This window comes from Sander lucioperca, chromosome 7 (genome assembly GCF_008315115.2).
Source record: "Sander lucioperca isolate FBNREF2018 chromosome 7, SLUC_FBN_1.2, whole genome shotgun sequence".
Classification (NCBI taxonomy): Eukaryota; Metazoa; Chordata; class Actinopteri; order Perciformes; family Percidae; genus Sander; species Sander lucioperca.
The window spans coordinates 12,931,218-13,003,306 of NC_050179.1; the positions used below are offsets into that span (position 1 = coordinate 12,931,218).

General features: G+C 39.4%; 3 protein-coding genes across 7 annotated transcripts in view; 1 reads left to right on the forward strand and 2 right to left on the reverse strand.

Moving 5' to 3' along the window:
- fam174b (family with sequence similarity 174 member B) overlaps positions 1-287 on the reverse strand; it is a 5,002-nt gene extending 4,715 nt beyond the window's left edge. Inside the window, exon 1 of the mRNA XM_031282919.2 lies at positions 1-287. This exon is cut by the window's left edge and continues 360 nt beyond it. The gene's annotated coding sequence lies outside the window, so the exon portion shown is untranslated.
- A 1,282-nt stretch (positions 288-1,569) lies between these two features.
- chd2 (chromodomain helicase DNA binding protein 2) lies at positions 1,570-32,181 on the forward strand. Of its 5 annotated transcripts, XM_036003293.1 has the most exons (43): positions 4,812-5,116; positions 6,490-6,555; positions 6,696-6,762; positions 9,531-9,588; positions 10,999-12,902; positions 14,402-14,434; positions 16,361-16,595; positions 17,251-17,337; positions 17,543-17,604; positions 18,045-18,167; positions 18,468-18,647; positions 19,255-19,394; positions 19,486-19,711; positions 19,801-19,901; positions 19,994-20,035; positions 20,192-20,370; positions 20,488-20,612; positions 20,732-20,948; positions 21,046-21,135; positions 21,260-21,450; positions 21,547-21,735; positions 21,834-21,996; positions 22,162-22,314; positions 22,898-22,969; positions 24,050-24,199; positions 24,302-24,450; positions 24,534-24,630; positions 24,722-24,814; positions 24,934-25,107; positions 25,229-25,398; positions 25,506-25,547; positions 25,666-25,805; positions 26,049-26,187; positions 26,325-26,475; positions 26,760-26,882; positions 26,993-27,112; positions 28,434-28,574; positions 28,823-28,939; positions 29,047-29,225; positions 29,317-29,416; positions 29,527-29,716; positions 29,981-30,242; positions 30,346-32,181. In XM_036003293.1, exons 8-43 carry the CDS (start codon positions 17,251-17,253, stop codon positions 30,629-30,631), a joined length of 5,163 nt encoding a protein of 1,720 aa, XP_035859186.1. In that variant the 5' UTR covers positions 4,812-5,116; positions 6,490-6,555; positions 6,696-6,762; positions 9,531-9,588; positions 10,999-12,902; positions 14,402-14,434; positions 16,361-16,595; the 3' UTR covers positions 30,632-32,181. The 5 variants fall into 5 exon arrangements, with proteins under 5 accessions (XP_035859185.1, XP_035859186.1, XP_031139160.1 ...); XM_036003292.1 differs by lacking the exons at positions 4,812-5,116; positions 14,402-14,434 and adding an exon at positions 1,570-1,608; XM_031283298.2 differs by lacking the exon at positions 14,402-14,434 and having other exon boundaries at positions 4,813-5,116.
- Positions 32,182-34,128: 1,947 nt separating this feature from the next.
- Positions 34,129-46,927, reverse strand: rgma (repulsive guidance molecule BMP co-receptor a). The gene is made up of 4 exons (XM_031283148.2): positions 46,302-46,927; positions 42,149-42,264; positions 39,469-39,986; positions 34,129-37,126 (listed from the first exon to the last, which is right to left on the reverse strand). The coding sequence occupies exons 1-4, from the start codon at positions 46,313-46,315 to the stop codon at positions 36,422-36,424; spliced, it is 1,353 nt and encodes a 450-aa protein (XP_031139008.1). The 5' UTR covers positions 46,316-46,927; the 3' UTR covers positions 34,129-36,421.
- Positions 46,928-72,089: the final 25,162 nt, after the last annotated feature.

Below are 72,089 nucleotides of genomic sequence, written 5' to 3' on the forward strand. Positions count from 1 at the left end.
GCAGCTGTCACATTATAGAGCATCGGCTTATCACTGTTAGTTTAGGCTATTTACACAATAATGCGAAACGCAAATATCCATCTTCCTCCTCGTGCAAGCGTCTCCAAATGGTGGACTTCTAGGTGGTAACTTGTTTGCCTCCAAAACGTGTTTCCCTTGAGGTGAGTTATAGCAATTCCTTCCTTATTGCATTTGGACTGTATGGAGATGGGGATTATCCGCCTCCGGAAGAGCTCCGCAGGCTGGCCTACTGTTCCCGGTGCTGAAGAAGAGCATTATGTGGACTTGTGCTGCATTCAAGGCAGCTTCGTACTTTTAAATACCGACCTGCTGTCAACAACAAGACATATGTTGGCAACTTCAGTCGACTATTCCTTTTAGTGGCTTATGTTTGATTACTCGTTTAAAGAAAAGTATCATAATAGCCTAATAACAATATTAATACTAATAATATTACCAATACATTTAGATATCAAGTAGGCTAGTAGCCTACACTTACACAGTGGCTAAGTACTTGTACTTAAATAAAAGTAGCAATAGCCTACCACAGTGTAGAAGTAGGCTACTCTACAAGTAAACGTACTGCATCCAAAATCTTAATTCAGTAAAAGGCATAGACTGTAAATCTATGATAAAAGTACATAAGTATTAGCATCAAAATATACTTGAAGTATCAAAAGTAAAAGAACTCGTTATGCAGAATGATATATAGGCTATTATATTAGTGGATTATAATTGGTAAAGCATAAGCATATAGGCCTACTGCCAGTAGCTTAATCTATAGTAATATATCATAATTTATTCGTTGATTTATATTTTGTATTAATAATCTCAATCTGCAAAGTCACTATATGGTTTGCATTCAGTGGCAGGGGAGAGAGGTGTGGGGATGGTTCATGAGAGCAGTGCCAGGTGAGTTGATTGACACAGCTGGTGCTCATAGTCTAATCATACTCTCCATTTAAATGCAGTTTAAGTGTGCTGGTACCTCAGATGACTGCCACACACCAGAGACCAACTGCCACGCTGACTTTGACTTTTTGTTGTCTAGTGAATTAAGTTTTGGAAACATACTACGTGCGCCAGAAAGATGGGCAACCAGAGACGCATGGTCACTCAAAGCTGTATGTGTTAAAAGTGTGTGTGAACAGTTGTCCAGATAAAGGATAACCTTTAATGATACCTAAATTGTCAAAAAATAGTCAAATGTATAACAGTTAAAAAAGAAAGAACACATACTGTCTGTGTTTGTGTGAAATAGCAACATGTAAACCCCTTTATCAGGTCTTATGGCCCCACATTACGAGAAACTACACAGAGGACCTTGCTGTCATCATGGCTCTGTTTATAGTGATTCTTATATTTGGATCTCTTGCCTATCGCTGCATTGTTCCTTTTGCTGAAGAGACACCAGCCAACAGTTTTGCAGGTTATTGGATGCCTATGACAAAACATTAATATAGTGATAATTATTTATTCTACATACTTTCTAAATAAATAACCTTTACTCTTTTTGACACAGTGAGCCTTGCCAGATTTGATCCTAAAGATTTGGGAGTCGCAGGTCAGTCATCTTTTACCACATCGCTGCACATTTGGGGTTGACTGGTAAGTCACAAATTTCCGACAGCATCTGAACGCAGCATTTCTCCGTTCACCAGTGGGCCAAACAATTTTACAAGGGCGGCAGACTCCCGGGTCAGTGATAAGCAGTCAATTGATCAGTCACTGTGATAATCATTCAGCAAATCTATAGGCATAATGCAAACACAAATTCAATCTTTGTCTTTGCCACACTCACTCAGACAAACAAAGACACAATTATGCTTTAGCCTATCTCCATTTATATTTCAACTAGACATGGAATTACAATCTGCATAGTCCTATTTAAAAGGTAGAACAACACTTAATGTACTACTACACAGAATCCCTCTGATGGCAGAGAAGACACGTAAAAAAGACATTCTGTTTAGTTTTGTCTGTTTTGACGTCTTGTCGTTTTCTGTACACCAACTACTGTATGAGAGCTATCTGATCAAAGCCCACCAGATGGCAGCACAAAATAACAACGGCAGCTTGCATTTTCCTTCAATACCCAGGTCATATTCAGCACTGGCTGGTTTGAGTAGGCCAATCTGGAGCAGGAGAGGAAGTGAGGAATACTGTCCACAAACATGCACACAGAACCATAAAGTGCCTGTGCATTAGCTATATCTTGATTTATTTATATCTTGATTTATTTATATATATATATATATATATATATCTATATATATATATATATATATATATATATATATATATCTATATCTATCTATATCTATATATATATATCTATATCTATATCTATATCTATATATATATATATATATCTATCTATATCTATATCTATATCTATATATATATATATATATATATATATATATATATCTCTATCTTGAGTTGTATTACTTATTGAGGAGATTCTTTCCTTTTCCCCACAAGGGAAGATACAAATCCTAAGCTAAAGGGGGTTGTCACATTCTGAGAGGACGGCCTGAACTTTGCACAGAGAAGCAGCCATTATGTGACCAGAGTGATCAGGTTACATTGTTTGTAGAGGAGGGTTTGGCAAAGCGAGACTACATTGTTTGAAACTTGGCTTATACCACAGTATAGTTTTTTCATGCTTCACTTTCAGTTTAGCTGCTATTAAGCACATACTTGAAGAAAAAAACAAGTTTAGTCTACAACACAGTCATGAACTTTAGTCACGTCGATTTTCAAACTTGTGCTAAACTACTCTTGTCCCTTGAAACTCCCTTGACATTTACCATTAATCTCTGCTGTTTGTTAAACATGACTACACCAGTACCTATACAGAATAATTTGTCTTGCTAATTGACAAGCAAACAATGGAACACATCCCATTGTTCTTATGTCAACTGTTACAGGTTATTTGCAATGTAACATGACGTTTGGTGTATATTCTTTTACCTGAAATACAACACTCATGAATGCAATATTCCTGCCTGTTGTTGGTGCTTTAAGTCTGTTAGGGCACAGCTTCTGCAACAGTGTTGAATACCTTTCTTTTTACAAAACAAATTGCTGCATTTCCACCTTCCCATTCTGACAAAGAAATGTTTCATGTTAAATGCTGATCTTTGCTGCCGGTTAGTGTGAGTCCAGAGTGTGCCTATGTGTCATTGTAAGTGGTATCATACAATGGTAAATATACAGTTAAGGGCCTATATAATAACAGCTTTCCCTGCTGACTACTAACTGAAGTCTCTACTAGCCTATATAAAATGGCAACCTGTATGTTACATTAATGACATTTTGTTTACAGTGACTACAGTAAAGTCCTAAAATAACATTGTATCAAATACAGCAGGAAAAAAACCTGAACTATCCAGATCAGTTAATGAATGAACTATCCAGGCTCATTTATTTAGCTTACTTTTTTTCTTTTATTCCCACCTTTTACCTATCTCCACAGCAAATGCAAGACTACACCAGTAGTAACAACCTGCTTTAAGTGAAACCAAATTTGTTTAAGAGAGGGTTATTATTCAATAAGCTTTGTGTTGCAACAACAGGGCCAATTAGAGTACCGCTAAAAAAGCACAATTTTAGAACATTCAGGTGACTTACAAATATAAAGATAAAAGACATAGGTCATTTTGGGATCTCAATAGATTTGGTTGGTAAGCAGTTCCCTGTTGAAACCAATCTAACCAGTCAGTCAAGGCTGTGTTCACTTGTAACATCCGGATTTGTAACGCACTTGCAGGGCACTACTGTTGCTAGGCTAAGGATCTTTTTAAAGAAATCTTCCACTGCAGAGAGCATGCGCTGTAGTGTCAAACATCTCATTGGTCAGTGATGGGGGTGGAGTGCATACCACAGACTCCATAGACTGTCCAAGAAAGGCTGCACTGACTGAACAGCCAAAGTTTGCTAAATTTGGTTGTCCCCATTAAACTTTGTTCAAACTTTTTACAGTTAAAATAAATATGTTCAATCTAATTGATTTTGTTACAGGGCAGGCATTCACGTTCAGTCATTAGTATCCTTATTCAGAGAAGCCTTGATAAAGCAGCTTTCCAGTCTGACTTTCAGAATAATTGTTCGTATATGTATGTAATATACAAAGATTAAAAACAAAAAATCCATCCTGTGCATGGCATATCTTACTCCAAAAATGGAGTAGTGCATGGCCTCAATCACACCCTCATTACTGTGAAATTGTGACAATCATACTATCACTATCAGGAACTGAGCCTGATGTCTGAACTATGTTGTAGGCTTAAGCATGTTATTGATCATTTATTGACAGCTCTGCACATGAAACATACTATTTTCTCCAATGTTTAAAGAAGGCTTGTGTTTCTGAAGCAAGACAGAGGTTACTACCATAGACTGTATAAACAGGTTACTACACATCAAATATATCTATATTTTGAGGTAAGTGTTCCTATATTGCTGATGAGAGGAAAGTCTGAAAACAGGCACACTGAACAAGTGCCAAGAGCAAAATGTGTTTTTCTACCCCTTAGCAAACATGTTCACATATATCCATATTTACAGTACTATCATTTAGTATGACATAAATATAGCACTGTTAAAAAGAATTAATGTTTTTCTTTAATCATAACAGTAGGTCACACAAAATAGTTGTTTACAATAAATGACGTAAATTAACGTCCAATTTAGCTTGATTTGATTGGTTTGCTGCGTATAAAGTGTAGCCATTCCTTCATGACTAAAAACAACGTTCAAATAGTTTTGTTACGCCACCTTTGGTGTTTAAGAAAACGTTTCAAATGTATTGCTATAGGTTTGTGCTAAGACAGGAAGAGTTTCGGCGGGTTAGAGCTAGCTAGATGGGGCTGGAGCGGAGAGGAAGTGGAGTTTGGCTTACGTTGAGAGGAAAGTGGGCAGAGCCGCTGAAGGATATCAGCTCAGGCGGAGGCAGAGAGAACACACACAACAGAGAAGCAAGGCGTCGACAACGGAGAAGAGGAAGGGCGGAACGATGCGGCCGAAAGACCCACCAAAACGACGAAAATCGCCCAAAAATGCGACACAGAAAGGGGTAGATGACGGCGGATAGACACGGGCTGGGAAATGGGTAAGAACCTACGAGTAATCTTATATTTGTAGCTGAAAAATACGAATCGGGTGTATGGCAATATGGTGGATCCAACGACAGTAATACGCAGTGTTGTAAAAATGGCCATGATGTGTTGTCAGCGAAGAATACTGAAAACGATGTAGAAAGTGTAAAATGTCTTTTAATTGTGTTTTAGTTGATGGAATTTGCATGTTTGGTAGCTCTGCTTCGTGTTAACTAAGTTAATATTTAGACAAGCACATTTGTCCTCGACTTGTTTGGAGTTATTTCATCCTACGCATTTAAAAATTGCTTTGTCCTTGAAAGGGCAAATGCCCTTGTATGAATTTACTCGACAAAAACATCAAGTATAAGCAGATATTTCGTCTTTTAAATGTTGTATTAAGAATGATTGGCATCAACACAACAAGCTGAAGCATTTTTTGTTTCTTTTCAGTATATTAGTTTTTTGAGGTTTTTCATCGAATTGTAAATCAAAAGAATATTTAAAAATCGATAATCTTTCACATTATCTTACCACATAGTGTACAGATGTAGTTACTAACAATATGTAAGTGTTAGATGCTTAATACTAATTAATTAAAAATAGTTTAAATAAATTGTAACAATTGTCTAAATGCTCAAAATATGAATATTGACTGCAATTCTTTCATTGTAGACACTACACATAAACTATACTTTATTTGTTTGCCAAAAAATAGGTAATAAAAGCTTTGACTTCGAAATACAAAATAGGGTGTTGGCTTTTAACCCTTTCAGGCACTGAATGGAGAATTAACTTATATGTATATTAATTTAGTTTTCCATTTACATTACACCTGCAAGACCTGTGAAGACATGTTTTGTTAGAAAGCCTCACTATTAGTAATTGAATTTGAGAAAACTCAAAATACTGTATTAAAATTAAAGAAATAAATTCATCTTAATATCACATTATTATGGACAAGGTTGTGGATGTATTCACACATGAATGCAAGTACTACACATAATAAAACAGATTGCAATATTTTATAATAGTTATATCTTAAGCTATATTGTTAAATCCAAAGGATTAGTACCACCCTGCACGTAACAAAATGTCTTCTCAAAGCTATTCTGAATAGGATGTTACTGTTGAAGACTCATTTAGTTCCATGTTGAGCCACCAAGACACAAAGATGAAACATTTTCTCGACTAAATATGCTACCACTTATTGACGATTTTCTTAATGTTAATGAGCTGTTAATGAGCTGTGAAACATTCTCAAATAATCTTTAAAACAATCTTAAAACAAATAGCCTATTCATTTCCAGTTTGTATGCCAACATAAATTGCAGTTTTGTTAATTGTGACTACAAAAATGATCATATTCTTGTTTTGTATTTTGCAGGAATTCCCTTGATGTTTTACAAATTGCGTTAAAGAAGAAACAAGATCATCTGACCCAAGCTAAATGGTATGTTTCTTTTAACCAGTCAAGGCTTTAAGTGTTTGCAGACGAACTAGCTTCATTGTCTTTACTGCTACATACATGTAGCCAGTAGGGTGTGCTGTTGTCACATTTTCTTTCTGAACCTTTATTTTTCTATTTTAAAGGGTTGACATTTAGCCACCATGGAGTCGCAAATTGAAGGTTTCGGAGATTGCACTGCAACAGAGATTTGTAAGTATCACTTTTTAAAGTAGATTACATGTGTGCAGAAAATTCCTTGCATAGTATTTCTGCATTGAACAGTTTTTTTTACTGACCAAATAAACGGCAGAGTGAACAGTGTATTCTTTCACTTCTGTGTGTATGTCATTATTAGGAAATACCGCTTGAAGTTATGTCTAATGTAGTTTCTATGCATTATAGCTGTTCATTTTGACTGAAAGTGGCCTAATGACAGTCGTGTTTGAAGGTAGGACAGTTCTGCCCCCTAGTGTATAATGTGGCAAGGATGTACATATCAATTAAAAATGAGTACGTGATCAAACACCTGACTCTAGGAGAGACATTTCATGTTTTTGTTTTTTTAAAATAAGTATGTAAATTCAGCTCATACATTGTAGAGTACTTTAACTTTAAATGGTTTTGACATATTAAAATAGAGTTTGACAGTTAAGCATACTGCTGAAACGTAATTAAAATCATAGGATGCGCCCAGAAGTTTGATGTTAGCCTCTTTCGCAAGCTTTTTTGAATATTCAAAGTGTTGAAATAGTTTTTAGAGTTAACAAATAAACATTTAAAGAATGATTCCTTTTATGTATTGGATTTTAATAAACGTTCCGTTATTTAAAAAAATATTTTTTATTATTTATATATTCATATTTAAAAATAACATTCAGGTTTGTAATATGTTCATGACTGTCTTCTGACTAGCTCACTAACCCCTTGAAGCATTTAAAATCGTTATTCATTTTTGTCTAAACATGTCCCATGTAATAAAAAAACTTGACAACCGTCAATCATCACATTGCACTCGGTCATATTTAAGAGACATTTTAAAACACTAACTGTGACTCTAATGTTAATCGTCAATCAACATTACCCGTCATTAAATGAATAGGATTGACTTCGATATTGACGTTTAAAATGCGTGCTTCGCTAATAGAAAACGCCGCTAAATATAAAAACTACCCGTCACCCACCAGGGGGCGATAGAGATGGGCTAGCGTCACTTTTGGTGAGCTGTAATGTCGCTGTGCACGCACCCTGTAGTGGCTACCTGTGAAACTTTTTCTTGAATGACTACAAAACACTACAAACTGCAGTACAATAAATGCATGAAGGCCAAGAAGAATAGCCTTGCTACTGTTGCCTCACTGAATCCCGATCCTTGTCCAACATCAACTCAGCCCTTAATAACAGCATTGCTGTACAGTGGGTCACTATATCCATCCTGCTCCATAAGACAGACTGAAATAACAAATGCAATTGCATTCCATTTGGTCAAAGATATGGGTCCTTAAAATTAATTAATCGTAATAAATAAAAGTGATCACAATAATCGTGATCATCATTTTGGCTATTATCGTGTAGCCTTAGCTCCAAGGCAACAAGTGAGTTTGGTGGATTGATGATCCCAAAAGATCCGATCACGCTTCAATTTCCGCAGTGTGAAGATACTGGCCATGCAGACTCCTAGTACAAATCAGCTCGGGAGAATAATGCTAACATCACTCATACTGCCATATCTGTTAGTAGTTTGACAACCTGTACAACATCCCAAATTTGATTACATTTCCAGTTTTGATAACGTGTTAGTTGCCAAACTGGTGGCATTTTGCAAGGGTAATTGTAAAAGAACTATTGGCTAATTTGGGTATACAGTTTCACTCTAGAATTGCAATTTAATTATGACCTGTAGAGGACATCATACAGTTAATTTCATTAATAGCTATTTGCTCAACATAAGTTTAATATTAGGTGCCATAAGGTGCATTTGATCTGCGTTGTTCATCATTTTCTCATGCCAGTACTTTTGGTTTGTGACACCTGGAAAAAAAATCTTTGACAACCTCAAAATTTCAGCCTAATGCTGCCATTATTAGCAGCTGTGATGATGTTTTTTGCCAAAAGAATGGCATTGCAGAAACTTTTGTATCTGAATATTAGGAAAAGGCACATTTTAAAACCGAAAGAAAAATCTTAACTTGCAACATAAAACAATTTCTTGTGATAAGGGATGCATTGATAAGGAATCTCTGAAACAATAATTGTAATTTATTAAATATTTTCCATGGACATTGCTTAGCTAAATAATGACAGCAAGCCGCTCTGAGCCTAGAAAAGCAAATTTTTTTGGCTGTCCACACAAATGTTTTTTTTGTATTTTTCCCAAGTGTAACAAATAGCTGTATAAACTGTCAGGAGTCCTTATGACAAAAACCCTAAAGCTAGAAATCACCCCCTAAAGAACATCAAATCAAAGCCATACAGTTAGCAATATGGATTGCTTAAAATAAAAAATGTTGCAGTCAATTGAAACTCTGAGATACACAAGTTTCCCAGGAGCACATAAATGCACCACACAGGACAAGAACTGTCAACAGACTCAGTGATGTGTTTGGTTCACATCTGCACATGCCTTAGTTGACAATGCAGGGTTCTTTACTGACTATGTACTACAGGCATAGCTTTTTCTGTTACAAAACAGTAGCTTGCCTGGAAATGAAATCCCAGCACAAATATTTTTCGTATAGAACATCAGCTATTAATAAATAGTAGTTATTACAGTTAAGGTTGGAGAGAATTGTGTATTTTCTTCAAAGTCAAATGATTGTATGCTGGAAAATGCATATGCAATCTTTAGTCAATTGCAATTAATGTTTAAAATCATAAGATCCAAATGCCAGGTCCACTTATTTACTATATCTGTGTGAATGTGATGCTGATAGGGGATACAAATATAATGTATCATTCATTGTTTGTCATCTTTTCCACAGTGGAGGAATGAGGCCGGTGTGAAGATTTTCGAATTTTGAAGAAAAAGAAGACAGCTCTGTAAGTTTTCCATGTTTGACATGAGTATTTATCCACATGGCTTACTGAGCTTATTAATATAATGGATAGTAAATTTGACTTTCTAAGGATTAGGTTACCTATATCCTATTAAGATAGGTTGAGGATAACACACTCCTATTGAAAGCATACCCTACATTTATCTTGAGTGTATTGCTGCCATTCACTTTTAGTTCTAAAGGCTAGCAAAAGACCTAGGTGTTAGCAGGTAGAGTGCATAAACAAGGGATGTGTTTGTAAATGTAACATTATCGTAATACATGTGTAACAATTTTCATGAGGTGGCTACTCTTATTATTGATTAATAGTAAAAGCTAGTTTTTACTGTGGCTTTATGTGGACATTGGCTGCGATGCTAACCCATTACTCAAAGAGTTTGTATATTCTCAGCTTTTGCTTAAATCTGTATTGGTTTATCGCCTAAAGTTGAAAACGTGATAAAACATGGCCGATACAATGTCGCAACTTCATTTTTCATATTTCAACACTTCTGACTCAGCTACTAGGGACATTTCTTTAAAATTGCGATTGTTGAAAGGGTTGCTTTAATAGTTATTGGATGCTCTTATGTTCTCCATCTGTTGGTTGATCGTGTATTGGCTTTGATGACTTGGGTAAACATTTTGTCAGTTTAGGCAATGGATCTTAATTTGCATACCGCATTGTTCGCTCACATGCCAGTGTTTTGTTGATCGTAATTTGTTTGAACATCACTGCTAAGATCACGCAAAACATGTTGTGAAACAGGCTAACTCTAGAATCATCATACCCTGGTGGTCAGTTGATAAATGTATTTGCAAATTATTGTAGCATTTACTTAACTCAGACTTCATTATGCTGATTACTTCAAATGTACCAAACAATATATCAATTCAGAGCCTAAGAACAATTTAATAGGTCTTACATTATCAGTATAGCTTGTTGCACTTCATACTGTATAACTTGGTACCAAGAATTCTTATGTGTGAGATTCTGCCCAAATCTTTTTATGTGATGCAAAAAATGTTGTATTGAATTTATTGGAATTTGGCTGTAGTATTTCAACAGCTTTGATCCTTGAACAGTGATGTCGATGAATTATGAACACCCCCCCCCCCAATCTGTAGTTAGCATTCTTTCGATATGACTTTTAATTACAATATGAGAATAGCAATTTTGTTTAAAAAATAAAAGTAACAACTGTGTACTTGCACAAACTTATATTTTAGAATAACACGCACTTCCGCAATGCTAGCTAACGCAACTGAAAGCTAGCCATCCATGTATGTTACTAAACTATCTTAATTTTAGTCTCGTTTAGCATGCCTTCCTTAACTGCTGGACAGTGAATCATTACTCATTTCAGTTACACTATGGGCTTACAACTTTTCCTTCTTTTTTTATCCTATCAAGACGCCATTCAACTGGATATTGCTGAAGTGGAGACAGCGTTGTTTAACGTGAAGATGGCAAAGTGGTTTGGCGGTTAGCCACATTTTGACAAGATGAAACTTTTTTTCTGACTGTACTTTGACGATGGATTTTTGTTTTTTACGACAAAGTGGACGCTGGAACACCGTTGCTGGCTGTACAGCGGACTTGAAAAAGTACACTGTTTTTGGAAACAAAAATCAGCCTTTGTACATTTGATATTCGAATGTTGTTTTTTTTTAAATAAAGTGTATCTCGTATTTTTCCTGGCTTTGTTTCTTTAGCTATTTACCAGAAAATTACAAGAGGATATTTGGCGTATTATTTTGATAATGTTGAAGTCCATTAGCTCGGCTGTTGGTTTTAAATATTTCAGCTAATCCGTACAACAAATTAATTTGGTTAGCACTGACTTTGTGTCACTACACGTCAAGGTTTGACCACATAATTTATAAGCTAGCATAGTTTACGGTAAACTTCGTACTAGTTTGATGAATCTCCTGATGTAATGCTCTTTTTCGGGTGTTCTACAAAGAATATGATCACTGGATTGGTGAGATAAAGGAAAAGGGGTAATACATTAATAAATTAAAACTGTTGAATACACAAATTTTTGTAAGGTACATTGCAAGTAGTTAAGATTTTGGTCTTAACAAAAATGGTTTCCAAAGACTTTCTAAAATGGCTCCTGGTTGTCGTCCTTCCTGTCTGAGCAGGAAGTGATGCAATTGGTGCAACAGAACAAATATACTTTTATAAAGCCTTGGTATTCTTACCTTTTTTGAAGTGGGGAGTAAAGGTCTCAACTTCAAGTCTGGGGCTGCAAATAAATGTAAGTTTATATAAAAGCAAATTTCAAACATAATAAAAGGGGTGGGACTTAAACATCACCTGAGTGTGGGGTAAATGGAAATAACGTCAATCAAAGGCAAAGCTTTCAGAGCTAGGAAGGAGCTCTAGATGGCGGCTGAGCCTTGGGAAGGGTGCCATGGGCTTTCGTCAGACCGTTTCTTTTGCCCGTTTTTCGACCGCGACCGCTTGATTTTGATTAAAATTTAAGTGCTGTGATCCTACGATAGGTGTTTTGATAAGAATTTAGGCGTTTTGCAAGGTTTTTGGGCTGATTTTTCGAGTTGTACGAGCCGTCTGAGCTGAGGGAGTGCTTGTCGTTGTTTTCCATACTGGTCTCTGGCAGCCATGGCGCGCCTCCATTTTTAGTGTGCTGCTCGCCTCTGTCGCTCTGACAGTCTGACAGCAGATGAAGACTTTAAAGGCCTAAAATGTTTTCGAAACGAGGCTCTTTTTTGTAATTTATTGTCACGTTATTATTTTTACAGTTTATTTTTTATTCGAGTCGGATAGAAGCCTGTGATAGATCGAACGTGAATCTAATAGTTCTTTTATAGGTTACCACATTTCTTCACATTGAATTGGTCTGTTTACATTGTATAGTGCATAATTTACTCATTTTCTCATCCTTAAATCTTATTTTTCTAACCCTTCATGCGATGACGCAGTTGGAATTAATTGCATGCGGCTTGATCCGTGGACTATATTAAACGACGTACGTTGGATATTACACGTATTGTAGCAGCACCTGTCATTTTTCTTAGCTATATTTTAAATCAGCGATGTAAATAATGATACTCATCCTTCGATTTAATGCCTTTTTTCTTAACTCGTGTCGCACCTCCTGGATTTTAACTGCCACCTGAGCAAAGGCAATCTTGTGGGACTTGTATGATAGTTCATGCTTCCTCTAACTTTTTGACAGTAAATACCAGGACAAAAGACCATCCTATTACAGATTTTCAGGATACTATCATGATGAAGAATAAAACTAAAAAACAAGAGGATGAAGGATCGACTCAAAGCAACGCATCAAGGTATGATCCTTATACTTCTTTTTTTTTTAACCTTTTTCATATCTGGTGTGATTGTTTACCTTGTCAAGCATGGTTGATCACCTGTGTATACATTTGCGACGTGGTTTTGAAGAAGTGCACTATTGTCATGAATGACCTTGCTATTGTTTAATAGCCACACCCTGATTTTCCTACCATTTCTTTCACTCAAAACTGAGGTTTCAGGCCTGTGTTCAGACATCATTGCCCTCAAGATGTATGTGTTAAGACCACAACAAAACTCATTTGTCCTGTATTATGTTGCTAATTTGTCACAAATATTTCATGTTCTATCGCTATAATGTAATGACCTTGTCTAACTAACGTTAGTTGGTACTGCATTGCACCATTTTATCAACGTTGTTGCTTGTTTTTATTATTATTTCAGAAACATTGTATTGCTTTGGTGTTGCTTATGGTCATTAGTATATTCAGTCTTAGATTTCTTATAACATACTTTATCATTAGTTCTTTGACCTTAAATCAGGTTGCATGTGGCTTCAATATAAATGTTTATATCAATCTGTAAGCTTTTATCTGGACCTGTATTTAAAGTTTTGACCAAGTTATTAAGTTTTAGGAAATCCAAGTTTGCTTATTCAAGTTCTTCATCCCAGATATTTGAATGCCTTATAAATCATTTTGTTTGCTTTAGATGAATAGCTAAACTCAAAACTACTACTACTTAGTGTTTTATGACGCTATGTCAGTGTTCACATGCTTACATAACATACCCTTTTAACCTCCAAGTCTTTGTTTTCAGGTGAATGTCGTTTTTACTTTTGTTTTGTGGTTGTTTTTTTTGCAATGGGACAGTTTCAATTTTGCACGTTTTTCTTTACACACAATGATTGTTTATTATTATTAGAATTATTGAATGATTGCTTTCACTTGTCAAGCAAGATATTTTATCCATTGATGGCCTCTTTCCTACACATCCGCTATCAGTTTTTAAGTATCAGATAAGTTTAGAAGGCACTTTTTGTATTATTAACCTAATGGATATTGATGGTGTTAGTTGAAGCATCTGTCTTGAACATGTTTGATGTTTGTGAATGCTTTTTAAATCTGGCTTTATCTGTATTACTTGTCAGGTAGATTATATTTAAAGGCATACAGCCAGAATGGTTGACACTTCAACATTACATTTCTTTTACAATATTGTCTGCTGTTCTTTTTTTAGAAAGATGGTAAATACTTGCAAGTGTGTATCTATCGTCCTCAGGTATCTGAATCTTCAAATATAAAAACAAGTGGAAACACTACTTTATTTTTTATCAATAAAGATGTTTTTTAAAACTAATATCAGGTGCATTTGCATGGTGTCAGAACAATGCAGGAATTCAGAAACAGCACAAGTGACTAGCCCTTTTGTTCTAAAAGATGTTTGTATTTAGTTCATAAATGCTATGGCCCAACATAAGTTTTTAGTGTTATATTGAATAATGCAGCCTGATCACAATAGACTGTTGTGTTTTTAGATAAAGACACAGAAGTTTGGATACTAAATGCAGGTAATCACCCTCACAGCCTTTTACTGACTGTACACTGCAGCAGGTTACATCACAATTGTAGTTTCTCTGTGTGATCTTGTGGCAGCCATTTTAGTATTTTCAGCTGTGTGTGAAATATGTCTTCTGCTACTGATGACAGGCTAACTTTTTCATACCGATAGATGAGCACTGTGGGCATGTACAGCAGCAGAAAGAGCAGCAGAAAATCTGGTGACTTAATGTAAAATTATATCTTACTCAAGTACTATATAAATGCTTTCCTGAGTCACAAAATGGCCCTTGCTTTGTGTGCCCAGCTTGCTCACTTATCTATTAAAACTGAGCTCAGAACTACATGGAGGAGGAACAGGAAGAGTTCATAAATTAGAAAGCCTGCACACTGCTCTGTTATAGGCTAGACCTCCACCTAGCAACACGCCAGCCAATAATAATTCGAGATTATGTCCATGTCCCTCCCACTTTTGACCTTACTTAAAGCGGAAGGAGCCATGCACTTCCGAGTTCGGTCATTGAGGCTACCCGACCTGCTCATGTTGCAGGCTGTGAAATGTAATCCTATTTACCTTAACACTAGTTGGATTGTAATCATTTAGTTACAACAATTTACTTCATGTTCCTCTTCAGTATTATTCCCATAGTTTTATAAATGTCAGAATGCAGATGTGGTCTTTCTTTAAAGAGTAGGGCAAATATAAATCCTTTGTTTTTTCAAAACACCTACCCAATACATGAAATAACGATTTAAGCCTGTATACTAATTTTAAACTTTTAAGACACAAACGCATGTCTGTCCAAAGCGATCCATGTAGGGCAATGATTCCTACAGATTTATACTGTGAGTGCAGCGCCCCCACGTGCCCACATGAGGTACTGCATGTAGGGAAACGGACAGGAGAGATCACCATCATATTAATGTATTGTCATCTCCAAATATCAGCTAAGGTCTATTGAAATAGTGCAACAACAAAAAAAGATACTTTTGTATCAAAATGTAACTTAGTTGCATTAGGATATACCCCTGTGACATGTAGTATATCATCTTGTTTTCAAAGGTCCCAAAACCATTTAATGCTCCTTGTTTGCAGTTTTTCTTTTCCTGAATAAATTACATGTGAAAGTGGTTATCAACTAGAGGGTTTCGACCTCTAAAGGTGACCCAAGATAAATCTAAGGAGTCATTTAAGATTTTATTTTTTAAAGAAACTTCTTTTACATACAATTTTTGTCATTTTTCTTTTGAAACTGAATAACTTCATCTCTTCAGGCCTTTAAAATCCTTCAAATGAAACTATCTGGGAAGAACAAAAATCACAATTTTGCTAAATTGGCTCACAACTCATTGCCAACTAAAGCCATAACCTGTGATGTGAGGTCACAGGTAGACATTGCTTCAATTTAAGGAGTCATAAGCTAAATGGTTAAATCAAATTTATTGAGAATATGAATTGGGCTAGTTAGTGTTCACTGTGTTCATACTTTTTTTTTCTCCACTTGATTATTTGACTGCTATGCGTATATGTCACAAGTAATTGCAGATTAGCAGAGAGGAAAGATTCGTAACAAGTTTTAGTGATGAAAGCACGTCTTACAATTGTCTAAATGACTAAGAGGATTTGTGTGGCTTAGAGGGAATGAGTTATGAGTTATTATAAGACTGACCTAGGAACATGCTGCATGATGTAATTAGGTTTCTGTTTCCTCTCGGCTGACAGTCCCAATTTACTCATGCCATCAAGCTCTTGTAGTTTCTCCATGTCGTAGTGAGAGTGTGTGCACTTTGAGTTTGAATTTCAAGACATTTTTAAGTTTCCACAACTCTACTCACATTTTGTCATGTTGTGTTGTTGGGTGTACAGAATTATGTAAAACAGAGCTCAACATTTGCACTGACGAATCAAAAGAATGAACATGTTCTTGTTCCTGTAGCAATTCAGCCTCAGAGGAATCCAACAGATCTGCGTCAGAGTCGGGGAGTCAGTCAGAGAGCGAGCATGGCAGTGAGCAGAGGAGATCCCACAATTCTGAGTCAAACAGCTCCTCAGAGTCAGAGAGTCACTCAGAGTCGGAGAGCGGCTCTGCAGGGTCCAAATCACAGCAAACCACAGCCGAAGTGAAAGACAAACCAGTTAAAAAGAAGGAGCGTCTGGCTGATGTGAAGAAGGTAAACGTCACTGAACTCTAGAGAGGTCTTAAGTCTTCTGTGGCAACTTACTGTTTTAGAAGCAGATTAAGGTTCCTGTCCTCTAATAGTGGAGACTTAACTTTGTGTAATCAGGCTCTTAATGCGATTTATGAAGGTTTGACGTGTAGGACAGTAGTTGCAGGCTAAGTTTCACTTTAGCCATATTGTCTTTGTATCTATGGTACACTAGTGTCCCAGTTCCATACTACATCCTAAGCAGGTTTTGAGTATCTAGTGTTCACAATAAAAAGGTGACAAAAAGTATACTCAAAATAGTAAGTATGCATACTACAAAAAATGCTTGACTTTTAAATGTGCTGTTGATGTACACTATTGTCCCATAATGCACTGCACAAAGGGAGATGAAGTACCACTCCGCTATTAGGTAGCAGGTGGTGGTAATAGCTACAGGAAAAAAAATTACATTTTAATCAAAACGCATGCAGTTTTGATTGACCATCATCAGCACACACGTTGCATATAATGAATAAGATAATGAAAACAATATAATTATTTGCAGCCCGATAGCATATACTTACAAAATAGAATGCGGAATGGAATTGGGACATATTATATTTGTATTGTGATAGAGAAAGTCAGCGGCTCTCTGATAGCAGTCGGTCTCTGTTTACAGATGTGGGACGAACATCCAGATGTGTATGGGGTCAGGAGGTCAAATCGCAGTAGACAGGAGCCGGCTCGTTTAAACATTGGAGCGGGGGTAAGCAGATGTGAACAAAAGCTTGAAGACGGACAATGAAACGATAGAAGATAAATTATACTAATAAGCATCATGACCTGCCTCTGCACAAATATTTCTATTGGCATCAACAAGCCATTTGTGCCACCTAGTGGACATTTTACAGAAGTGCTGTTACTGAAGCTCTTATGGAAATGTGCATCTGCTGTGCTGACTGTATTTACAGGGTAGCAGTGACTCTGAGAGTGAAAGTCCCAAAAGAAAAACATCCCGAGCTAAGAAGAAAGAGTAAGTGTGATCATCTTTGGGGATTTGTTTTAATATTTTATTATTATTTCATTTATTTAATAGGACAGCACCATATTCTTTTAATTCTGCCATGTTGAGACACTCATACTGAACTCTTTTGTTAGCAACACTCGATCCATACAGTAGTTTTGCACAATCCATATCTGTTTTTGTCGTCAGTCTGTGTTGGTATTGTGATCCTAATCATTTTAAGCTTGTTTGTAAATGGGTATCTGTTTGTTCCAAATGGGCTCAGTTAGTTTCAGTCAGCCAGGTCATGTTCTACATTTACATCGAATTTGATTGGTCAGATCAGCAGCTAGTCCCTGATCAAATTGTGTTTTGGTGAACACCCTAAGGCCAGTATTTTATGAAATTAAAATTTGGTTATAGCAGTGATTGGCCTTGAGGGTGAACTTGTGGCATTTCTTTGTTGTAAGAAATATCTGGAAAGATGATGACTCAAATGATGAAGAGGAGGAGGAGGAGGAGGAGGCTTCCAACAGTACAGACAGTGAGCAGGAAGAGAAAAAAGTTAGATCCAGACGACTTCCTGCTAGAAGGTAAGAGTGTAGCGAAGCCTGGCCATCAGACAGCTACCCACCCGTCATCTCCAAATCATTCCATATTGTGTGAGCAGTCTCCCCCCCCTGCCCTTTGTGAAGTATACACCTGAATGCCTCAGCCTGATGTTGTCTAAAATACATCTAAAATGTAATCAAATCATAAAACATGAGACAAATATTTTTCAAATTGTAAATAAATGTGGCTGCAGTTTGTCAGTTGGCCAAAAGAGACCAAAATCCCTGTGATGATGATCCAGGATGTTGGTGCCTAATATCTCTCTTAACTGTGTTTTACAGACCTCAGACCAAATCATCAACAGCCAAAAAACAGCTGTCTCAAAAAGGCAGGAAGTCTAGGACTCAGGACTCATCTGCTGAAGAAGATGACGACGATGACGACGACGATGATGATGACGACGACGACGAAGACACTCCAAAGAGACAGACTCGAAAAAGGGGTGCAACAAAAGTCAAAAGGTGCATTTCTGAACCCAAAGTGTTTTATCTTCTCAGAGATTTTAAGATATTGTTAGTGCAAGTGTTCTGATGAATTGAGCTGTTAGACAGGGACATTTAGTTTAGTTTTCTACATCCACGATGTTCCACTTCCGGGGTTGCTCCGTTGCCGACGGAAGTTCTGCCGGATGACACTCTTTTCGGCCGGATGTCCGTTTCCTTCCGCTTTCTTTGTGTTGGAATTTCAAACTCTGGTCAATTTATGAAGACTATGGTTCATCATATCTGCAGGGTAATTCGAGACAGCTAGCTAGACTATCTGTCCAATCTGAGTTTTCTCTTGCACGACTAAAACAACTTTTGAACGTACACGTTTCACCAAAACAAGTTCCTTCCTGAGGCTATTTTGCGACGGTGCCGTGGCTCTGTGCTTAGTGCCACCCATGACGGTTGTGATTGGTTTAAAGAAATGCCAATAAACCAGAGCACGTTTTTTTTCCATCTCAGAATGCTGTGTGGACTAGCCAGACCCTCTGCAGCGCTGTGGAGGAAAGTCTGGCAAATCGAGACTAGTTTTCAGGAATCCAGACTCAACTTCACCCTTATCCCCTGTTCTGTTGTGTTACAGTTATAAAGAGGACCAACATGACTTTGAAACGGACTCTGATGACCTGATTGAAATGACGGGGGACGCAGGCGAGGAGCAGCAGGATGATGACAGTGAGACCATTGAGAAGGTTATGGACACCAGGACAGGCAAAAAAGGAGGTGAAGCATTTTCACTTTAATTCACTTTCTCATTAAAATACTGTATACATGTTGCAAAATGTAAGTGTTTTTGTTTTTTTTGCTCTTCTAGCCACTGGGGCTTCCACCACTGGGTATGCTGTGCAGGAAAATGGGGACCCGAATGAAGGCTTTGACCCCGAGAATGATGAAGGGGAGACTCACTATCTGATCAAGTGGAAAGGCTGGTCCTACATCCACAACACATGGGAGAGTATGGACTCTCTGATTCAGCAAAAGGTCAAGGGACTAAAGAAACTGGACAACTACAAAAAGAAGCACGATGAGCTCAGTTCATGGTGAAAATCTTTGTCTTTACATTAGCTTTTTTTTTTTTTCTTGCTCATTTTTCGAGAATTTTCACAGTTTATTCTGTCGCTGTTCATAGGTTGAAGAGGGCGTCCCCTGAGGATGTAGAATTTCATAACTGCCAACAGGAGCTCATATCTGACTTAAACAAGCAGTTTCAGATTATTGAGCGGATTATCGGTAAGAATTCATTATCAGATGTGTTTGCTTTTGTCTGGTAGTGCTCCAGATTGTCTTTTTTGTTGTACTAAAAATAATTCTATTATTTACAGCAACAAAAACAGGGAAGACACCAGGAACTGCTGAATTCCCCTGTAAGTCCCTTTTCTAGTTTTTCACCATCACGGTTACATTCTGTGAGCTGCCTTTTTTTAAAGGTCTCCTCCGCTATACATTTCTGTCAACTATCAAGTGCTTTTACTCATTGACACAATTGTCTTTTTCTAATCATTTGACTGCTCTTTAAACAGCTCATAGTCACAAGATGCCCTCCTCCAATGAGCCAGAGTATTTGTGCAAGTGGATGGGATTGCCCTATTCAGAGTGCAGCTGGGAAGATGGAGCTTTGATTGGAAAGAAGTTTCAGCACTGCATCGACAGCTTCATCAACCGAAACTCCAGTAAAACCGTCCCCTCTAAAGACTGTAAGGTAAGAGTCAAATGACCCAAAATGGTTTAGTTTTTATTTTTTTTAATCGCTTCCCTTTGATATCATTATATTTGTCTCACCCTAATTAAAGACATTTGTTTCTAACTATTGTTTCAGGTGTTAAAGCAAAGACCAAGGTTTGTTCCTCTGAAGAAACAGCCGTCATATATTGGAGATGACATCCTTCAGCTGAGAGATTATCAGCTGGATGGGTTGAACTGGTTGGCTCACTCCTGGTGCAGGTACTGTGTAAATAGATATAATAATTTGTGTTAGTTTTGATTCCCTAATTTGAAAAATAAGTGGGCTTTTTTTTTTTTTTTTTTAAAAACCATGCTTTTTTCTTATTCTTCGTGCTCAGGTGTAATAGTGTTATCCTGGCTGATGAGATGGGGCTTGGAAAGACCATCCAGACCATCTCCTTCCTGTCGTACATGTTTCACCAACATCAGCTGTATGGGCCCTTTATAGTGGTGGTGCCTCTGTCCACACTCACCTCCTGGCAGAGGGAGTTTGAAACCTGGGCCCCGGACATGAACGTGGTGGTCTACCTCGGGGACGTCATGAGCAGGAAATCGGTACTTTGAATCCTGCAGGGGTTTTCTCTTACTGTCTGCTGGTCTCTCCAGAGTTGGTTACATGAACTTACGTTGTTGCTCCTGCTGTTTTATGTAGATCCGTGACTACGAGTGGGTGAACCATCAAACGAAAAGAATACGTTTCAATGCACTATTAACCACTTATGAAATTCTACTTAAAGACAAGGTAGGTGCAGTGATCCGTATTTCTTTAGGACTGTGTTTACATTTTTTTTTTTTATTATGCAGTATGTCTGTTCATAAAGAGAGCCGATCACTGTGGTTTACAAGGACTTCAAATTTGTCTCCAGGGGGTGCTTGGGAACATCAACTGGGCATTTCTGGGTGTGGATGAAGCTCACAGGCTGAAGAATGATGACTCCCTGCTGTACAAAACATTAATGGAGTTCAGGTCCAACCACAGGCTCCTCATTACTGGCACTCCGCTGCAGAACTCCCTCAAAGAGCTCTGGTCACTGTTGCACTTCCTCATGCCTGACAAGTACGTCCTGGTTTAGAAGTAAAGCAGGAAAAACGCCATCAGTTTGAATTCCAGCCAGGGATGGGTGACGTTTGTTATCTCTGTCGTGCACAACAGGTTTGCTTCATGGGAGGATTTTGAGGATGAACACGGGAAAGGAACGGATAACGGTTATCATAGTCTTCACAAAGTCCTCGAGCCCTTCCTTCTGCGACGTGTCAAGAAAGATGTGGAAAAATCTCTCCCTGCCAAGGTGGAACAGATCCTCCGGGTAGACATGACGGCACAGCAGAAACAATTCTACAAGTATGATGATTTTTTACGACCTCCGTCTTCGCAAACCTCTTGTACAGTAGCTGCATTTCTCCTCCCCATTAATTGAATTTGTTCCTCAATATTTCCAGGTGGATTTTAACGAGGAATTACAGAGCTCTTTTCAAAGGCACCCGAGGCAGCTCCTCTGGCTTCCTGAACATAGTTATGGAGCTTAAAAAGTGCTGCAACCACAGTTTCCTCATTAAACAGCCTGAGGATCCAGAAACTGAAACACAACAGGAACACCTGCAGGTATGTCTCCTTAGGAGCCCCCTTTAGCTCCCACCAACACCTTAGGATGTCTCTGCTCTGCAAAGGAAACTAGTTGTGACATAGGAAAGATGAAAACACGACAGACCAAAAGAAGGCTCAGGGCTACTTCATTTTTCCTGACAGCCTAATTTTGAACCATTTCAGAGTCTAGTGAGGGGCAGCGGGAAGCTGGTGCTGCTGGACAAGCTGCTGACCAGACTCCGAGAAAGAGGCAACCGAGTCCTGATCTTCTCCCAGATGGTCAGGATGTTGGACATTCTGGCTGAATACCTCGCCAAGAAGCGCTACACATTCCAGGTAAGATTAGCACAGGGCTACATTTCTATACTATACATTTTTTTGAAAAGCTTTGTTTTCTGCTAAAAGAAAGTATTTGTTGGAACATAAAAACTGGGCAATGTGCTTTGAATACCTTTTTTTTAATTATTTGCAGAAATATTACCATAAAATCATGCATATAGTGCTGTCACCCTGTCCATCGGGTTCCTCTAACAACTTGTAAAAAGTGTAACCAGCTGCACCACCAGTATTTCCAGAAACTGTGTCTACAATGATAGGCTTTTGGGGTGGTTGTGTTGAGTAGGTTCGACTCGGATGAGGCTCAGATGTCAGTGTTGTTGCGCACATACTCCACCAGGCTGAGAGATCATGTGGTTATTTATATCAAGTTATTTTCTGCCGAAGACCACACAAACTGCTGCAAGTCACTCGACTCAGGTTGTTTTTGCTGACTTGGTCTCGGTTGTAGACTGTTGTGTCAGTCTGAGCATATATGCTGGGTACAATGGCATGTCAAGCAAAGTGATGCCAAGGTTATAGCAGATAGCTGCCCGGGAAATCTTCAAAGAGTAATTTCTCTGTGTTTGCCTCTCCTCTTCAGCGGCTGGACGGTTCCATAAAAGGAGAAATCCGAAAGCAAGCACTTGACCACTTTAATGCAGAAGGCTCAGAGGTATGTGTACTAATAATTTAATGTTGCTCACTGAGTTGTAATATTAGCATATCACAAAAAACAGTCCTATTTTATTGGAATCATGACCAAGGCTGTCAGGATGGACTTTCTTTTGTACCACACAAATTTGTGAAATCATCAAACTGTTGCAGTTAACACCATTCAAAAATAATTTTAATCATAGCTGTTATAAAATAGTTCCTAAATAAACTTTTTGAATGCATTTATTCCTGTAGTAGTCTATTCTTTATATCATATATATATATAGTCCAAATGTTTCTTTATTCCAGTGTTGTCATAAATATGCTGCCTTTGCCGGAATATTGGTCTGCATCAGAGCATGTGAGCGGAGCACGAGCGGGAAGATATCGGATGGAGAACAGAGCAGATGTTTTAAAAAGTTGAAGCGTCGCCTTATCTCCCACTCCATCCCGCTCCGGTATTGCTCACACTGTGAGTTCTAAGCATGCCCGGCCCAGACTCACGTTGTACATTCAGATGAAGGCGACTGCCCTCCATGCCGCCAGTTACCGGAGCAATGCCGGCGTCTGGCTAACTTTTGAACGAGGGGCTCCGGGCACTGGTGGCATTAAGTGAAGGAGGCCGGCCCCCTTCATCTGATAAATACAACGTAGCGGGGGGAATGTAACGCTCCTTGGGGAGTAGTGGAAATTCAGGACCCTCCACTTCGCTCACATGCATTCGGCAGGCATGTCATTGCCCATTTGTTATTGAAAAACAGACAGACTGGCAACTGAACACTGTTTATTGACAATAAGCCGCTTGCGGGGACAAGCTTGACTCTGCAGTGGGCCTGATGTGACTGCGTCACTGCAGTAATGTAGTAAACACGACAGCCCTAATTATCTAATTATAAATAAACGACATTGCACTGCTTGTTTTTGGACTACTTTATTTGAGAGCAGTAGCACATTAAGGATACATTTGATAAATGGTGTAAAAAGAATCAAATGTACATTAATACTTGAAAGAAAGTCAGAGGTAGGACTACATTTGATGGTGTGTGTTGAGGTGTATTAACCAATGAGATCTGTATTAACAGTGCCATCTGTTTTCCAGGACTTCTGCTTCCTGTTGTCCACCAGAGCTGGAGGTTTAGGGATAAACTTGGCCTCAGCAGACACCGTAGTCATCTTTGACTCTGACTGGAACCCTCAAAACGATCTGCAAGCACAAGCCAGGGCTCACAGGATCGGCCAGAAGAAACAGGTAATCCATGGCTCAAATTGATGGCTTTCATTGTACATATGCTCTAGAATTGAAAAGATTATTGTGTAGTAAGAAAATTACATCTATGCTTTCCTTTCATAGGTGAATATTTATCGACTGGTCACCAAAGGGACAGTTGAGGAGGACATCATTGAGAGGGCAAAGAAGAAGATGGTTTTGGACCATCTTGTCATTCAGAGAATGGACACCACTGGTCGAACTGTACTGGACAGCAACTCGGGAAACACAAAGTAAGATGTCAGAAATCATCTTGTTTAATTTTAAGATACTGAAGTTCTCTGTGTGTTTAACTTTGCTGCTTTTTTTGCTACAGTTCAAACCCGTTCAATAAAGAAGAACTGACTGCTATCCTCAAGTTTGGTGCAGAGGAGCTTTTCAAAGAGGCAGAAGGAGAGGAGTCTGAACCACAGGTACTGTATTATGACTAATTATCTTTTGTGCATTCAAAATACTTGTTTTACATATTTGTAAAATCAAACCAGAATGTATTTCTTTCTGTAGGAGATGGATATTGATGAGATCTTGAGGCTGGCTGAAACAAGAGAAAGTGACCAGGGCTCAAGTGCTACGGATGAACTTCTATCTCAGTTTAAGGTACCGGTTACTATTATTGTAAAGTTTTTAAAGATCCTGATCTGAAATCATGTCAATGTCAAGCATCCCTCTCTTTCAACTTCTAAATAGTTTCCTTCTTTCTCCTCATGTTGCTGCAGGTGGCCAATTTCTCCAGCATGGAAGAGAGCACGCCAGAGTTTGCAGACAAGTCCATACGGGAATGGGATGATATCATCCCTGAAGAGCAGCGACGCAAAATAGAGGAGGAGGAGAAGCAGCGGGAGATGGAAGACATCTTCATGCTGCCCAGAAGCAGGAGCTCTAACAAGAGGGTAAGAGGAGATTTTCTAACAGATTTATTTGAGAAAGACAAAGTGTTAAAAAGCTACCTATCTTCCAGCAGCTTATTTGAATCGGGTCATAAGGTGTCGCTCTGGTTCCTCTGTCTTTCAGGCTCAGGCCAACGATAGTGACAGCGACGTGGGCTCCAAGCTGAAGCACCGCTCCTCAGGCTCTGAAAGTGAGACTGATGATAGCGATGACGACAAGAGGCCGAAGAAGAGAGGCAGACCCAGAGCTCGCAAAAACAATGTGGAGGGCTTCACTGATGCGGAGATCCGCAGGTAAAATATTTATTGAGCTTTTTTCTGTTTATATTTCTTTTTGTATTAACAGTGTTTCCTTTCATGAACACAATTAAAATGTATTAATGATCATATATCATTAACAGGTTCATTAAGGCATACAAGAAATTTGGATCTCCACTCGAAAGGTAAGCATTGTAAAATTATATTAATAATAAATGTATGGCTACATCATTTGATTGCATGGTTTGTCAGACAACTTAATTGGTCATACTTAAACAGTCAGGTGCTCATTTCTGTGTCCAGGTTGGAGGCTATCGCCCGAGATTCTGAGCTGGTTGACAAATCCATAGCAGACTTGAAGAGACTTGGTGAACTGATCCATACTAGTTGTGTGACTGCAGTGCAGGAGCACGAGGAACACCTTAAGGAGAACCCAGTTGAGGGTATGTTGGGTTTACTTTATCAGTGTTTTAAGCCCCCAACGTCTCCTTCCAGACAGCGCTGCCTGGAAGGCACTAGGATTAGGCAATGATTAGGGTTAGGTGCCTTGAAGTCAGCGGTCACAGCGCTGCCGTGAAGTCGCCGTTGGGAGCTTAAAACACCATTGAGCGTTTACTTGTTTAGAGTTATTTGAAATCACAGCATTTTTTCAGGCCTAAAAATGATGCATGTTGTTATTATTCCAGCCAAAGGTCCTGGGAAACGCCGAGGAATTAACATCAAGATCTCAGGAGTGCAGGTCAACGCCAAGTCCATCATCCAGCATGAGGAAGAGTTTGAGCCCCTGCACAAAGTTGTGCCCTCCAATCCTGCCGAGAGAAATAAGTAAGATATCACTGCTATTTATAAGTTTATAAGCTGTTCTAAGGAGGAGCACAGGCTTTTGTTCAAGATACGATGTTAAGATAAGTGCATTTGTTTTGCAGATTAAATTTGACGTCTGAAGTCTCTGTGTCCCATAGGTTCAGTCTGACATGCAGGGTCAAAGTAGCCCACTTTGATGTAGACTGGGATCTGCAGGATGACATTCAGCTCTTGCTTGGTACCTATGAGCACGGCTTTGGCAACTGGGATCTGATCAAGACGGACCCTGACCTTAAACTTGCTGATAAGGCAAATGTCTAATTTCTACCTTTATCACTAAGTTGGAGATGAATGGAAATCTAAATATGAGAACACAAGCACACACTCTGCTTAAATTAATACATTCATTGTGTGCATTTGGACCACAACTGTCCCGTTTAGATATTGTAAAAGCTTATAAAAACATATTTTTCAAAGTCAAGACCTGGTCAAATAGTTGAGAATGCAGCTATATTTCTTCTTTAGCTCGTACACCATAATCGGCACCTTTTCTAATCATGTGTCCGTCTAACATTTACTTTCCCTCTGCACAGATTCTCCCAGACGATCCAAGCAAGAAGCCCCAGGCCAAGCAGTTGCAGGCGAGAGCTGAGTATCTTCTGAAGCTGCTGAAGAAAGAACAGGACAGTACAGACGGGTCTAAAACAGGGGAGGAGGTACGCTGCTATTAATCCCTGAGTTACTCATCCATTATTACTGTTTTCACCACATGAAGTTTGCCTTTGACCTACCACCCACACAGCTCATCCAGTCTCTTCCTCCACAGGTCAAAGTGAGGAAGAGGAAGCCTCGGGTGAAAAAGGAGAAGATTCTCAAGGATGAGCAGGGCAACGACATCTCCTCCCCCCGCCTGTCCGACAACCCGTCAGAGGAGGGCGAGGTCAAGGTCCGTGTCACCTGCTAGTCTGTAGGGTTCAGGCTGAGTTACGCTTCTGTGTCGAGGTTTTCTGCTGCCTACAGTACACGTGGAGTAGGGCTGAATGATTTTTGAAAATAATCTAATTGCGATTTTTTTCCCAAATATTACGATTCGATATTCGATTATTTTTTTAAGCTCTTTGTCTTCTGTATTATTCAACAAAGAATAATATAATGTATAGTATGAACACACAATTACACACTAGACAGTTAAATAAGTAAAAATATAGTATATATCTATACACACACACACACACACCAGTGTAATTTTTTACAGTGCACAGAGAGGAGCTGCCTCCAGCCCCTCCCCCTCGTGAAGTTGCGTGCTGCCGAGTGCACTTGTTCAGAGAGGCTATTGTTATGTTAGCTAGTTGCTGGTGTTCTTGCCGTGGGATTAACTGTACTAATAAAACCGTTGAAACCCCGCGGCCACGCTGCTGTGAAAGCTCCCCGAACGTCATTTATCAGTTTGGTTGTTACCCCTCTCAGTGGCAGCTCCTCCACTCATATCTTTATAACGGAGCTAACCGCTAACCGGAGCTAACCGCTAATCAGAGCTAACCGCTAATCGTTGCCAATCGAGCCTTGAGTTCTGTGTGCCTGTATCCATTAACTGCATGTATAGACTCAAGCCTGAATAAAACCCTTCATTTTATTAAAATGGCTGTAAAAGTTTTAAACTACAACTCAGAGTTGTTTGAATGACAGAAATCAGCTCAAGGTACAGTGTAGCGTTAGCATGCTAGTTGATGCTTTCTCTACGGAGTGCAGACTGATTTGCTCTCGCGAGTCATGTGACGAAATCGCAGCCTTTGCGATTAGGAAATCGCGTTTTAACATATCGCGATATTATCGAAAATGCAATTAATCGTTCAGCCCTAACGTGGAGTGTCTCATTGTAGCTGATGTGCTCCTCCTAAAGTGTTTTTACTACAATATGTTGCTATGTGTTGTATTTTCTCCTACCTTTTTCAAGTGCAAGTAGTGTTTGACAGTAAAAGCAAAGATTTTCACTAAGGACAAAGACATTTGATTTTGTGAACCAGAAAAGCCACTCTTTCGTGTCCTTAATGATGCTACCACAGTCAGTGGATAAACTATAAACCAGGCCCCGTCAAGTAGAACTACTGCAACACCTTAACAAAGAAATGTAATTCAGATATTTATTTAGATAAGCAGAGCAATGGTAGATTTGATTTGCTAAATCCAGCCAAATCCTTGTTCTCTCATGTTGTATGACCCTATGGTATATTGTTTAACATGTGTTGTCTTGTCTCGCGTTTGAGCAGGATGATGGAACAGAGAAGTCTCCCGCCAAGAAAAGACAAAAGAAAAAGGATAACAAAGAGAACAAAGAAAAACAGGGAACTCCTAAAAAGGAGAAGGACGGAGACAAAGAAAAAAAGGGTCCCAAGCCCAGAAAAGAAAAGGTATTTCAGAAAAGTATTTATGACCTTATCGTATGTGCTTTGTTCAAACCGTTTTAAATGTATATGGACGTAATGTTGATGGAAAACACAATGTCATTGTAGCATTAATATGCAACATGCAGCTGAAAGACCATAGCTAGAGGGTCACAGCCTTTTGCCAGTCTGTCCCCATCCTGTGAATAATTTATTCAAGGTATGATTAGATGATGCGGGGTAATTGTCTTATGTCCCGTGTTTTTGTATTTCAGGCTAAAGGAGCCAAAGGGAAGAAGACTCAAGGTCCAGTTCACATTACGGCTGGGTCTGACCCCGTTCCCATTGAAGGAAAGGAGGATGATGAACTCGACCAGGAGACTTTCAGTATTGTGAGTTTCTTCTTTAGTACCCATGCAAAGATTAAGCTAGTGGAATTTGAGAAGTAATTTGTGAACAGTGCACTACAATAATATCAGCACTTTGTATTTGTGTCTAGTGTAAGGAGCGCATGAGGCCGGTGAAAAAGGCCCTGAAGCAGCTGGATAAACCAGATGAGGGTCTGTCGGACCAGGAGCAGCTCCAGCACACTCGCACATGCCTACTAAAGATTGGAGACCGAATCTCAGAGTGCCTTAAAGCCTACAGTGACCCTGAACATGTCAAAATATGGCGGAGGTAAGATGATTTCGATATTACCTTTTGTGAAATGAATCCTGATGCTCAGCTGTTTAACTCTGCTAATGAGTATTTGTTCCTTTTTTGGCAGAAACCTCTGGATTTTTGTGTCCAAGTTTACAGAGTTTGGTGCAAGGAAGCTTCACAAACTTTACAAAATGGCACAGAAGAAGCGATCACACGAGGAAGAGGCAAGTGGTTCCTATCTGTAGTTGTTAACACTGGTTTATCAGGTGTTAGGAAGTGAACGTGATTGTTTTGTACATAAACCCACATTGAAAATATCCTGGGACATTTCCAGAAGGAGCAAAAGAAGAAGGATGATTCTGGAGGGAGGGTGAAAAACTTCAGACCAGAGTCCTGTGGTTCCAGTCGAGACTCCACGGGTACGTCGTCCTCCAAACCTGGGTCTCACTCGACTCAGCCAGGCCCTCACGGACACCACAGAGAGTCGTACAACTCGGCTAATAAGCGGCACTTTAGCAATGATGGTACGTGAGGATAGAATTATTTTAGTTTAAGGCACAGAAAACTCTGAACAAAGTGAGCATTTATGAGCTAGCAAGCAGATTTAGTTAACATTGGACAATGCCAGGCTTCCCCCTGTTTCCAGTCTTTGTGCTGAGCTAAGCTAACTGTTCCTGGCTGTATCTTCATATTCACCAAACAGATTTCCCCCCAAATGTTGAACTATTTCTATGACAGTGAATAAACCTATTAAATGATGCAATAATGGATTTATTTTGAAATACCAGATTCTACATGTTTCATTGCAGATAGAGGAGACTGGCAGAGGGACCGTAAATACAATTACCCAAGTAACAGCAACCAGTCATGGCAGGGAGACCGACATCATCAGTATGATCGCTATAAGGATCACTATGGTGATCGACGTCCACATGGAGACTCGTACCGCAGCTCAGGCAGTTACCGCAACAACAGCTCCCCTCGAAAAAGGCCATATGAGCAGTACAGCAACGACCGGGACCACAGGGGTCATAGACCATATTATGACAGGTGAGAGTTACTCTGATGACATGTTTTAGTTTTTTGATTAGATAACACGGAACTGTAATGCCATACAACTGGTTTCACAGCAATGCTATAAATGACATTTCAGGCATTCGGACCCCAAGAGAAGACGTCCGGATGAATTCCGTCCCAACTACCACCAGGGAAGAGAAGGCCCTCTTCAGGACTTCAGGAGGATGCCAGAGCACAGGCCGGCCGGTCCAGCCGGGCCAGAGCACTACAGCAGGCCCTTCCACCCTGACAAACCTCCTCCGCCGCAGGACCCTCGCTCCCCACAGGCTCAGAAGTCTCCCCAGGACTCCCGCTCTCCGCCAGAGCGGCCTGCAGAGCCAAACGCAGTGGCAGATCCTAACTGGAACAACAGGAAAACATAAAAGTATGACAGTGCTGGCTAAGAAACTGATCTGGCCGTTTAGTCCACGGTCAAAGCCACATACATGCTGCTGATGGACAAGTCTGGACTCGCCAATCATAAGCTCACAGTTGGAAAGGGAATCAACATGAACCCTCTTACCAGCAAAACTATTTTGCTCTTTTGTCCCAGTGGCTGTGAATGATTTGTGACCTGAAGGAAGAGGTTTGTTTTCCTCTTGTCATCTTCAAGATGGAAAAAATAACTAGAACAAGCATCTTTATTTAAATGAATTGACTCAAATCAGTTAACCATGGTAAGACTGAATGAAGTGCTAATGGATGCTTAGTCCCATGGACTATTTTCTAAGAAGAATTTAGGATACATGAACTGATGACTGATCTTAATCCTAAAAGTGCCTGAAGGCTTTGGCCTTTCTGAATGGTAAATGTATGGGATTATTCCCAAAAGAAGCATGACATGGGAATTTTTTTTGTGTTTAGCTTCAAGTCTTGCAAATGATGTCATTAGACGATTTCAATACAAAAGAATGTGTTCATCATCTGCACCTTCAAAATGTTTATCTTGAACATGTAGCTGAACTGAGTCACCATGTGGGTTGAAATGGTGGTGTATGTTTCCTCTAAACACTCTACAAAAAGGTTTTTAGCAAATTCAAATTGCTCATGTGTACAAATAATCATTATTTCTGTAATTGTGTAGCTACATAAATCATTGCAATCGTCTTGCTTTGTTCACTTTAACCACTTTCCCTCTTAGTAGGCCCAATGAAGCCTTGTAAGCAGTATTTATTGCAAAAACTTTTGCAAAGGCTGTTAACACTACGACTCAGAACAATCCTTTATTTTTGCCTTTCAGTATTCTGATGATTAAGAACGGTACTTCAGTGTAATTTCATTAATGCGTCTAGCCACATACAGTATCTAAGTACTCAATTATGTCTGAAAATACTATGTGATAAAACATTTTCTTTCCTTATCTATGGTTGGGCAATTCTGTTGCTGGTAGGTTGTTAAAGGGTTATCAGGAAGTTGCTGATTACATTTGGTTATGTTTATTACCTTTGGTCACTCTTTTCCTGTGCCAAACCTGCTCTGGCCCTCAAATGTCTTTTTTTTTTTTTTTACGCTTCTCCATTTGTGCCTTATTTATGTGAATAATATCATACTGTATATTCGTGGACAGTACTGGGGCCTAAAATAGGCAGGATGTAGTATTACTCATTTTTAGGAATTTGCTCTAAATGAACTTGTTAAGGGACTACGTATTCTGGTAATCATCATGTGGTTCTGTGATTTTTCAAGAGTTAATGATTTGAGGGGAAAACATAAATCTAAAGAAATCATGTGTGTTTGGTCCAGGGCACTTAGCCGACCTGTTACAGTGAACAGCCAGCGCTTCTTTTCTTCCATGTTAAGCAAGCTACAGTTCCTGTATCATATGTTCTTCAAGAAAGTCTAAATAATTTATATTTGTGACAAAACCACTCTTCATGAGAAATGTGCTGTACATATGTTTGGACATATGTAATAAACTTTGTTACACAATGAAGAGCTCTTAGTACCTTATTGTCCCACTAGAGCACTGCGCTCCCAGAACTCAGAGCTACTTGTGGTTCCTAGAGTCTCTAAAAGTAGAATGGGAGCCAGAGCCTTCAGCTACCAGGCTCCTCTCCTGTGGAACCAGCTCCCAATTTGGGTTCGGGGGGCTGACACCGTCACCACATTTAAGAATAAACTGAAAACCATCATCTTTGATAAAGCTTATAGTTAGGGAGTGAGGAGTTGCAGCGTAGTAGAGTAGAGTAGAGGGAGGCAGGAAGTACAGCCAGTTCCGGCAGGGGAGAGTACGAGCCCGGTCCGGCCCCTCTCTTTAGCCTGCCTCTCTTAGTTATGCTATTATAAATCCAGACTGCTGCTGGGGAAGTTCCTTCCTTCCAAGGACACAATGAGCTGCTCTCTCTTCTCTCTTTTCACTTGTCTCCTTTTGTGTGCATCTTAGTCCCAGAAATGCTTGTTACTAACCTAGCTCTGGGGAGTTTTCTCCCCCGGAGTCCCTATGTTTCTTCTTCACCCAGAATATCGCCTTGGAATAGGGTGGCACCTACACCGGGGTCCTGGGTGCAGCTGACGCTATGGACTTACTACACCCTGCTACGCTCTGCGATTCCCCGCAGTGTCCGACTGCGTCCTGCTGCGTCCAACCGCGTCCACACAGGCTGCTGTGCCACACTATGACATGAACTACTACGACTACCATTGTGGTCACTGTTCCACTATCTTTATTATTATTGCCACCATTCATCACACCCCCAACTGGTGCCGTCAGACACCGCCTACCAAGAGTCTGGGTCTGTCCGAGGTTTCTTCCTAACAAAAAAGGGAGTTTTTCCTTGCCACTGTTGCAATAGCTACTGCTAATGCTTGCTCTTGAGGCAACCACTGTAATAGTTGGGGCTTCGTAAACTACAGAGTGTGGTCTAGACCTACTCTGTAAAGTGTCTCGAGATAACTCTTGTTATGATTTGATACTATAAATAAAATTGAATTGAATTGAATGAAAATGTGTCTACTTTCATTTCCTTATGGCGGACTTGATTAATATCTTCCTGATTTCATCATCATGTAGTCTCTACTGCAAAGGCATGCAATAGGTTCTCAGGACTGGTATGTATGAGTCAAAATGATAAGTGACATAATTATGATCCTATTCATACAATTAAGAGTGGTATAATAAATGTTCCTAAGTGTTTAGACAATTCAGTCTTTTATTATAAAAAAAAAAAAAAATGCAATCATGATATTAGCTGAGCTGTGAAATACAATAATTCTGGTTAGTTTGAAGGATGATAAATAAGAAAAACATCAAATTTAGTAAATTTGTTATTTCTAAATATTTAAACTTGCCAGAAAACGTATTATGGACATTTTCATTTTTACATCACCCTTTGAGTTCTCAGTTACAGAAACAATAAAAACATTTTGTAGGGGTTTTCACTGAAAATTGTTACGATATTCTTTAACTCATTTAAGATGTTGAATAATATCTCAAATACCATATTAATGTCAACATAATTGTAAGGTAACTCTTATATAAACTTTCCTCTTGTATGCTACAATTTACTGATGCACAATCTTAGATATGTCTTAATCATAACATGGGGTGCATGAAGTGGACACCTTTGGAGGTTGGCTATTGGCTGATTCAGTGCTTGAGCTAGGCAATTGTGGGTAGACATGATTGTAGTCCCATATTAACATTTGTCTGCACTGAAGAATCACACTTAAAAAATTGCTAAAGTCAATTTTTAGCTTTTAAGTTTTACTTTTTAAAAAGATTGTCAAAATCAGTCTTGAGACGTCTCACCACAAACATCTGCTCACCTTCATTACTGCATCTTTACAGCAGGGGGCAGTCAAACACTGCAGATTGTTGCGAAAACCCATTGGTGAATTTCAAAAACTGCTCTCACAGCAACTGAGACAAGAAGGCACCTCATTAACAAGACATTTTCTTTTATTCAATAAATAATTTACATTATAAACAGCTGGCATGTGGCACCACATTTGCTTTACATACAAACACAGTTCAATTTTTCTGGCATTTCCCATTCAGCTACTTTTTTAAACTCTTTTCTACCATTACAAGTCTGACATAGAATTTCAAACAAAATAAGAGCTAACTGTAAAAGAAAACATAAAGTGCTTTAAATTCAAAAACATGAACGCCCCAGAACATGTTCCTACATTCCCTTTCAAGATAAGGTGGACTGCTTTCAGCATGTTTTATATAAAGTGATGACAACCAGCATTTTATCACTTCCTCCACTTCAACACTAGGTGGGTATACTTTATATACAGTAAAGAATATTTTGTTCTGTGGTGTTCATATTTTTGCAACAATCCCATTTCAAATAAAAAAAGGTTCACATTCACCAAAACATCTGATGTACAAAAACAGGAGTGATAAATTCAAAACACAACTGGTAATATACAAATTGTAACTCACAAAACATGTACAATCTCACATTTCACTTGTAGAACCATATACTGCAAAACTCACAACACAAATTACATCTATTAACACAAGATTCAACATTACAATCATGTGTATGATTATTTGTAGTCAAACTGCACCAATACATGTTCCAAATAGCAGTAGTAAGGCCTGCCGAATACTTCAGTGTAAAGGATATATGACCGTTAAACTGAGCCCGAGTAGTAACTGTATCTACAGGGATAACTTACACATTACCAGATACTGTAGTTTAGAGCCAAAGTTCAAATGGAAAGTGTTATCATGAAACACAAGAAAAGCAAAAGGTGAGACTGCTAAAATGGAAACTAAAGCGGCTTTTACAGTGTGTTACTGTACTGCAAATCACCTACAAACACGATTTATATACAGTTAAGAACCCCCCTAATGTGAATTGTTTAAGACTGAATGATGGAAATTCAGTTGTGAGGGAAATGTTGGCACAAGGGCTTGTTCTTTGGCAATGACTTAAGCCATGAAATCACGTCTACAGACATATGCTTATCATTTACGCATGAAGCCACAGTCAGGTCAGCACACTGGTAGTCTATAAAATGCTAAACTGACTAGAGGTGACGTCTTTACAGCTAGTAACTACACCACTGAGACTTGAAATGGAGGGTTAAATTCACAAAATGCTATCAAAGAGGTGTCTTAGTTTGATTGGCTAATCTACTGTCTGTAAACGCTTTGAGTGCCCATAACGTTCTTTTGCTTTAGCTACATTCACATTACAGATGTAAAATACAACACACTGTCTGATCAACATGTCAGCTCAAACAATGGAGTGAAAGGCTGTATGACACTGAAAACGAAACAAGATTATTTTTTTTATCAGTTCCCTTTTGGAATTTGCTACTTGGCTGATAGAGGCCATTTTGACAGACTGTGGAGCGCCTCGTCTTTTCTATTTCTGACATTTTGGGTGCAACAGAAAGACATGGGAAAGATGTCTCCCACTGGAGGTTTGTTATCTCATTTCTGGACTCCGGCACCCACAAACACACATAATCAACCACAGATGATGAATTCTGCACACATATTGTACTAATGTACACACAGGCACACACACACACACACACACACACACACACACACACACACACACACACACACACACACACAACCTAACAATATGACCCATTAATCTCCACAGCAGACAACTGGAGACGCTGCTCTGACATCCTTTTGGCTGAGTGCTTCCTCCAAAAGGCTCAGGCTTTTCCAAAGCTGGAAACTAATCAAACATAGAGCTGCTTCTGGCCTTAGGTTAACAAAAGCCCCTGTCAGGTCCTCTCGCTTCGCCACATGAGCCACGGAGGGCTTCACTGGCTTGGCACCAATGAGTGGATCAGGGGAGGGAGGATCAGCAAACTCTTCTTTCTGCAAAAGATCATCTTGTCCGGCTTCCCATAGGCATGCAGGCCCGGTGAGAATGTGGGATTTAATCCCAGGTGGATATCCTGAGCTCTGGAGTAGCTGGGCTCTCTCACCGCTGCTCTCATCAAAGACCAGTCCTATGAAGAAGCTAAATACATGTGATGATAGGTGGGAGCACGGGGACCTCGTCTTGTCATTAGACTGAAGTCAAGACATGACAATACTAAAATGAGACTCAGGGCTTGGATGACCGTACTGGCAAGCCACCGGTCACATCACAGAACCAGAGCAGAAGAGAGGAGCCGATGTACGACACAGCGATGGTACTCTAAAACTCACCGACAGATACACCATGAGGATACTGTTGTAAAAGGGACTATAGATGAACTGTGCAACACTCAATCCACAACAAGACAGCAAGGACATTGAGGAAGAGGAGTGAAAGAAAATCTTTGCCCCTCTGTGCTGCATTATTCATAAAAGCATCCTTTTCAAAGATGTGATGTCTGTTACTGTTTGAGTGGAGCATTTTTACATCCTCAAAGGCGTAGTAGGCTGCCATGGTGAAGTTTATGTCTCCAGAGGAGAGGAGATCAAACACACAGGACTGAAAGTACAGGTCCTCCACTGGGAGCCGCTCTCTGCACTTGACCTTAGCGGACTGGTAGGTAAAGCCATGTGCCGCGGTGCCGCTCCTTGTCCTGCCTGCGATCTGGGCCTCCGCTGCTCGAGCCTTGAAGTTCCTGAAGTCGATGCGTTGGTTGGCAGGACAGCCGTGAAGACACAGGTACAAGTCCTGGTTATCACCTTCCTCCACAGAGTTCACAACTTCCTCAGGCATCCGCACAGCAAAGGTCAGGTAGCGGCCTACCTGCCGGACCACTATGGTTGTTCCAATGTACCTGGCCTGAATCTCCACATGCTGCCCAGGAACCTTCTCCACCACGCGCAGTGTGTTCGCTCCGTGCCGATCCCCTCCGTTCTTGGAGCCATCTGCAAATGCAGCTGGCAGCTCATCTGTCTCTGCGTGGTACATCTTCTGATCCACACATTCCTGGAAATTCTTAAAGATGATTGTCAGCTGCAGGAGGACAGAAAAAAAAAGAAAGAAAGAAATGCCATTAACGTTTAGCATAAATGATCATATGTGCCTTTAAGATTCTCATAAATGCAAGTAGGCAGTCATTAGTTGCTGGGTTTTTCTGATCACATAGAGAATCCTAGTAAATGTAAATGTAAACATCAGATTTAGAGAGGAAAGTGCTTATACTTTTGCATTAAGAACAAGTTTGTGCAATATGTGCCATTTACCCCACCACCCCACTTAAGTGTCATATTTCACCACTGGCTCAACATGGGGGAGGCCAAGGTAAACGCCCTCAAAAAACATGAGTCTCGGCCATGTAAAATCAGGCCTCAGTTTGCAGACACAAAGACGATCCATTCATAGTGCTGAAAAACCTGCCTGTGAACCCCAGAACTATGCTCCAGGGAGTGGCGTTGGGCCAGGACAGAGCGATATACTCTGCAGCTAATTAAGTGAGACTGGTCAGGACTCTGCAAGCTTGGTTTCATCAGGACAGCAATGAGCCATTGTCAAAGCAGCGATACCGGGACAGCCTAGGGACTCCGATGTCTGCTTGATTGGGAGAGGGGGGGGGGGGTCTACGGAATACTCTACTAGCTTGAAAATCCATCTGTTGCACCAGTTCTGTCTCAATTCCCCTATCCCTCGGCTAACAATTCCCACCTACATTAACTTCTGTTTTTTTCCCCTGGCTCATTCCTAAAGCATTTCATGAAAACAAACAGAAGAAAAATGCCTCTATTATCCCTCCATCAGAATGAAGATGGAAATAACCAGACAGTTTTATTTGCTGTAGCGAGAGCAATGCACCAACAAAGAGTTCTGCTAATGCAGATATTTTACCAGAGGGGCCTTGTTTGCACAGGTGGCATTGGCTGCTGCCTTGCTTTCTCTTTGTCCAGAATCAAGATCCTTAAAAAAGCTGTCTCATTTGCTTCCAAGAATAACAACATAAAAAATGCCATTACTTTAAAAGCTAAAAAAAAACCCACAAATGCTTAATAGAGTATCATTAAGAAACCTTGATTGCAGAAAATTGTACTTTCAATGAATGTGATTAAGGACAAAGTCCTCTTATGCCTCAGTCTAAATACTTCAGTTATGATACTCAATTGTTGTCAAAACTTTGCCAAATCTGGACCAAAAGTTTGCCAATTACAAATACTCCTACCTCTTTGTTTTTTACCTCAAGTTGTACTGAAAACCATTCCAGGGACAGCCATCTAAACTAACCAATGTACCATTAAACAAAAATCACAATAATTAGGAATGCACTGCTGATTAAGCTATGAAAGAAAATATCTCATAACGTAGACAAAATACCTACAGTTATGTACAGACACAACATTTCTTAACGTGCTCAGTGTGAGCTACATGTTAAGTAGGACAAACATCAGCCTGAGCTGTCTACAGTTAAAAGTGAAAATGGAGCCTTGTGTTAACATTTGACGCAGCACTGCTGTTATAATGCTAACATATCATTTATAAAGCTTATCAAGATCTTTGCTATTGAGCTGGGGTTGGCTTCATTATCTGTCATTATGGACCTCATCCAAACACTAACCAGAGTCCACAGTTTGACAGAGAAGCAGCCCCACAGCAACTCGCACAAACAAACCACATGAAAGAAGAGACTCACACCAACAAAAATACCAACAACAAGATGTTCTGTACAAAAAATCAGCAACAACGAACATGATACATCAATGCAGCAAGGTGCAACTAAAGATTATCTTAATCATAGATGCATTTGCTCATTTTAAAAAAGAATGTAGCCTAGGAAATGTCAGGAAATATTGAAAAATGCCAAATTGTTTTCAATGTTCCAAAGCGCTGCTTTTTTTGTCAGACCAACAGTCCAAACTCCACACATAATAAAAAATGATAGAAAACAGAAAAAATACACATTTGAGATGCTGGAACAGCAAATGTTTTTGCATTTTGCATTATAAATTACTTGAATGATTAGCTGATTATCACAGTAGCTTCTGAATGATTTTCTGTTGATTGTAGAGCTTTTAGTCAAGCAAAAATGCCCAAAATGTCCTTGTTCAAGGTTGTCAAATGTGAGAATTTGCTGCCTTTCTTTGTCCTATGTGATAGTAAACTCAATATTGAGGTTTTGGACTGTTGGTAGACATTTGAAGATGTCACCATGGAAATTGTGATAGACATTTTTTCTTAATAAATGGAGAAAATAAACAGCAAATGAGTCAATAAATGTAAATAATTCTTAGATGCAGCCCTAGTTGACTGACTGTTGATCAATAGTTATTGTTTCTGACCTAAATAGACCATATTGACATCCACACAGGGTGAACAGAAAGGATCCCCACCTTGCTCGTGGCGGTGGCCAGAGACCCTGGCACCACCGGAGTGTTGGTCACCTGGACAGACAGGTATTTGTTGTGGATGAGCGGCCAGGCTCCTTCCACCTTACACGTCTGGAAGTCGTCACCAAATGTTCTAAGGTGTGGGTCTCCAAAGAAGCCACAGTGAGTGTAGTTGGGCGGCGCGGTGTTGCGTGAAAGACTGCGCTCATATTGGCACACTTCCGGGCCATCGGAGCGCTCCTGACTGTCAGGCAGGAGTGGCGGGGATGGAGGAGGAAGTGGGGTGCGGGCACGTGGTTGGGATGTCGGCCCCTCCTTGGAGCAGTTGTGTTGGCTCATTAGATCCTCTATGCCATGCTGGGCGGAGTGGTACGCCAAGTCCCCCCTGCAGGTTCGTGCGGTCCGACGTACACAGCTGTTGTACGCTCGCAGCGCTGTGCAAAACTCCTCCTCCGGTCCAGAGTTCGAGGTGGAGGCCCAAAATTCGGAGTTACACTTGAGGATCTTGCACTGCAGACTCACTGTCAGGGAGGATCAAGATACAGTTTGAACAAAAGAAGAAAACCAGAGCTCACGATGTCATTTAGAAACATGAATGTGACACAGAAAAAGTTATAAATACACTCACTTTGGCTGTTATTGATGGTAGTTTAAAAACAGAGATTTACATAATACTAAATCTAAAGCAAGAATAATCAAGAACTCTTTCAACTTATAATGAATGCCCATACAGCCATTGTTAGGCTGCAGTGCCAAATGTAGTCATACTATTCTTATATTCTAATTATACACATAATAATAATAATAATAATAATAATAATAATAATAATAATAATAATAATAATAATAATAATAACAAAGCAGTATTTGTTATACTGTATTTTGCCACATTGTTTTGTCTATTATCTATTTGGCATCTGGTCAAAATGTAGGCCCATTAAAACACAATAAAGGCTAGAGAAAAGAAATAAAAAAGGAAAGCACCATGATATATTGCTTCTGAGTTTTGTTTGTACACCATAAAAAATAACAATAACATCTATTCAAATCTATATATTTTCACAGTTTGAAACACAAATAGTGACCATAACGCAGATCTGAACCTCCCTCGGGTCAACCTGGATATTAGATAACTTTGCTGTTTATTGTAGAGAAGTGTACTTCACACCCAGTGGCTTCTGGTTTATGTAAAAGTAAAAATGCCATTTGGGATCTTAATCTACACCTTTAGTGATAATAAACACTGCTTGACCGTAGACTGTTGTCTCCAGCTTTATTGCCACATCCGCCCCAACTCTTTACACAAATGTTCTTCAAACATTTCTCAGGATGCCATGTTGCCACACTATGTTTGACTAGTATTACCTTAGAGTAATAGAGCATTCATTTGAATGGGCTGTGAGAACTTTCAGCCAGTGTCAAGGGGGGAAGCCATATCAACACTTTGAAGTCACACTTTAAACAATATCCCTCCTCAAAGCTTCACCGCAGCTCTCTCCAACCCCCACATCGCTCTCTATTTACCACCCATCTGATAGATGGCAATAAACCAATCTTGATATCAACTATCAGTGCATTATCACTTTGTTGTTGACAGTAAGTGACTTAAGAGGAAAACTGATAAGGGGTTGGCAAACGTGCAAGGTGAGCTGAATGAGGTTTCCCCACTGCAAAAAGTGACCCATTGTAACCATTGTATTGTCAAATTACAAGGCTATTAAGTCAATTTAAACGCAAAATTGTGGGTGTCTAATATAATATTACACTGGCACTGGCTGCTGCAGTTCACTGGACCTTTTGAAAGATCTTAGATCTTATGGTGGACTTTAAACAAGGTAGCAGGCACATTCAAACCATAATCCCACCAGCATACTCGCTAAAAAAAAAGGTTTCAAGGGCAACAATTAAAAAAATCTCAAAATGCAATTCCTTGCTTAATAACCCAACTTAAAGTTTGAAAAACACAATTACTTTTCAAGGATCTAATGTGAAATACTGAGGCATGTACCCCCCCCCCTCCCAAAAGCAAGGGTTGAGGGCTGCAGCAGCTCCAAAAGATCTCTCACTTTGCTTTGTCTTGCACTAATAAAATAAAGTAGCCTACAATAAAACACTGACTAGTACTAGGTTACTTGAACTAATCAAAGTGTGCGCTGTAATACCATGGTTGTTCACTTTCAAGCCTGTTGTACTTTCCAAACCTTCAACTTTCTCCAGACGTCTGCACGTAAGCGCTTCGTCCTAAATCTCTGTGATCTAGCTAGTAGATTTTAATCATTTTTGTATTGAGTTTGATGCGATTCCAATTTATTTGCTGCGGCGAATTATAAATATTTCGCTATTTTTATAACAATTTGCAGACTAAAGCAAAAATCGCATTTGTGGTGTAGCCTAAGTAACTCGATCTACTTCAATTATGATATAACAAAAATATGTCGGCTAATAAATAGCGACCGAACCTGGCAACGTTGGTGCAATGTGAAAAAGTAGCTAGAGTTAACGTTAGCTAAAACTAAACTAACGTTACGTTATGAGTTATAAAATTCAACAACATATCGGTGACATGCCAGAGGTTCGCCTTCTTTTTTAAACGTTTACTTTAAAACTTTTACTATTTACTTACTTTTTAAAACGTTTACTATTTGCTTACTTTTTAATTCAAAAGTTAAAAGTAGCATCTTACCGGAGGGGAAGAGTGAGAGAAACACCGCGAGGACTCTGCACACGTCTAGCGCCGAGGGTCTTCCTCTTTTCCCCATAACCATCCATCCAGCTCGGGGTCGCACTTCACTCCTCTCCCTGGTCAAACCGGATTTACGAAGGACAGAGAAGAAGAGTTAGAGCCGCCGAGTCCTTGTTGAGAAAACACAAGTCCATAAATGAGGTCTGAAGTCGGTCCCTTCTTCTCATCACTATCTGGTAAAACGTTTTCTTTGCACGCCTATGAGAGTTAACTCAACGGCACTCAGTGCGGGACAAACGGCTGAAAGCAGCCAGGCAATATATCTTCCTTTTAGGGAGTGTCGAGAAGGTGCAGCCTCTGTGGGCCAGTGGACACACTGAACCAATCACGGCTGCCTGTTCTGCCCTTAAACCCCCTCTCCAAGTTTCAAATTACAACTATAATGTGCAGACTTGTTCGACGACGACCGAGTTTTCAAGACCCACAAAGTGGTAGTCCACAACGCCATATAAGAAAGGTTTGATACGCAGCTATAACCTCACTGTGGAGGGAAAATGTGAAAAGGAAATCGTGGTTATCCCTCCACAGAGCATGTGTGCGGAGATCAATGCAGGGGAAAGAGTAGGAGAACAACCAATCAATATAAACAAACATCAAGTTTATTTTCAAAGCAGTAAATGATCTGCTTTTACCCTTATCAGCACTCATAACCATGTTTAAACCTGTCATATGTAACGTTATAGGCCTACATCACTTAAAATGGTGGCTACAAGCCAAGTTAACCTCTTCACTCCCACAGACCCACTGGTAGCTAGGTCAATTTAACTCATTTCTAAAGATATCACATTTGTCAGGCTTAGGCTAATGTTGGATAAATGTGTACAAAATTATGCACAAAACATTACGAATATTCACATTTGATTCAGTGGTGCAGCCAAAAAACATGGAGTCTTTGGTTTAAATGTTTCACTCACTGTAGGCATCATGTAACCTAGAAACTAGATTTGGAACAAGCTGTTACAGAATATACATCAGTAGGGGTGTAATGATACATCAATCTGGATCGATATATTGATTCAGTGATCAACAATCCAATATCATTGATGCAAATCATCTTTAAGATATGCCTTTATTTTGAAATTCTCGCTTTATATGTTATTCATTTCATTAAAAACAATGGTTTGTTTTTCATTTAAATGTCTAAAAGAGCTCAGTAATGAAATTGTCAAGTCAGTTAGTTGTTTTTTTGTGAGTTAATATTATTGTAATTGATTGTGTTAAATGGGCATATGATCATTTCATATCGATCGCAGGGATCGTATCGTTGTCCAAAGAATCAATATATCTTATCACAATAAAACTTTTGACATAATTAGAACCCCTAATAATTAGGGCTGCAACTAACAATTATTGTCATTATCAAATTAATCTGCTAATTATTTTCTTGATTAGGCCAACTTATTTGTCTGTAAAACCCATCATAGTTTCCCAAAGCCAAAGCTGACAGATTAAAATAGGTTGTTTTATCCAACCAACAGTCCAAAACCCAAAGATATTTAGGTGACTAAAGCATTAAATCCACATGTTTGATGAGCAAATATTTGACACGTTTGCTCAAAAATGGCTTAAAATCAATTATCAAAATAGTTGCCAATTCATTAATTGATTAATCGCCAAATAGTTTCAGCTCTATGTGTCAGTCAGACAAACTAGGCTATAGGTGATGGGGGAATATTAAAATGGGGGAACTGGATTTGAAAGGGTTATAGTGGAATTTAACCTCCAAAACATAATCTATCAAATCAAACTTGATATTATATAAACTCATCCTCGGTTGTTAAATTGCTAGAGAAAACACAAAGAAAATGAGCTGTGTGTTCTCAATGACACAGCACTGGACAGGTATATTGTACTTTTTACTGATGGCAATAGTTTCCAGTTACCCAGCATATAATGGTTAAACTTGCAAAACCAACCATGATGCCTTGCTGTAGTTTAAACCACCCAGTACATGAAGTAATCAAAGCCAAAACCAAAGTACATGTACGCAGGTTAACACATCAACAAATAGAAAGAAGATTTTTTTTTTTGCATGTTGGTTTAAAGGATTTGAATACATTTCCACTATCAGAAGAGCAGGCAGCGATCCCCTCCTCTAAAAGGCATAATACCACCTCCTTTGATTATCATGTACAAATGACACACTACTCCTGTCTTTTACTGCTATTCAAACCAAAATACTCCCAGACAGATGGCTGTGCACTCAGGTTGGCTGGCTGTATAGTATTTTTCCATAGTGTGGTGAACGTCTTTGTGAATGCTGTCCCTCTCATGGATGATGGATACGATCGTGTACAATGAGGTCTGAGCCTACACATGTTTTCAACAAGGGTGGCCCTGTGCAGACTGATTCCCAGCTCTAATATACCACGCATTCCCATCTGAAATGAATGACTGCAGCTGTGAGGTACATGCTGCTCTCTGATGTGTTTTTGATGGATTGTGGATTTTTTTTTTTGGCTTTTAGCAGCGACACTGTGGATGCAGAAGCAAACTCAAGAATAAAATTCAGCTATAACACTATAAGGGCTAAGATGCAGATATATTTAAGTGTGACAGATGTACGTGTCAGACGACTGTTGGTTAGAAAAAGCTCAAAATTATTGTTTCTTTATCACATCTGGAAAATACAGTAGATGGTGCCGATTGAACATTTGAAACCTGTTGCAGTGACTTTGCAGACAAAGATGCAACATGTCCGTACATTATTTACTATCAAGATGTTAATATGGGATGTTTTGCCCCTGCTCATATAATTATTCGGTGAATTGGTCGTCAGTGTCTCTGTTGAAAAGAAATCCTTAGCCGATTACTCGTTTTAGAATTGTCTTTTTGAGAACAGTAATTTGTCATGAAAATTTCTGTAAGCTTTTTTTTCAAATGTTAAAATAATGATTAGCCGCAGCCCTAATTCTCATCTTGAAGGCTAATTTGATCGGTTTGACTGAAAATTAGGTTAGGACCTCTTCTATTCAATAGCCCTTTCTCATCAAATGTCCATCATGCTATCAGCTGTATTTTGGCCTTTAGATGATCGTTTTAGTGACCGATCAATCAACAGATTGTTGGATTGCTTTTTAATTGAATGCGTTTTACCTATGGGGTTTAACATCTCCATGTATGGAAATGATAAACCATGTATGAATTTGGAAACATCTCCACAGAGAGATTTCTATAGAGACATCAGGCATAGCATAAGCTCCACATGCTGTGACAGGTAAAGGTGACATAATATAACAATAAAACAACTCCATAAATCCAGTAGGTAGGCTACAATCCAATAACGTTTTATGGTGCTGCTTTAAATCTCTGATATCACCTGTCAGACATGACACAGGTTTGACATTTTTCTTGACCTAAATTTGATGTAAGTAATAATGGTGAACTGTTGCATCTCTTCTTCAGTGTTCATTTGTGTGCTCTAGCCTACATTTTTCTATGCATCTGTCTGTCTTGACGGTGACAGCGGACTGATCCTTTTTTTTCCCAATAGATGGCGCTTGTTGTGAGCTCTGATATGAAACCTCAAATCATGACACAAACGCACATGGCATTATGAGGACAACCAAACCTGTCATTACATTTGAGATTTATAGACAGCTAGGTTATTGGTCTAATTGCAAGCTGTCATGCAGTTAGGATTTCAAATGTGTAAATGTGCAGCAGCAGCGCGCATTTGTCCTGTTGCACTGCTCTGAACAAGATCATCCTTTTTATTCCGTGTCAGATAGAAGTAGCCTTAACGGCATTTCTGGTTGGGAGTAGCTGTAATAAATGCTGATAATATGGTAGGCTAAATAAACTTATGCTGCATCCTTAAATTAAGCCTATAGTAGGCTACTTCAAAAGGCACGAGTCAAATAACAGTTGTTATGCATTTTTTCTTGTTTGGATCAACCAAATGGATCACGTTTTTAATATTGCAGAAATCCAGCTCTCCTGACTGTACATCTGGCTGAGAAATACACACATTTTAGGACATAGATATACAGTTTGAAACCCCAGCAAGCAAAGCAAAAACTGGCAAGCCTCCTGCGTAAACTCAGATAATGGTCAAATTCTAAATAAGTCTCCAACTAACAGACAAACCAACCTTGGCGGCTGCATGGGCTCTCCGCGACTCTGGGAGTCCTGCAGGAACCCGGAGGACAGCGAACAGGAGTGAGAGGAAGCAGACTCCTAAAAAATCTCCCCCTTAAAAGAAACTCGTCCTGTGTGTCACTGTAATCCGAAATCAAACGCACTCAGTAGCTTTCTGAGTGTTAAATCCGCCAATCTACGCATGGTGTCCACCGATCTGCTTCTCGGTGAAATGAAAATGCTTTTTTTCTTTTTAGTTGGGATTCATTTAAACAGCCACTTCTCGCACCCGGGGGGACTCAGATCTCTGCAGCCATTGCTTAACTCATTTGACTATCGGTCGATCGGAAAGGAGACATTATGATAGATTAAGTCCAGTAATTGCCCTCATCCGCGCGTTGAATCCAAATTGTTAGCTATGGTCGACGTCGGGGAGAAAAAAGCCCTGAGGGCAAAGCTGCTGCTGCTGCTGCTGCTGCTGCTGCTGCGTACGGCCCGATCCGCTGTCTGGATGTTGTGAAATGGCTAGTTAGAAAGTGTGAGCGAGACAGTGATCCTCTCTGCATGACGCCGCTGGGAGCCCCAAATCTCAGCTGTGAAACCCCCCTTTTTCCGAACTAGTTGTTCTCTCTTTGGGAGAGTCCTCAGTCTGGAGTTAAAAACACTGAGTGTTATTTTCTGTTAAAGCAAATGAAACTATAGCCATGTATTGTCAGCTTGTCATTTCTGGATAGTGATAGGTGCCCTATTTTTTTTTTTTTTTTTGCCTTATTTCAGAATATGGACTATATCTGTTCTGCAGGATTTGGATTGAAGTTTCTGCACCTTTGACAACCCTATTAAAGCTGAATTGAACTGAGACTTCATTTACACATTGCTTTATTACTTTGTGGTGTTGATTTCCAACAAATAGCCCCCATTGTCAGATCTACACCCTCACCAGATTAACATTTAGCAGACCCTCATCTATGCAAATCACAGGTTGGAAAAAGACAAATCCATAATAATCAGGATTTATTAGGAGAGGGGGGTGGGGTATGCTCAAAGGCAGAGAGGGCTGCATGGAGGCTGCACCTGTGTTTTAGGATAGGACTGCATGCAGGAAAATACCACCACCCTCCCCCTTTTCCTCTTCAGCTTTTAGAGCCTCCACTACGTACAACATAACTGGTTCTCTCTGCTCAAGTTTCCCTCTGATTAGGAAAATCCATCACACCAGAGAGGGCAGAGGCTGACAGTATCCGAGTGAAGCAGCAGAATGACTCATTCAGTGTTGTCACTGTGTCCAATCCAGCAGACATGCAGAGCTGATAGTTGGAACCCCTGTGATTTCACCTTAACGCTGATGCAGTAGATGTTGTTAGCATGCAGCTACCGGACAGAGCTGTTACATTACATCATCTCTTTATGCATCCAGCAAGAAACTGACCCCTGTAATCCACTCGTTTACTATCACAGCCCAGACCTGCCCTTTCCAGATGGCCACTGAGAGGCAGCATATTTTACACTGATGTAACATAAGAACATGAAAGAGTGACACCCTGGTGTGAAAAGAATGGTTTTAGAGGTGCCGGATGCCGGCCCCATCTCAAACACAGCTGGTGTACACGCTGCCTTGCTGAGGTATTATGGCGAGTTAACACAGCAGATCTGCTTTACATATCCAGATTAATAAAACACTTTTTTAGTGTTGCAGTTCAGTGTCTGCTGCATTTTATAGAACAATCAATGACAGCCATGTGACTGTTACAGGCTCAAATGAAAGAAGCATTTAGTAATGCTTACCCTTTAGTAGCCTGTGATTTAGTCCATTATAAAAATCTCTTAAACTCAGGCTGCCTCAGCAAATAAAACAGAAACTATATAAAGGTAGAAACCGAAGAAAAAACTACCAGAGAGCAGACAATTCCTGCGAGAACAATGTAAAAAAGATTACAAGCTCCTTGATCCTGACAATCCAGCAATTTATTTTTCAAACCTTGTGATATAAAAGTAATATAAATCCAGAAAAGACTGGCTCACTGATTGATTTTACTCAAACTTCCCTGACACACAGAGGAAGTTTGCTGCAGGATTTCCGCAACATGATCAATCGTAAACTGCAAACTGTAAGTTCAACAAACACATTCAAATGTTGCTTCACTTTACAGCGATTTCTTCAGATCATCACAAGTTGTACTTCCCCACTGTGGGATCAAAAGTTCACTGTTGTCTTCTTGTTAAAGGACAATCATGATTTCAGATGCTGATCATCAGTTTATCATAAATTCACCTTACTGATGACCGACTCAGTTTCAATACCTGTTGCATTGTTTTGTGTGCAAAGAAAATAATGATTATGTACATAAGAAATGTGACCACATGTTGGGAGTGGATGACATTATGAAAGACATGCAGGGAACTAGTCAGCGATTCCTGTATTTCTGAGTCAGACATGGATTAGTAAACATTGTGTGCTCTTACTGACCTTCCAGTTGCCTTTTGAACTCCTGCAGCATAACAATTAGCTTGTCACAGTGCGCCGGGCCTCTTTTTTCTGAGGTGTCACATTGCACTGTGTTTCGGACGCCCCTGAAAGATTTGACAGGGGCCGTTTGAGATTATACAGACACATCCTCATGTTTCATTTCGTGATCATTGTGTGACCGGAAAGAAATATGTTATTTTTTCTCTTGTTTGTTTCTACACCATTTACAAAATAGTATCCATTGTCACGTGGAGTTGATTAATATTTCATACACACCTGTAATAGAGCTGAAAATGTTAGTCTATACATTGATTACACTTAATTACACACACTACAATTAATTTGATAATCAATTAACTGTTAAAGTAATTTCCATCTTTTCCGTTGTGAGGATTTGCTGCATTTCTTTGCCGTATGTGATAATAACCTGTATATCTTTAGGTTTTGGACTTTTGGGCGGACAAGACAAGACATTTGATGACATCACATTGGGCTTTAAAAAATGTATAGAACAATGAATCCATTAATTGAGAAAAGAGTTAGTTGCAGCCTTTATCTGCAATAATAACAGGCGATTCTATTTGAAATAAAAGGAACCACGGTCTCAATTAGGTTTCTTCAAAATGAAGGCCAAAAAGAAAAAATAAGTTGTTTAGCTTTAAAGGAATATTTCTGATTTTGTGTTGCAAACAAAAGCTGTATTATCCTTTTTGATTTTCTTATGAGGTTAATCAATTCTTCAATCAAAAATCAAAAAATACACTGTTCAAGCCCGTATATAATATGTAACTGTTTCATACCTCTGCTATAACATACTGTAGTGTATGGACTGCTTTGATTGTGATGTATCAGAGAAACTCTTTTGCCATGTTGACAGGACGGGAAATGGGATTGCTAACAGCTGCAGCAAATGCTATTGTCTATCTTTTCCTTTGAATGACACATGTATATAAGTCACACATATACTATATATGCATATTTCTCAGTGTGTGGAATATTGTATTGCTGGCATGGTATTATGAACTGAAACATCTTGTAGACCCCACTAAGTGCATCAAATATAACTGAAGTGTAATTTTTTGTGTTAAAGTTGACCTGTTACTGCCAAAGGTTTCTCTTGTTTTAAAGGCTGTTAAATGATAACATACAGTTAACCAGTGAGAGTCCATTGGCATTTATTGAAATACAAATAGACTAAGATGTATGCTTTATGTACATGATTGACAATTTAAAAAGAGGGGGTAGTGCATCCAGCAGCACTGTCTTTGGTAATAAGGTGTGAGCATGAATGCACCAAATTCTATTAAGTGGTGATATGTGGGGCTCAGACACTGTGTGGAATTACTGCCATAGTCAATATGAATGCACGAAGCTTGCAAATTGGCCTGTTGGTGCACACAGAGGAATGGGCTTGAATGTGCAAACCCTCATTACAGAATCTCCTTTCTCATTTTAAGCAGAGAAGAAGAGTTTCTTCTTTTTTTTCTAAAGCCAGACTGCAATCTAACGAGAATTAAGCACACTGTTTAATTCCAGACATGAACAGAACCAGACAGAGTGTGTACAGACGGCAAGACAAATAATTAGCTTCGCTGCTAAACAGAACTGATCTTGGTGAAAGACACAGCACATCAAGCCAAGTTTTAGGGAAGACCGTTAGTGAATGAATAACTGTTTTTGACCATGAGTAATCATCACAATTTTGCACCTGACAAGGTTTAAAAAACACATGCTGTTGGTGAGCAGCCATGGCTCCATTAGCATGCAAGATGCCATAAATGCATGCAAGAAAAACTGAGGCTTATCTCAATAAAACAGCTGCCTTTTTAATTTCCTGCTTCTGAAATTCTGTGCAAAGAGTGAAGGACTATCTAGATATTCAGTTTATGAATATAAAATTAGATAATGCTTTTCTCCACACAGTGTGAAACGCCTTTCCGGCAATTTAATTTATAGTAATTCGCAACTAATCAGTCTGAATAATAAGAAGCAATTTTGGCATTATGCATGTATTTGTCTTTACTGTCAGGAAAACAATTTGTGCATGTTTTTTTTTTTGATTTTACACAGACAATGGAAAAAAGTGCTCCAATTTTGGTACGGAAATTGGGTGAATCACATTTATTCTTAAGACTACATGGATTCATATAATTATGTTTAAGCTAACACCGGGTTAGGAAACCTTGCATTATTCACTGTCACAGCTGTATTAGCAGCAATCAGTTGAGCTTCTAGCCGAAATATTGTTAACTACACAAGACAATTCTCTGTAGCTTCCTATCAGAACCAATAGTTCCCCTCCATCCAAACTCTGGTTATCCATCCTTGACCTTTGTAAATGCAGGGCAATGATAACACTGACAGAAATACAAGCACAGACAAGTGTAGACTTTATCACAACAAGCTGGTTCACAGTCTCAGTCCTAATATTTGTATTATGTGCATTTGAAGGTAAATGCTGCCAATGTCAGCCAGCCTGAATTCTTCACGGCTCTTTTATGTCTTGGCTTTTTCTTGGTTGTTGAACTTTACTAGAGTTCTGCAGTGTTGTCCTGTATGCACAGCTGCAGGGGCTACATCCTGCCCTTCCTTTTGTCACATCTTGTCACAATAGCTGCAGAGGAAAGCTCAAGTTTTTGCAGGTGCCAGAAAATGATCGGCAGCCCCAAAATCACTTTGCTGCTTTCATGCTCTGCTGATAGTGAGAAACAGGAATCAGGCTGATTCTTTAAGCTGCACGGGGGAATCTGATGCATGTAGTGTTTGCTGTTGCCTTAACGTTTATCACCTGAATAACCCCTCATTTTGCTTTTAGAAACCATCACAATGCTGAAATCCAATAAGACACAATCTGAAATGAATTCCTAAACCAGTCTAGCCAGTAAATCTCCAGCATTATAGCACTGTTGGCTCGCAAGTTTTTCACCTTTAGCCCCGGCTGCTTCTAGCTGTCTCTCTCTGTATTACTTTGACCACACACATTGACTTTAAAGTACCCCAGTTAGGATAGCTGCTCCTACAAATCCCACAACTCGCTCCATTTCACATTTTAATAATCTAATTCCTTTCATATTTTCATTATTTCAAGCAAATATGACCATTATTGCATGTATAAAAAAATCACTGAAATTAATGTAAATGTAATGTAAAAGTTTGGAGTCTACCCATTCACTGTCTGTGCAGTAAAGTCAATTTCATTTGCAATATAAATTGGCAGTCCTATTTTAGATTTAAACAATTATCACGGGTAAGTTGCTTGATAAAATCTTAGAACAATCTGTCCAACAGCGTAATTCTATCCTCATTCTGGGTGGAATGAATAAATTTGCAATTCTAGGGCCTAAAAAAAAGATCATTTCCATGTTAGAATATTTATAGTCTCCTTAAAACTGTTGGAGAGTGGAATTCAGTGGTGGCTGAAAGAACAGATGGATCTAAAACTCATTAAGATGTATGCAATCTCCTCAGCAGGCCAAAGAGGAGCTATTTCCCCTTCGATGCTCCCAAATATTTGGAAATGCCTCTTGTGTTGTTGCTGAAGACAGTGGGGCCACAGCACTACTAAATGTCATCCATGTTTATATTACTGTGCAGCCTTGTAGTCCACTCCATCTTTGTAAAGTGTGCGGTTGTTCATTAATGAGCTGTGGAAATGTCAGCGCTTTGGGTTCAGATTAATTAAAGAGCCCACAGACGTCTAATTACAGGAGAAAGACTTACAGATATCCCCATCCCTCAGAGAAAGTGGACCTTTCCCCCCAGGGCTAAATGATGCTGTTATTGATCGTCATATGTAAAATTATACTGTAATTTCTCTGTCTCAGCTGTTGCAATAGAAGCAGGTTAATTGGATCAGACCCTTAAAAGGAAAAAAAGATGAAAACATTGATGCTGAACAAGCTATAAAGGTTTGATTTTTTATGCCTTAGCTCGGGGATCGTGCTTAATATGCAATGAGGTTAATTAACAGTAAGTTGAATGGTTGTGGAGCTCCACAGTCTGGCCCTGCCCTTGTGGTGGTGATGGCGTCAGGAGTTTGTTCAGGTGTTTGTCGAACAGTCTAATGGTGATTGAGGCTGTTGATGTTTTACTGACGGCTCTTCATGGCGAGCACCTCACACCGCGTTGCTCGCCTGAAAAGTTGAGAAACAGGAGGAGACTCGAGGCCCCCCCTCAGAAGCAAAAATCCCAATGGCAGAGCCAAAATAACATCAGTGAGTCATAGTTGCCTCCAGGCCACGTTGACTTTATCTCCTCTGTCTCAACATGCTGGCTGGTCCTCTCACCAGTAACTTTAATTAAAGCTAGAGTAGGAGTCGCCACATATTTAACCTCATCGTAATATGTCTGTGCGATCCATGGCTAGTTTGCACAAATTTCGAGTTATAAATCAAGATTTAGATTTATGTGATGGTTAAAAACTGTATTCAGATAAGGTGCCACCATCTTATTGTAATACAACTGAAATTATATTAGCAAAGGATTCACAACTTCCCCTTGTCATGTGGCAGTTAAGTTACACTTTGTAAGGAAAAGAGTGAAAGTGAATGGTGGTTTTCATGACAAGTCTGATCAGTCTGTATGCCCCTACTTGCCCATGTATTGTCAAGATTTCCTCTCATTTGCGGCAATCAAAGCAAACCCAGGAAGCAACATACCTTTGGTTGATGAAAATTCAATGATATGACAAATGACTTATTAGGTCAAATAGGTTGCCTTTTACGAAGAGCTATCACGTGTCCTGACAGACACCCACTGTAACTGTCAGGGCACGTAAATCAACTAAACCTTTGGCTGTAAAAAGAAAGAAGAAAGCAGAAGATCCTCAGCATGTTAATACCTATTTTAAATCAGCGGTTCAGAACAGTGTGATGAACTGTAGTATGTGCAACAGATATGTACTATCAAACAAAGAAGTCCTGTGCTGCTCTTAACAGCATGCACTGTTCTTGAACTGTGCAACCACTGACACAGTAAGCTGCCAAATTAGCTTTGAGGGTAGAAAAAGCATCCAAAAAGGCATGTAGGTACAGTAACTGAGAATATCCATGACAGGAAACTGTGATATCACAGACCTTGCACCATTGGTTAAATGCACACTACTTAAATAAAACAGCACACACCACATTAAATTGTGTGTGTGTCACTAGCAGGAAACATTTTTTTTTTTAAGATCAAGTGCACAGTCTAAAGCCCTGATCAAGGAAATACATTTTCCCCTAAAGTCGACAGATCTTTGCCAGTGGCAGAGCCCAAAGCTATGCTGCTGCCTTTTGTTAGTCAGCTGGAAGCACCCAGCCGTCCACTTAGCACATGGCTATTATGTCCAGCACTCTGATAGGAGCTGGAGCTGCCACTTCAACTTTACTGCAGGTGTGAGGAGCCAGGGAAGAGTCTGAAAATGAGCTCTTTGTACTTCTGAGCTGCACATTCGAAGGCAAGCAAGTTGTTTTCTGTGCACTCGCTGAACAAGAAAATGAAAACAAGCTTCCTTTTAATCTCTGATTAAATATCTTCGCCCCATGAGTTAGTAGCAAGACTGGGGAGATCTTGCATTAATAATCTCTATGATGAGCAGGCTTTCGAGGGTAGTGAAGGTTTCCAGTTGCAACAAACTGAACAAACAAGCACCAGACAGGTGAGGAGTTGGTGACAGATTAGACTACATTCCTTGCGAAGGAGGGAAATATGTGGCCTTCCTGTTTCCTCTGAATATCAAACCACACCTGGATGAGCTCAAGGGCCAGTCCAAGTATAGCTGGTTTCCACAGCCTCAGGGCCCTTTTCAGTCTGACAATAACACGGCGGTGCAAAACGCTGGCTTCCTCATACAGTTTAATGAGACCACTGCGTTGGCACAACAGGGGTTCATGTTGAAAAAGCCCTGAGCAAAATACACAGGGTGGCACGGCTGAAAAGCTAAATAACAGTGCAGTGTCATTGTGCAACACACTGAATACAAGGTAATGCCTCACGGTGTGTTACTTACTGCATTTAGATTGAGGGGGACATTATTGCTGCTGTGATGAGCTTCCCCAAGTTGTACAATCTAAAGAGTATAAACCACTGTGCAGTGTCTTAGCTTTTGATAAACATTTCATTTTGACGTGTGGGTTCAGATTTCAACTTCTTTGCACCCTGCAGCAATACAGCAACACAAATGCAGCACCTTGGGTTGTTTGCCAGAGTGAAAGCATTATTCCAAAATAGTCACCCCACTACTAGCCTTGTAGCATTATTTTCTTTTGTGGTGTTACATAATTGCAACAGTTCGTTAAACAGTGAAACCAGTTACAAATAAACAGTGTTTTGCTCCTTTTAAATGAGCTCAATTGATTGTGTCAGTGTTTAAATGTGTCAGTGGATGGTCAAACAGTGTCTGAAACCCCCTCCATCCACATGTTTTCCACGTTGGAATTATGGGATGGCTGCATTTGACAACTTCTGTAACTTTGAAAGTCATTAATCTGTCAAGCAATGATTGGCCAGGTGTGTGGAAGTAAGAAAGTAAGCAGGGTTTGAACTTCTATTGCGAGTTTCCTTTTTTCACACAACTTCACTGCAACACAATGAATGCCTTTGAGGAGAGACTGTCCGCCCCTTTCAATGACAGCACCCTGCCATGGTTGCCACACAAGATGTCCACCTCACCTCATCTTAAAGGGTATTTTTGTTTTTTTCCTATTTTCCCATGCTCCACATCGCTGTCTTCGGACAAGAATTCACCTCATGAGATCGATAATGTTGTCAGACACTTTGAATAACAATCTGAGCCTGTCAGTGGTAAAAACAACCACTTTTTGAGGACATAATTTGAGGGTGCACAATTGCCCCATTGGGTTACATTGCAGCTTGGTTTGAGACGGCCCAGTTACAGCGTTCTCCCTCAATACTGGACCAATTTCAAAGATTTTTGTTCACATCAGTCTATTAGACCCAAATGCATGGGGAAATAGGGTTTAAGATTTGCTCATGGTTGTGCTCAGGTCTAAGCAATCGGTCCATGGAAGAGTTTGAAGCTGTTACCAGCCTGGCCTGGACAACCACATATACTTTACTACCTAGTTCTTATAAAATGTAGGCTATTGACCTTAACAGCAGCAGGTGCAGCTCACTTGGAGTGTTGTAGAGCCTGTAGGAGAGGTTAAGGCACACAGGCCAAAACATTTAAGCTTAACTACATTACATGTGGGAATGTGCATGTTGTAAGCTTGTTAAATGTAATAAGTGATGTGTGAGAGACCTAAGCTAAAACTCTAATTTGTTGCATTGATTGTGTTGTAACTAAAAAGGAACTGCAGTTGTCTGCTACATCTGCAGTGGAAAAAGGGGAACAACTATTTTCATAAAGTAAAATGAGTCCTTTGTCTCAGCACAGAGGATGCATAGTTTGTTGGGTGACTTTTCCAGATGGCTGACACATGCTCATTTGCTTTCCAGCTGCTATCAGTCTCTTTTTCACAGTAAGGTGATCCACACTCATGATCCCAGCTGTATCTTTGCAGCAAATTCCAGGGTATCAGCAGTCAAACACTCTGCGTCTCTCGTGTAAGACCCAACTTCACCCCATTTTTTGGAAAACACTACCACACCCCACATACAAAGGGAATAAAACCGAGTGTGGTGCAGACAGATGCGAATGTGAAAAAAATAAACAAAGATGAGACAGATTTTATTTGACTTTTACCAATAATATCTTTAAATATAGCATTCTTTAGGGTGTGTTTCTTACACGTTGCTGCTACCATCAGTATGTGGAGAAATGGAAAGAGCTCTTAGTCGGTCAGTGCACCCTACGCAGAGGAAATCTGAAATCACTCTGCCATTTTAGATAACACACTCAATTTCTGTCAGATCCCAGAGCCAAGAGTGAATTCTGCTGTGCAAAAACCAGAGAATCTGCCCATACTTGTCTAGTGATGCATTTCAACAGTATTGATTGACAGTATCGACTGCTTTTTCAAGTAGATTCAAAGCAGTTGTAGTAAGAAAGCTGTTCGAGAATGGAGACTCCAGTTTCTTGTAGGTATTGTCTCTTTTTCTGTTTAAAATACCCTCAAGCATTTTTCTAAATCTTCACCCATATGACCAACAAAGATCCAATACAATACCCACAGCGCTCATTATTAAAAAATCCAGAATTGCTTAGTATTTTACTTCCGCCTGCTTTCTCTTTCTGTCTCATATTCAGTCTTTCTTTTGCATTTGCCCTCAGACACATACTTTTCCCACAATATCTTTCCATCCATTTACCAAGTCCTTCTTTTTGCACCTGCAAATTTTCTGTCACAATGCAGCAGGCTGACAAAGAACTGAAGCCCTGGTATACAGAGGCAACTGTCAGCCAGTATAGCTTTAACACAATGGAAGGTAGAGAAAAAAGCCTCTTCTAAAGCATCCAATTGGAACCACACAGGCAAATAGCTCAAATAAAACCAGGCAGAGAAGACTTAGACAGATACAGAAAGCATGAAGGGTGAATGAAAAGAGAGCTGGAGGATCTAGAGATGAGCATAGACAGGCCTCACAGCGATCTACAGCACTGCTGATATCCATGCAGCTGGATTCTTGCTTTTATCAATACAACTGAAAGCAAAGCAAATACATTGGAGAGAAAGGTTTATTTGGCGTAGACATTAAACATTAAAAAAAATCCATTACATTGACGGCCATGCAAGCAGTGGCAACATCAGTCTTTATTCTTGCTTAATCAGTGCTTTCATGCCATGTTTTAACTTTTTTTTTTATCAAGCTTCTCTTGCAAACACACATCAGAGATTGATATACGAACAAGCAGAGATAATGCATCTTCCATAAAACTGGGAGAACAATTGTTCATTTTGTGAACAAATAAAACCATTGAGAGCGAGACTCAAACACCCTTCAGTTCCAACAGATGATTGGATCCTAGATAAAGAAGGTTTAGTCTAACAATTTAACCCATTTTCTACATGTAATGTATATTTCTAACTACCTCAACATGCTTCAGAGGCCATTAATCCTTTCCTTCTGCTCTCAGTCCGGCGAGCTGAACCTCTGGGTTGTGACATAGGAGTGCAACGCTGATTGGAGTTGATGGCTTGTGCTGTTCTTTGGTTAAAAACCTGTTAGAAACAACTGGACGTCCTTTGTGCTGTGTTGAGCTCAGTGATAAAACCCTTAACTTGTCAGGCTAATTAAATTATTTTACGACGTCTATTTTGTTTGCTAACAACACTCCGGATTATCGGTTTAACCATTTTCCCTCATGACAACTTCCATGAACTGTAATTAGATTTCACTTTTTAAACCCTGACATCATCGGCTGCTGCTGATACTTTCAGTGCTCCACGTGGGACGATCATGTGTCGTGTTCTCAGGAATTCACCAGCCCGTTTTAAATGTGAGGGTATGTGAGAAAACGGAAGCAGCAACTTTTGAATGTGTCTCTCTGTGGCTGCAGTGTATCTGCTCTCCTAATCCTCGACACAAAGCCTAGATGAGCAGCACCTTTGTGTGTGTCAGAATGGCAGGCTTAAGAAACAGGCCTCGGCATGCATGGCTCCTCACGCAGCAGCAACACGGTGGAAACTTAGCTGACACTGAGAACGTCTACAGCAACATGGTGGAATAATGCTGGCAGGGATAAAAACACATCCATACGTGCACAAAAATGTACGCTCACGCGCCAAATACACTCTCTGTTTGCCACTGTAAATATTTTTGTGTACGTGCTTAGCTGTTTTCTCCAGCAGTATAATGCAGGTAACAACAGGAAAAAAAGGAATTTATAATAAGTTGTTACAGGCTATGGATGTGTTTATTCCTGCATGAAATCATGAGTGAATGATGAGGGTAAAAATTTGGTTTGGTCTCACTGGCAGATTATAGAAACAGAGATGTTCTGAGGCAGCAGTGGTGGAAAGTACTGTTCTTAAGTACAGTTTTGAGGTATTTGTACTTACTTACTTGTATTTCCATTTTCTACTCCTTTCTACATCTGCTTAACCACATTGTATAATGAAATATACTCTTTTACTCCAATACAATTAGTATAGTTACATTAAGCTACTTTTCAGACTTTTTAACAGTATAGCTACTTTACAGATTGAGATTTTACATTAAAAAATACATTGCTAAAGATGAAACCAATGTCTCCCAACCTTTTTGACTTGTGACCTCGTACAAAAAAGAAGTATCTACTCGGCCCCCTTGTCACGTTTCCACCAAAGGAGTGATTTTCCCTCCAAACTTCTTAGACTCATTTAAATAACTGTTTGAGGATATATATTAGTATTTCACAAAGAAGCAAAAAAAGTAAGTCTAAAAAATGAAAACAGATTTGTGTAACAGAAGAACCTTTTCATCTTTATGCCCCATTAATCATCTCATCATCCCAGATTTATTTTGTAACTTATTTTGGGACCAACTGGCCTGACCCCAGGTTGGGAACCACCAGACTAAAACATTAAACTGTATATAAAGAAATGAAACTAGCTCCACTTTGACCAACACCACTAGTAAAATGTTACTTACGCGTTGATACATCAATATTAACAGTCTAATAATATAATACATAATAAGTCAGTCACATTTTTCTGCACAATGAGTACTTTATTTTGCTGAAAATACTTGTGGTTTTTGAATGAAAGATTGTTTACCTAATATAATAATTCTATATTGTTGTTACTTAAACAAAGGATCTGAGTACTTCTTCCACCACTCAGGAGCAGGTAACATTTTGTCGTATATATATTTTTGTTGGCTGATGTTTCATGTAAATGTGAAAGAGTTAATAAATGGTTCTACACTACGAAAAAGCCTTTCCTTAAAAAAACATGTTCTTTGCATGCATTCTTTACATACATGCTTGCATGTGTGTCAATCTTGTATTGCACCTGGGGGTGTCTGTTTCTACTTTCTGGATACTGTGAGGTATTCAGAGCAGCTCTCACAGAGACTCAAAAATATGCAGCGGAAGGGAGATTGTGACAAAAATCTGAGTACTCCACTGTGGATTCAAAGGAGCCACTTTTAACGACTGAGCAAAAACGATTCTGGTTAAAGTCAGATTTCAATAGTTTACTTTCAATAGTTACTTTCAATAGACATCTAACATTATTTGGCATCATATTCAGAAGTCAATCAGAGACAAAACTGTATTCAGAGTTAAGAGTTGGAGACTACAAGATTGTGAAGATATTTCCACCGAAGTTCAATGCAGTCCAACTTCCATTCATGCCATTCATGAATTTTCTATTTCAGGTAATGTCAGACTTTTTATTTTTCACTATCCTAACCTCGGGATGTGCTGTTGTGGAGGGTAACACATTTAGACGCTGCCGTTTTCATTAATACTGTCATGTTTCTCTGGAGCTCCCAAAGGCAAACTCATTTTGGCAGCCTGGCGTTGGATCAGGCCAACCACCTGTCATCTTATTTCTGCACATGGCCTCTCCTGTCAAACACTCCCTCACATTCCTCCCTGCGCCCCACACAGCACCTGTGATTGGCTCACCCATTGCCATCACAGCTGTCAGGCTCACACTCAGTGTTTTAATTAAAGTGATAGACCTCCCAAAAAGCTGTTTATTCTAACAGCTTGGTGTTTTATAGCCGAACCTAATACAGCAAAAATGTAAAGTTTGAGGTTGCCAAATATCAAGTAATATTATCTGATGCATGTAGATGTATATGGTGCTCCAGTTAATAACTTTACATCATACAGTGTGTTCACAGTGCCATTGTTTCAGCCATTTATCCATTTAAAATGACAAACATTCACTGGTTCCAGCTTATCAAATGTGCAGATTTGATGCTTTTCTTTGTCATAAATGATAGTGAAGTGAATATATTTTGGTTGCGTGGATTAAAAAAAAGACATTTAAACATGTCACATTGGACTCTGGATAATTGTAATGGGCATTTGTTTTATATTTTCTGACCATTTTAAACTAATCAGCTGATTCATTGATAATGAAAATAATAATTGGTTGAAACTTCACATAATGTTTGGTTGGAGAAAGGACTTTTTACACATTTTCCTTTCGGAGCTTAGATGACATTACTCTAACATGTTGAAGGCAGTCGTACAGACACAAATCAGCCACAGCAGACTGACTGAATGAAACACAAATGTGCAACGTCCCTGCACAATTGGATTTGTGTCAACTTCATCTCCAGAGAGTTTAGTTCCCAGAAAGCCTTAATATTCAGCATAATGACACAATGTCACTTACAACACATTGATCCAATTCATCCAGATTCTATGGGCTCATTTGGAAGTGAACTCAAGCACTCTTTTTTTGTAGATGACTTTCAAAATCATTTGCTACGCAACATAATCTCACCAAGAGAAGTCTAGCAGGCAGCAAAATAAAGGTTTGTGAAGTGAATTTGTCAAAAAATATTTCTTAAATTAAAGAGTATTAAACTATTTTACAGAGAATAAAAATAGCTGCATTACTCATTTTCAACATCAGCAGCAGTAATATGTAAAGTATGTGGGTGATTATGCAACAGGCTCACTGAAAGCCTCCCCGCCAACGGTGTCATTAGAAGTCTTTAAATGTAGGTGCACAGCAAAATCAAGCAAAAGCAAGCAGCAGGGATAAAACAAAGAATATTGCAACAACAGAGCCAAGATAGAGTTTGTATTCGAAGCCAGCCTCTTACTGTCGTCCATATTCATGCATTAGTAGACATTATGGTTGGTTTCTCCAACAGTGTTATTGAATTCACCTCACTATGCTGCACCGGCAATGCCTCTGCAAATATCATCCTTTGATCCATTTCATAGTGCTAATGCCTCACTGAAAATACAATCTGTGTGTCAGCAAAAAAGACTTCTTTTTTTATGAGGTGGAAGAGTGTGTGAAGCTTTTCAAGGAAGAAAACTATAGACTCTGCAGCAAACAGTTGTTCAATTGTTCATGAAAATGTGTGCAAATCAGATGCAGAAAGGATGCATGGACAGTTGCAAAATATATTTATATGATAAAATATGTTCTGTACCACAGGAATAAAAAAACATCCCATAAATTATGTTTTAAAATGAGTTTAACAAATTAACCCAATAACCCCTGAATGCAATGCATTATTCATGTTTGTGACAGTTGAACTGGTCCTCACGAAAAGCCAATTTGATGTTGAGTTTAAAGGGACTTTTCACATTTTTTTTCCTTCTGAGTCCCTTTTTCTGTGATTCGACTCCGACGGCGACCGACTTTGATGTTTTCAGAAAGTGTAAATGGGAGCAGAGCTGAATGAAGCGGCTGGGTATCACTGTGTGACTGACTTTTCTTTTCATTTCTGAACACTAGTAGCTAAGCAGAGCCTCAGCTGAGGATAAAGCATCTGATCTGTGCACTCAAATATTGCCAGGCCTCTAACATATTTACTAGATAGGCTTGTTACAATTATTATCCTGATAAGACAAAACGGAAACAACAAAGGGGGGGGAGGGACTTTAAATGAGGCAAATCTTTTATCACAATGTCACTCAATCAAATTAGCCAGTAATGAAGCTTTATTTTTCCTGAATGGCTCCAGTGTTTTGTTCAGCTGACAGAGCACCGAGCCTGAAGGAGTTCCTGAAAAAAAAAAACCTTTTTGAAATGCCCCCATTCAGGCCAAAGGAAAGGATTTTTTTCCCAAGCCCAGTGTTCTCACACTTGTGCTTGCATCTCAAATAAACCTCCTATGGATTCCTAACTTCACAGAATGGCAGTTGGGGGGAGGGGAGTCAGTGTCGGATGGAGTGAAGGGAGGGGGGGGGGACTGTGTGCCAAAAAGAACGCTTTATAGAGATGCTGATTTCTTATTCAGTGGCCCTCTGTAAGAACAGGAACCCAGAGGAATGCACATCTACGATTCTCATTCAGAGGCCATAATGCATCGGTCGTATATGAGCTGAAAAAAAGTTTCCCTGGTGGGAAAATAGTGACCCCCGAACCCGTTGGAAAGATAGCTGCTGTGCGGAGGGCTCGTGCTGCAGAGGTGCATTGTGGAGCGAGCGCTGCCTCTCACCTGCACTGAAAGAGAGCGAAAGCCCTCTCGAGGTGTTTACACCAAGCCCTCCTCTGCCTTCCCACTGGAGCGAAGGAATAACAACATAAGTCCTGGCTGAAAACTTGGAAATGCCCCTGTTGCTAGATCTTAATCAAGCCATTCAGAAGAGGCATGGGTGACAATTCATACTTATTTTGCAGATATTTTCCCTTTGATCCATTTTTTTGGGGGGACCGGTAGATTATGCTGAAGACATTATGAAGCGTTAAGATTGTCACGACAAAAAGAGCAGTCACACCTGATAAGCATCATAAAAACACCAGCTAAATCCAAGAAGTTAGATGGAGTATACAGGCTGAGCAAACACAATGAGCAGATAAGAGTTTTTAAATGTGTTGAGCGTTTCTAACAGCCATTTCGACAACATCTGAAGTAACTGACAGCGGAGTGGCTTCTAAAAAACTAAATATGGTTGAACCTAAAATAACATTTCAGCCACTAAATTAAATATGTTGTTTATTTTTTGGACTACTGGAGGCACAGTGATACTGTAAAATTCAGATAGGACAGACCAAATGCATAAATAAGTTGCAGTTAATCTATATCTTGGCAGAGCTGTTTGGATGTGCATTTATTTTCTTATTTTCCCCGAGTTGGAGCCAGCATTATGCAAGACTCGTGCCACATTTGGAAGAATTAGAGATTATCCACTGTTCCAGCTGACAAGACTGTTAAACAGATGTTGAATTGGAGACAGAATATCCTCAGTGGAGTAAAGCCAAGAATACCAACTGGATTTACAAACTGCACTGATGGACACATGACATTTAGGTTTTGTGTGTGTGTGTGTGTGTGTGTGTGTGTGTGTGTGTGTGTGTGACAAAAAGAGAAAATACAGAGTACATGTTTTACTTACCAACAAAGCACCTAAACAACAAGGCCGTGAATGCAGCAGACTCATCCTGTAGTCTAGTTGGAGACTAATGTCAGCTCATTGGCAGTTGCACAGAGAATGAGTTTCCTGGGTGATATTAGTATTTGCGGTGAGTTGTGCATGGCGGTCACATTAGAGATGCTCTTTATATAAAACCTCTGAAGAACCTCCGTTCAATGGGTCCACAGTCTAGGGAATGCTTTGTAGACAGCCAAAGATCAGGGCTTTTCTTCCGCCCCCCCTCCTCTTGGACTGTGTGGTTTTGATGCTGATGCCATATGGTACATTCATACTTAGAAGACCTCCACGTTGCTATTGTGTTAAATGCTATTAATACACACATATATTTATATCTATAATGCAATTCTGCATTCATTTGCATATCATCATATATTAATCAAATATAATTTTGATTTTGGAAAATCAATACAGACAGTTAAAGCAATGCTTCTCTACCATAAACAAATGAATGTAACGTGGACTGGATGAATTGTTAACAGGGATGCACCGATTGCATATTTCTCAGCCGATACGATAGAATTTTCACTTGGCTGATGTCGATACAGATTCTGATGTTTGTTGTTTTCTTTTATTTTTAGCTGAAGCATCACGGTCTACAGGTGCCATCTAGTAATATTTAATGCTGAAACAGAAAAGAAAAGAAGTGGGATTCTGTCATTGTGTGTCGGCTATGTGGGTGGTCTTGCACCACAAGCACTTGTTGCAAGAGACCACAAGTGTTTTTGGTTTGTTTTGAACAGTCCAGCTGTCTTCTGATATACTGATGTAACAGTTGACTTCAGTCATTGACATTTTATTTTTTTGTAGTTTCAATTGCAATTATTTTGTATGTGCCTTAATTTATTATACCATGTGAGGTAGTAGACTTTGACATGGTAATTGTGCCAGATGATCTGTGGCAAACATTTTAAATGTAACCGCATGTGGTTAAGTTTCTGCATTCAGCGTAAGCAAATGAAGGTAAAGAGCTAACTTATAAAGGGACAAATAAAAGGATTTATAAAAATAATAATTTTGACAATCAGACCTGAACAGCTGAAGTTTTAATGTGACAGAGGCATCAACAGTAAAGCAGAGCTCGATATCAACACACTGGATGCTTGTTCAGGGAGAAAAGCCAGTGTTATTTGTGGATGACCAATTAATCAATTCAGAGACAACCATAGAGAATTAAAGTATTTAGAGTCCCAGAGTGACGTGCCAGAGAGTCGCTAATGACTTCAGTGCACATGGCAGTGCTTGGCAACTAACTCCCCAAAACACAGAGCAGAAAATAAGCCCTTGGGGCGGTCTAAGATCTCTAATTGGGCTCTCACCAGTGACAGTCTTGGCTAATACTGAGCACTGGTCACATACAAATAGAGAGGAGAGAGAAAGTTTATTATTCTTTGAGACTGAGGAGAATGAAAGGTGGCCTCCTTTTTGGAGGTACCTCAGTGGGATTCGTGCCAAACTGGAAAGATATATCCGTTCCCAGCAGAGACGCATGGCTGACATTCAAACTGACAACAGTGCTCATTGTTGAGACATTCCAGTGTTGCTGGCGTTATTGTTTTCTCAGGCGTACACTGCTTTATTCTCTAATAAACTTGGACCAAGATGATAATCGAACCAATACGTCCTTCTTGGAAAATTAAGGAATAAATAAAAACAGATATTTGTGATGTACTTTCAGTTCTTGGATCAGTGTTGTTTGAAGATGATTTTTGTTTTTGTCAAAGAGTGAGCAGCTACAAAGTTTAACAAGTTTAAGTTTTACAATTTTTTTAAGTTGCTTACCACTTCTGCTGTACAATTTTCTAAAAGAAACCATTAAATGATTACAAGTTACTATAATATTCACACCTAATAACCATATAACAATAACAAAAGTTAGTACTTGTAATTCATTATTGTTCATATATATATTGACATGATATAAGATCTGTGAATTAACTTGACTCTTTCAACAAATGATTGAAACTTTTTCTATTCAAATGAGAGTGTTAATACTGTAGATATTTTGGGACACTGGATAATTTAGTTAGAGAGAGTTAGGTCCCTGTCAGGCACTGTAGTTCAAAGCCAGAAACAGGAACTGGAAACTGGAGCAAAGTGAGATATTAGATATTTATTTTTCCAACTTCAAAAACTTTTAGATCAAACATGTGAACCCACACTGATGACAATGTTTTTTTAATAATAATAAGAAAAAATATACAATGGCTGGTTGCAGTCTTTGAGAAATTATTTTACAAAATATTCAATATTTCAATTCAAGCTAACTATGTCACATATAAGCCACATATTAACAGGAACAATTCCTGCTCCTTTTCTAGGAGTTGTTGGAAGTCCTTCTGGGACATGTAGGAAACTCATGGCAGGTTGAAGGAAACAAGTTGAACATTACAGGTTTGATGGCATCAGGAGTATCCACAGTTTTTCCTTGAATCCACTGTTTTCTCTGTAGTGTTTTTGTATGCTGGTGGTCAACCCTCACAGATGCAGACAATTCCCCTGTTAAATCCATTCAGTTTGTTGAGGTAAAAGACCAGTAAGAGAGCACAACAGATGGTCTAAGACCATACCTGTCAGCATGCATGAGGGAGAGCAGGGAGCCCCGCTGCGGAGCAACTCAGCCCGCTCAGACCTCCCACATTTGTTTGGAGTGGTTAAGTCATTAGAAAAGAGTGTTTGTGCTGCAAAGTGACAAAGTCACTAATACGGGACACTGACAGGTGGTCAGAAGGATGATGCAAAACAAACAGAAACAAAACCACTTGTTATTTAACCATCATGATCAAAGCTAATAGCTAAAACTTAATCAATATTTTATAGTCAGTGATGCACTTTAATGCACTTCATTATTGCAAAAAATAAAATAGGTGTATGTAGGAATATATAAAAAAGCAACCAACAACATACAATGTCTATTTACAAATCTACAGTACAATAGTGCAGAGTGCAAAGAGTGCTGGAATGAACATTGAATGATTAATGTAATAGATTACTTTATTTACTTGAAGTAGGTGGTTAGGTAAAGTACATACAGCATGCTTAGATTTATATTTGACAGTTATGATGGTGATATGTACATGTTAAAAACTGTGTGCATTTAAACTGTAAAATATATCACTTATAGTTTGCAGGTACAATGGATGTTTTAATGTTAAACAGGGTTATGCAATCTAGAAGAATTCATTATCTCATGGCAGTTGTTGTTGGGTTTGTTCATGTTGGCACGGAGATGACATTGTCAATCAAATTAAATCAAATCACACCCAAACCCTGATTATTCGTCAACATTATTTATGGATGACCTACATGTAGAGAAATAGATTTGAAAAGTTTTCAAGTCTGTGCTTAAATGTTTTCAACTCAAGGTTTACTTACTTTACTTTTCACAGAGCTTTCGACCATGTGTGGTGACACCTGAGCAAACGCCATTCGCTGAAGAGGGCTTTTAAGATTGAGAATAAAGCGCAATGTGTCAAGGATTTTATGTAAAAATGCATAAATCTAAATCACAAGTCATAAAGGTGGGATTTAAGAATATCTGCTGCTAAAGATGATTGTGATTCTTTCTAACCCAGAGTGCCTGAAAAATCTAATAATTACTGTATCAGGTATTTTAAATCCAGTAAAAGTATGGGAGTGAAAAGAGAGACATTATTCCAGGGAAGATGATGAGAAAAACAGGAAATTATGCTGGAAAGTCTCAAATTTAGTTAAACATTTCTCCTCTTAAACCAACACAGAACCAAGGTCTGTGACTCCAGGTCCTTCTCAGTGTACCTGTGCTTACATCTTTCTTGCAAAGCCTTTTAAATTAACCAACAGCACACAGATGTAAATGAAGTTTAGTGAGATGACAAGTGACACGCAGCTGCAAAAAGTCACACAAAACATGTTGCTTTCACTGTGAAAGGTATTGGCAAAATGATCTTTTCTGTCCTGAACTCCTTTACGAGTAAGAAATGGGGTCAGCCATTTGCCTGGTATTCATCCTACTAACGTGTTGTGTTAGGCACTGGTTTAACTGGCTGGGTGAGATTAGACAGAGATGTGAAAAATAGCACAAATGTCAAAACAAACCAGACATCGACAGCTTCATAAAATGTTTGGCTCACAGAGCTCTGGCTGTTACCTGACATTATTCTGGTGACACGGATTGTCCTGACACTTTTTTTTTTTTTCTTTAACGCCTGCTCTCTCGGCTTGTGTCAGTCCATGAGTTGATGGATGAAACAAAGGCAGGCAAGGAGGTGGTGGTCCAGAGGCGCAGGCCTCAGGTGTGAACAGGTGTGTGGGTTCACTGCCATGCTGGAATGGGAGCAGTTCCAGGTGCACAGCTGCGGGGTGTGGCTCACACTCATATATATATATATATATATATATATGTCTCTAGGAAGGAGAGAGAGGCGGGCTGGGTGGGGTTTCTGTGTAAATTTAATCCTACATTGCCATAACTTTGAACAAGGAACCTTGAGGAATTTAAGAAAATGTAAAGAGTGTACGTTTGGAAATGAGGGTGAGAGGGTGATAGAGGGGGAAATCTGTGAGAAAAGATGGGGAAAGCACAGGTTTTTGAATTCTATGCGTGTAGGCGTGAGTGATCTGTGTATATTTAAGAAACAGTAGGGCCATAAGCAAACAGAGTGACAAAGAATGACGTTTGGGTGGTTGCATGTCTGGGAGCTAAATGCGTGGTAGTCTGGTTTCCTGGGAAACTATTGTTCTTATCAATCCGTGATTAAACAACTTTGGTAATTTGCAATCTTGCTGTAACACATCCTGGTGAATTTCTGTTGAAAGAATACATCTGTATTGAACTTCTCTGAGCCCTGGACGGCATCAATCTCAGCCTCAGGACAGATTAAGTTGGAGACAAGCTCCCTTTCTGCAGGGTGCATGATCTCTAAGTCTTCTCCATCAAAGGTCAGAGCAGTCGAGTGAAGAGAAGCATCGGGGCGTTGCGTTGGTTGGTTGGGAAATTTAAAAAGAGAAATGGATCAGTGGCTACTGTGGATGGACTTGCTTGTGCCTCAAATACAAGCCCACACATGCCATCACAGATTGTGTGTATGGATTTCGAGCTTGCCATTCTGCAGCTTTAATCCCAGATTTTTCTTGTACAATGTAGTCCCATTGACTGCTAGACAGTCTACCAGACGAGCAGTCTGACCTTTCCTGTCCTTGGAACAGTTGATGCTGTGTAATATATTCTGCAGTTGATTCCTTCTCTTCATCCTATGAATTTTAACGTTTTTCTCCTCCTCTCTGCGGTAGCACTGAGTCTTTCACTCTGTGTCTCTGCACTACAGGATATTATTCCTCCTATTACCTTTCAGAACTCCAATCACCACATGTCCTGTGGAGAAACAAAGCTGCGAGACACAGTCAAAGATGGAAGCAACGGAGGGAATGTCAATTTCCACCAATCGGCTCAGAGAAGAGGTTTTTTTTCCTGCGGCGTAAGATTAGGTTAATGTCAAATCTGTGATCCAATGAGCTCAAATGTGCTGAAGACATCCTGTGCTGAGGCAAATGGCGGAGGTGGGAGTGAATATCAAAATGGGTTGAATTCACTACCAGACAGCTGTTTTAAAATCGATGTCAACCTATTTTAATTTGCCTACAATCCCTAGATATGAATACATTTGTCAGTCGCAGCTGCCATTGATATTCCTCTTAGTGTCAAATCAGCCGACAATAAGTCAGGAGATGCCAAGAGTGTCCATCAGAATCCATTAGTCGTCTGTTGCTAATTACCAGTGACTCCGGGGTTGATTAAAAGAAATCACCAAGCAGCAGCACACAACATTATGCTAATGAAAACTCATTTGGAGAGGCAGAGCAGGGCGCCGGCAAGTATTTGGACGACTTTACTGTGCAGCCGGGCTGGCTGGAGTAAATGGCTTCTTGGACAGCATATCATTACAGGACTGGAAGAAAAGGAAGTCTTGTGATGATGATGATGGCAGAATTTCAATCATGTTTATGTTGTCCAAAAACTACACTGATGGATTTATTCCCACAGTGACTTTTATTTCTCCCTGCTTCTCATTAGCATATATATATATATATATATATATATATATATATATATATATATATATTTATTTATTTATTTATTTATTTATTTTTTGCCTGCACTTACCCTGTGGCACAAACTACCAAATAACTCCCTGGCACTTGCAGATAAGACATGTTTGGTATGTTTTTTAAAGGCATAATTGATTTTCTTATCTAATTAGAAACCCTTCAGGGGAAAAAAGCAAGGCACCAAAACAAACCTAATCACCAAATAAGGATTGCTTTGATGGCAGTAGGTTTCGATACAAAAATGTCAGAAGAAGCTGCGCCACACTGACAGCATGTTACAGACACATGTTCGCTAAGAGACATTGATCATTCATTACACAAGCAATGCCAAGATCAATACTCCATCACTGAACACCATTAAATCCACCACCAGCTCTCTGTGAGCCACATGGAGCATAACATTTGGTCAGACAAACAAAAATACTTGACCGACCTTTACAATGAAAATTAATGGATCAGAATAGCTCACAATGCTTCATTATGTTCGGTACATGAAGCCAGTATATGACTTATTTAAAGGCACTGAAAACCTGTTTCTAAATCAGCGTCTTACTATGATGACAGGGTCCTTTATAAACACACACACTTTTTGCCAACAGTTTTTCATATTTCACATGAAACATCTCTGTATTTTGTGTTATTGGTTGTGCTTTTCTCACTGGTTTGAAATGGGTGGAGAAAGGTTAGAAAAAGGTGCTTCACATATTTCCACAAGCCAATCTCAGACAGCTGTGGTTCAGGTGGTAGAGCAGTGGTGTACCAATCAGAGGTTGGTGGTTCGATCCCTGGCCCTGCAATCCCATGTTGAAGTGTCCTTCGGCAAGACACTGAACCCCCAATTGCTCCTGATGCTGCGCCATCGGTGTGTGCAACGCATTCTCATGAACGCGTTCGTATGATATCGTATGAAAAGTGTGTTTGTGTGTTTATCTGATGAGCAGATAAATGTTGTTTCTTGTATGGCAGCCTCTGCCACCGGTGTATGAATGTGTGTGTGAATGGTGAATAGTTCTTGTACTATGTAAAAGTGTTTTGAGTAGTCATTAAGACTAGAAAAGTGCTATATAAATGCAGTAAACAGCATAAACAGAAATATAGTTAAAATTTGAAACCAATTTTCCAGTGGCTTTAAACTTCACATTATAGTTTCAAAAAGATCAACAAACAAACCTTAATACAAATACATTTTGTACTGCCACCTAATATTTATTTAGAGAGTGCAATATGTTACATTATGGTTAGTCACTCAATTACAAGTAAAAATCTATCTATCTATCTATCTATCTATCTATCTATCTATCTATCTATCTATCTATCTGTCTATCTGTCTGTCTGTCTGTCTGTCTGTCTGTCTGTCTGTCTGTCCTACAATATTATCCTCTGGAATTTAGTGAAGTATAAGTATAAGGTTAGTGTGGGAACCAGCTGAATCTTCGAGCTCATGTTTTATTTGCTCTGGCAGATACGTCTGGTCCCCCTCCCATTCAAACAGATTTCTAGCAGGTCTGGCTCTGGTCTGGCCAATCACAACCGTTTATCTCATATGGGATGGGATTGATACAATGACTGACAACTTGCGGAGCCTTTGCGCTTCACGCAAAATACGTGATGATGTTATTTTTGGTCCGCACCCTCGCACTAGCTAAGTAAAGACGGGTGCCGTTGAGGCATTTTTGAAAACAGCCAGGATGGCTGCTGCTGATGTGGAACTTTCTGTTGAAGTACTATTTTCAAATTCTGATGGCAAAAATGGCAACTCGTTCACAGACATATTGATGCTACACAGCTCATCTCTGCATGCTGCAGTCTGTTTACATTTGTCCATCTCTCAGGACTTTGTTACTTTTCAGCTTTGTATTTAGTCATGTGACCGTTTTTTCATCCTTCCATCCAAAAACCTAATATTCTTTTATTATTTTTGACATCCAGCAAGAAATCCAGTGGACTTTATTGTAACTGTCATAATCCCCTGCTTCCTTTGTTTGATGAAAAATAGCCCAGGGCTTTCCAGAGGTTCATCTTCATGCAGTTTAGCTTCAGATCCACCATCCAGCCCCTGAGCACCTGTTAGGGGCTGCTTCTCCTCTGCATCTAATAAACAGCTCCAACTCTTGATCCTCTCACATTGCTTCCAGGCCACTTTTCATCCCTAACATCTGTGATTCCCAGAGCATTTCCAAAAATCCCCTTGGCAGTTCAGTGATCTTTCTCAGCTGTTAGCGTGCCCTCGGGCCAGGGCAGCCATGCTATGTGCTCCAGCTGCAGGCTTTGCTATGGTCTTGGGGCCCCACTGAAGGGCACTATTG

Excerpts from the sequence above, each read along its gene's own strand:
- rgma (XM_031283148.2), bottom strand. Across the intron at positions 39,987-42,148 it reads TCTCTCACTCTTCCCCTCCG|TGAGTCTGCAGTGCAAGATC; the intron begins GTAAGATGCTAC and ends CCTCCCTGACAG. Across the intron at positions 37,127-39,468 it reads TGGCCACCGCCACGAGCAAG|CTGACAATCATCTTTAAGAA; the intron begins GTGGGGATCCTT and ends GTCCTCCTGCAG.
- chd2 (XM_036003292.1), top strand. The coding sequence starts at position 12,757 with ATGATAGTTCATGCTTCCTCTAACTTTTTGACAGTAAATACCAGGACA. Across the intron at positions 17,338-17,542 it reads GTTTAAACATTGGAGCGGGG|GGTAGCAGTGACTCTGAGAG; the intron begins GTAAGCAGATGT and ends CTGTATTTACAG. Across the intron at positions 19,902-19,993 it reads GATTATTGAGCGGATTATCG|CAACAAAAACAGGGAAGACA; the intron begins GTAAGAATTCAT and ends TATTATTTACAG.